The 60,948-nt window shown below is 47.5% G+C and overlaps 2 protein-coding genes across 8 annotated transcripts; one reads left to right on the plus strand and one right to left on the minus strand.

Moving 5' to 3' along the window:
* Window positions 1-19,113: 19,113 nt before the first annotated feature.
* On the minus strand, window positions 19,114-49,868 carry MTRR (5-methyltetrahydrofolate-homocysteine methyltransferase reductase). Its single transcript, XM_046000611.1, has 15 exons — window positions 49,787-49,868; window positions 47,725-47,885; window positions 45,670-45,823; window positions 44,172-44,289; window positions 41,262-41,646; window positions 35,975-36,097; window positions 34,431-34,584; window positions 33,422-33,510; window positions 30,710-30,890; window positions 28,236-28,278; window positions 27,468-27,654; window positions 24,190-24,308; window positions 23,084-23,176; window positions 22,788-22,970; window positions 19,114-20,151 (listed from the first exon to the last, which is right to left on the minus strand). The coding sequence occupies exons 2-15, from the start codon at window positions 47,851-47,853 to the stop codon at window positions 20,007-20,009; spliced, it is 2,103 nt and encodes a 700-aa protein (XP_045856567.1). The 5' UTR covers window positions 47,854-47,885; window positions 49,787-49,868; the 3' UTR covers window positions 19,114-20,006.
* Window positions 49,869-49,997: 129 nt separating this feature from the next.
* FASTKD3 (FAST kinase domains 3) lies at window positions 49,998-60,218 on the plus strand. Of its 7 annotated transcripts, none has more exons than XM_046001047.1 (7): window positions 49,998-50,083; window positions 50,950-52,411; window positions 53,029-53,114; window positions 56,118-56,292; window positions 57,479-57,548; window positions 58,853-58,967; window positions 59,916-60,218. In XM_046001047.1, the coding sequence occupies exons 1-7, from the start codon at window positions 50,000-50,002 to the stop codon at window positions 60,012-60,014; spliced, it is 2,091 nt and encodes a 696-aa protein (XP_045857003.1). In that variant the 5' UTR covers window positions 49,998-49,999; the 3' UTR covers window positions 60,015-60,218. The 7 variants fall into 7 exon arrangements, 6 of the variants coding, with proteins under 6 accessions (XP_045857003.1, XP_045857008.1, XP_045857006.1 ...); XM_046001049.1 differs by having other exon boundaries at window positions 50,001-50,083; window positions 50,953-52,411; XM_046001048.1 differs by having other exon boundaries at window positions 50,019-50,087; window positions 50,953-52,411.
* Window positions 60,219-60,948: the final 730 nt, after the last annotated feature.

The following is a 60,948-nucleotide window of genomic DNA, read 5'->3' on the forward strand; positions in this document are numbered from 1 at the left end:
CCATTTAGACAAACCTCATTTTATGTCATTCTGGAAATTCATTTGGAAAGTTCTGGAGAACTCGACAGTATCCTTTAGGTGTCGGGGTGTGAGTGCCCCCCTCCAGGCCCCATCAGGTGAGTTCGTTCCTCTTCCTCATACTGCGGGGGCTCCACTTTCTGGGGCCCTGAGAAGCATGTTACCCACAGGCGGGCTTCAGGCCCTGCTCCTCTGTCGGACTCCTAGGAGGAGCCCAAGGCTTCTGGATCCTGCTTTCCTCAGAGGCCCCACGGGTAAACACAAACGGGTTGGAAGGGAGAGAAATGATACTGGTGGAACAGAGAGGCCGTCCAGACACTCCTTAAGTAATTTTTGAATCATCAAATGAAATAGAACATCAATATTTAGTTTACTCCATTCTGGAAAATCCCCACTCCTGTATGTGGCCGTGAAGGTTGGGCGTCCTTGATGCTCTTCCAAGGACATTTATCGCCGCTTGTGCACACTTAGTAGCAAGGCTGGACGGACCCTCCTGCTGGCCACGGGGCTTTATGCACTGAACCCATTTAAACCTTACTGCAATATGGAAATTAGTGTCCTAAATGGTGGTGCACCTATTAGACGTGTAGAAACCGAGATACAAAGAAGCCAAATAAGTTACCCAGCACCACAGTAGAAATGACCAGTGAGGGAGAAAAAAGAAAAAAAGAAATGACAGTAGACAGTCTTGCTCCAAGCCTTGTGCTCTGAACCAGCACTCAAATCCCGAAACCCCAGTTTAACGAGCATTCGTGTGCCAGACGCTGATGGAGGAATTTTACAGAGTTTCTCATTTGATGCTGGCAGCCGTCCTGGAAGCCGGGCCCTATTATCTCCAATTTACAGACAGAGCAACGGAGGCTCTGAAGGTGCAAGCTGCTTTCTCAAGGTTATGCAGGTCAGTCAAGTCCAAAGTTAATGTTCCCTCCCCCACCTCTTCCTGGGAACTAGGAGACTGGCCGTCTACACAAATGTCTGGTTTAAAAACTCGCGGTTTAATTGCCCACGGGAAAAGAAATAGCAAAATGCACCACTTCACACCAGAAATGGGAAGCTTCTCCTCGCAGCCTGCAAAGAACCTTCACTGCACTTGGAAAGATGCTGATGCTGTTGAAAATACTGCAAACGTTGTCTCATGGCGCCATCTAGGGGTCAGTCCTTGAAGTGACACCCTTTTCCTCATTGCCCCCAGCTGCATGGCAGGCCTGCCTGCCTGGGGCAAGCGCAACACAACTTCCTGCCCAGAAGCGCCTCAGTCTGGGGTTTAGACACATCTGGACGGTGGGCAGCTGTCCAACACTGAGGAAGTCTTCATTTCTTGTGTTTCGCTTGTTCTTTTAAATGTATGCAACTAAGGTGACATGCCATGGTGTCATGAGCAAAGCAAATCTAAAAAGGGAGTGGATCGAGGGCAGGGCGGGGGGGCATTACCGTTCCCATCCCGTCACCTGCACCACACTGGGTTCTGCCAGCAGCCACCAGGGTCCACCTGCCTTCCTTGCACACCTGCCTGCAGGCGTTGCTACCCATCCCTGACCTTGGTGGCCTCTTGTTCCTTCGCTCCTTTATGTGCACCCTTCCCTCCCTGACCCTTTCTGTCCACAGGTGCAGACCAGGCAGATGGGTGCAGGTGCCTGAGACACAGGCCCCAGGGCTCTGCCGAGTCCCTCCTGAGCCTGGAGGGGCCCGAGGCCCATGGGGAGCTCCACGGCCTCACTTGGATCCACAGCAGGAGTGGGCTACCTTCACACCCTGACGTCTCCCTCTAGGCCGTGTCCCTTTACTACTCCCGGATGCCGCGTTCCTGGGACCCCTGAGAGACAGAGCTGCCTCCCCAGGGGAGCGGCCAGCACGCACGGAGGCGGGGCTCACTGGAAGCTGCAGCCCCGCTCCTCCCCCATTCCTGACTCAGGTGCACAAGCCGGCAGCTCCAGGCCCGGATCATCCAGCCGGACGTTACTAGAATATTCCACAAGCATCACCTCCCCCACCTCCACCTGTTTCTCACTCTTGATTCTCTGGTCCCTGATCTAACAAAATGGAAGCAATTCACGAATCTCTGACCTTCCCGGATTTTGTCGGAAGCCTCCAGAGCTGGACAGCCACCCTCCCCTGGACGGGTTGGACCAAGCACCCGGCGGGCAGCCCACCAGCCACCCCCAGAGGTGTCCACTAGAACACGAAACTGTGCTCAAGGCACGCGAGAGCCGATGTCACACGCGCTGTCATCGTTTGATACTCCAGCCACTCTGAGTCCCCAGGGTCAGCGCCCCCTACGGAGAAGAGGGCTTTCTGCGGCACAGACAGCGTCCGATTATAACGTGCGGAACGTATGGTGCTCGCCGTGTGCGGACACTTTGTCATCCGCCCACGAATCATGGGTGCGGGTGCCCGGGGAGGCTGGGGCCAACCGACATCTTTGTGAGGATTATGTAGTGTATGCAACTAAAAATAACCAAGTTGGAGATTTTCACTAAGACCTACACTTTTCTGGATAAGGGAAAAATAGTGCCGAGTAAATCTCTTTTGAATTTGCTTAGTGAGACTCTTTCCTTTAAATATAATTTTTTGCTATTACTGGTCAGTAAGCTGACCTGGAACCATCTCCGTGCCCACACTGGTAGGTGTGTAGTGAACCGATTTTCTGAGCGAAGTCTGATTTATTTCTCAGTGAAAAAAGGAAAAAGTCTGGGGTGCCTGGGTGGCTCAGTGGGTTAAAGCCTCTGCCTTCGGCTCAGGTCATGATCTCAGGGTCCTGGGATCGAGACCCCCATCAGGCTTTCTGCTCTGTGGGGAGCCTGCTTCCCTTCCTCTCTGGCTGCCTCTCTGCCTACTTGTGATCTCTGTCTGTCAAATAAATAAATAAAATCTTAAAAAAAAAAAAAGGGAAGAAGTCTATATTGTCTTCCTAAGCCTTCTCAACCATCACTGTTGAATAATTGCTTGTTTTCACCCGTCGGTCCTACAGTGAGATCCACGGACCTCAGGCCTGCCTCTGTGGATGCGTTAACGTCGGCAGCCTCAGCAGTCACGCAGCGTTTCCAGCGATTGTGAAGTTCTTGTAACCTCCAGCAGCATCCCCCGAGGCGTACTTCCAGGCCGTGCCGGTATTTGGCGCAGAAGCAGCATTTGGGGCAGGAGTGGGCTCTGCAGCCTGTCTTCCTGGTGGGCGAGGCCCTTGCTGGAGCCAGTGCGGGGTGGTCCGTGGCTCAAGTCGGCCTCCTACCCGGCGCGCGTGAGATGCACACAAGTGCTCCGGCTCCCTGCGGATGGTACTGTCTGAAGAAGCCACAGTGGACTTGACCCCAAGTGTGCTGTTTGCCGTCCAGGGCGATGGAAAGTTAACAGACCGCCTCCCCTTACTGCATATCAGGCCCTGCTATAATTCTCACACCCAAAGCTAGAGACTTTGGTGGATTCCCGTGGATCTTCCGCCTACGTGTCCCTAAACGCTTCGGTGTCGTCTCACTCCCGGGCGCTCTCTAGAGGCCAAGCACTTGCACCGATATGTGTACGATTAAATACAAGGTTCTAGGGTCCATGGAGCGTCTTCGTTCTGTCAGTCCCAGTCCCTAGAAGAAAGAACAAAAGGTACGGGGTGGGGAATGGTCAGAAAGTGTCAGAAGGTAGGTTCACATTTGAGGGGAAAACTTGCCTCCAAGCCTCTTCTCTTCTACTCACGGACTTGGCCACAGATCCTTCTGGAAGAACAAAGCCATGGAAGGATGATGCCTTTCACGCTTCTCTTTAAGAATACCTATTTTGGGGGTCACTTGGGTGCTCTGTTGGTTAAGCATCCGACTGTTGATTTCAGCTCCGGTCATGGTCTCAGGGATGTGAGGTCGAGCCCCATGTCGGGCTCCGTGCTCGGTGGAGTCTTCTTGAGATTTTCTCTCTCCCTCTGTCCTTCCCAGTTTCTCTCTCCCTCTTGAAAATGTGTATGTGTAAAAGAATACCTATATTTTACATGACTTGAAGTTCTAGAAGCTTGTTTTATGATAAAAATTACAATCTGTGGGTGGCGATAATTTTTTCTACTTTGTGTTTTATGTTTGTGTGTTTCTATGGCTGATTTTTGGTCAGGAATGCCCTGAGGAAAGAGAAGGAGGCTGTGGCCATTGGCTGCCTTTGGGGCTGAAACCATGGCCCTGGAGTCAGATCCCGCATACTGGATTTCTGGTAGAATCTCACTGCCAGCTTGGATCCTGGACGGTGCTCCCTGCCCCAGCTCTTTGGTTCATCAGAGACCTGCTGCCCCACTGCCCGCAGAGGAGAACCAACCGGGAGATCTCAAGATGCCCCTGAAAATCAGCAGACCATCACTACTCATTAGACAAATGCAAATTACAAGCACAATGAGAAAATGCAGCTAGACACAGATCTCAAGCCCTTCACACAATCAGCTCAGAATGGATCACAGCCCTCAATGTATAACACAGGACTGAAACTTCCAGCAGATCACAGGAGGAAACCCAGATGCCCTGGGGCATGCAGTGGCTTCTTACATACAACACCAGAGACGTGACCCATGAAAGAAGTCGCTGATAAGCTGGACTGCATGAAAAGCAAACACTTCCGCTCCACAAAAGACTGTATCAAGAGAATTAAAGACAAACCGCAGGCTAGAAAAAAAAAATTGTAAAAGACACATCTGATAAAGGACTGTTCTCTGAAATATACAAAGAACTCCTAAAACTCAGCAGTAAGAGAACAAACAACCTGATTAAAAAATGGGCCAAAGACGTTAAGAGACACCTCACCAAAGATACGCAGGGGGCAGAGGAGCCCATGAAAAGATGCTCCGCATGGTGTCATCAGGGGAATGCAAGTGAAAACAACAAGGCCGGGCCACTACACGTTACGGTATCACCCAGATCCAGAGATCTGACAACACAAATGCTGGCAGGGATGTGGAGGAACGGGAACTCTCATTCCTGGAGAACACAAAATACTACAACTACTTTGGAAGACTGTCTCACGGTTTCTTACAAAACTAAACAGACCTTTACCCTACAATCTGGCGATCACGCTCCTTGGTATTTACCCAAAGGAGCTGAAACCATGTCCACACAGAATCCTGTACACACGGGTTTGGAGCAGCTTTATTCATAATCACCCAAACTTGGAAGCAGCAAAAATGTCTTTTAGTGGGTGAATGGATGAGTAGTATATCCAGATGATAGAATATTATTCAGCACTAAAAAGAAATGAGCTATCAAGTCATGAAAAGATATGGAGGAAACTTAAGTGCATACTACTAAGAGAAAGAAATCCATCTGAATAGGCTCATAATGCACGATACCAACCAATGGCATTCTGGAAAAGGCAGAAGTACGGGGACAGTAAAGAGATCAGTGGTTATGGGGGGAGGAAGATGGGCGGAGGGAAATAGGCAGAGCACTGAGGATTTTTAGGGCTATCAAAATATTCTGCACTCTATGATAATAATGGATGTATGCCATTATGCATTTGTCCTAATCCGAGAGTGAATCTTAACGTCAACCATGGACTTTGGTGAGAGTGTTGTGTCAGTGAACGAGGCTAAGACAAAGGAACCATTCTGCTGAGGGATGTTGATGATGGCGGAGGCTCTGTGGTGGGGAGGGCAGGGGCAGTAAGAAATGTCTGTACCTCCCTCTCAGTTTCATTGTAAACTGAGAACTGCTGTAAAAACAAAGTCTTTTAAAAACTGGGGAACAGGGATCTCATGCTGTCAAAGGGACCTAAAACATATAATGTCTTTGGAAAGCAGTTTGGCAGAGTCTTAAGAAGTTAAACGCACATCCTTGTATAACCCAGTTATTTGATACCTACGCATTTGCTGAAGAGTAGAAAAGCACGTGTCCACACAATTCTTGTATGCCAATGTCATAGCAGCTTTATTCAGAAGAGCCAAAGGCTGGAAAGATGTGACTGGTTATCAGCGGGTAAATGAATCCACAAATCATGGCCTAGCCGTACAGTGGAATATTACTCTGCAAAGAAAAAGGAATAAACTATTGATTGCATGCAACAATATGAATAAATTTCAAAATAATTATGGTCGCCAAAAGAAGCTAAAAGAAAAGAGAGTATATGATGTATGATTCCACTTATAGAAAGTTCTAGAAAATGCAAAGTAATGTATAATGACATCCAGCAGCTCAGTGGTTGAGGTAGGGCTATTGGTGTGAAAGGAGGCATGTATCTCGAAGGGACACAAGAAAATTTTTGGAGTTCATTATCTTGATTTTTTCATAGTTTCACTATGAAACTATGAACTATGAAATGTTTCACTATGAATGTCAGAGGTTACTGAGCTGTGCACATAAAGTATGTACACTTCATTTGATGTGTGTTATCCTTCAATAAAACAAAAAAAGGGGGGGGTGCCTGGATGGCTCTGTCAGTTAAGTGTCCAACTCTTGATTTTGGTTCAGGTCATGATCTCAGAGTCCTGAGATCAAACCCCACATTGGGTTCGCACTGGGCACGGAGCCTGCTTGGGGTTTTCTCTCTCCCGCTCCATCTGCCCCTCTCCCACTTTACAAAACTATCTATCTCTCTCTCTCAAAAAAAAAAAAAAAAAAAGGTAATTTGTTTCCTAAGTAAAAGGTCTGTTATTCAATAACTATTGTGGGCTAAGTTATGTCTCCTCAATATTCCTGTGTTGAAGTCCTAACACCCATGCCCCCAGAATGTGCTATTTTAAGCCCCTAGTGGAACTGTGTTAAGGCAGCCTTGGGAGACTATTGCAATAATTTGCATAAACTTGCAGAATTTGACAACTTTTTCCTTTCTAATGCCTACTAGACTTTTTATTATCTAACAATATATGTAAGAAAATGAGGAGTCAGACATTTGACAAAAGTTGTATCAGTAGTAAGAATACAAGCGTTTGCCTAGAATTTTGTAATTTTCAAAAACAAGCCCACAAAATTTTCTATCTCAATAGAAGATTTGCTGGTAGCTTTTCTCCCCTCTGACTATAAATATTAGTCCAAGCTTGAATCACTCCCATGCTAAGGAGCAGGAAAACCATTGCCGCTATTATGGGGGGGAATCCCAGGGGTCAGAGAGTCTGGCTGCCTGCGTGTACAAGTGCACAAAGGACCAGGGTCTCAAAGGGATTTATTGGCTTACGGAGACAGCAGAAGAGTCTGCTCTGAAACCAGTCCTGTAACTTGGGGTTCCTTGGCTTCTAAATCCCATGATGTCTCTAGAGATAAAAGCGTAAGTGTATGCGTTCACAATCTTTCCACAATCAGGGGAGATCTTGCTCCAGACAGCTGACGCATCCAATCACCCCTGTGACTCTCCAAACAGTGCTTATCCCAATCCTCTTTTCAAGGAATACTTACACCAGTTTGTAAGTGATCCGACCTAATAGATCCCCTCCCTGGTCTTGCAGCTTGGAAATCCATCCCCCCATGCAAAGCGGCTTCCCGGGGCTGCGGAGCGGAGGGCTGTGTGAAATGTGAGCCAAAGGAGGGAGCCCTAGAGGTTTATGTGACATTTGTAACACAATCCAGTTCCTAAATCATTCCCACATGTGAAGTTCAAAGTCAACACGACGCTACCCAGCTATCATGTTCAATTGCACTGACCTTGGGGCTCAATCCAAGAAGCTAGGGAAATCGCTGTTTCCAGGGCTCAGGTGGTGGTGGAGCTTTGAGAGCCCCATCAGTTTTATGCTTGTCCCCCGTGCAAGGACGCTTTGCTTTGTGCTGCTTTGCGCTTGCTTCTCGGTCCGTGTCTTAGCAATTATTTCCAATTGTCTGCACATTGCCTTGCAGCCCACAGAGATTCCAGCCGTCAGAGGGAAGAGCGTCCGTCTTCCTGGACAGGACGCTGCGTGCACACACAGTCCTGAGGCTGGCTGTCGTCGTCAGCGCGCTGGCCCTCTCTGTGCTCCTCCTGCTGAGCCCTGGGAGCAGCCCCGGCACCTGACTCAGCAACACCTGATCTTCCCATAACCCAAGACCCCTTCATCGGTGTCTCATGACCCCCGGAGTGCTGTCTAGGGCTCTGAACGTTGCCTCTGACTCTGCCCTGTGAAGGTTCCAGAACAGCAAGGACCTCCATGACGGTCCCACTCACTGTAGTGCCCCCAGCTCCCTGAGGCTGGCACACATGGGACAGCCATCAGCAATCCTTTGCTGGGGCCTGAGGGACAGGCAAGAGTTGGCCAAATAGAGGAGGGGGGATGGGGAGTTGGGGAGGTGTCATTCCAAACACCAGGTACAGTGTTTTTAAAGGTGAAGAGAAACCTGTGAGCCTAACCTCTTTTTCGGTAGATTTTGTCGTGCTGGAGAACGAGACGAGACTGGAGCAGTGATTGTGGAAGTCACGGAGCAGATAGGCAGAGGCGTATGTTTCTTTTTTCTTCTCTTTTCTTTCTTTCTTTTTTTTTTTAGGGGCATGTATGTTTTTTCTCTCTTTTTTTTAAGATTTTATTTATTTACTTGACACAGAGAGAGAGATCACAAGTAGGCAGAGAGGCAGGCACAGACAGAGGAAGAGGCAGGCTCCCTGCCGAGCAGAGAGCCTGATGCGAGGCTTGATCCCAGGACCCTGGGATCATGACGTGAGCCGAAGGCAGAGGCTTTAACCCACTGAGCCACCCAAGTGCCCCAGGGGCATGTATTTTCAATCCTTCCAGTACTTAGTAGTATACTGTGCTATGATTTATTTGGTATTTATGAATTGATTATTACATTACTTATCAATTCATATAATTGTTTCCCACTCAAGCGTGGGCCTTCCGTGAGGTTCAGCTAGCAAGGAGCAGGTTTGTAACTGTTGCTCCATGAGCATTTGTTGGACAGATGGGTGGATGATTGAAGAGGAGAATGGTGGACAGATGGATGGATGAGGATGGAAGACAGAAGAATGGATAGGTGGATGGATGAGTGGGTAGATAGTGGATGACAGATGGATGATTAATACAAAGATGTTGGATGGACGGGGATGTGTGGATGGGTGGGTGGATGGACAGACAAATGGATGGATGAATGAGTATGTAAGTTAAATGGAAAATACAGAGTTCCTGGGGCAGGGAGGACTATTTTGAGTTTGGGTTACTAAAACTTCATTAGGCCAGCAAGCAGAACTGCAGATCTGATATTCTAGAAAGAAAGTAGACCAGAAGTATCTCCCTCCACTTTCCCCTTGACCTTTTGGATTTAATAGTCAATGACTTTGTCCCATGGAATCGTAACAAGTGCTGGGCACCTGGTCCAGAATTACTGAAGTACTTTCATGCACCACTAAGGAACCCACAAGTCTGCTTGAATAACATTGTCTTCCCAATTTACTGGATGTGGGGGATTATCGGATTATATTACCATAAAACAAGTCAGATTCATGGTCTGGAATCTTCCAGTCCAGCTTCAACTTGAACCTTACCAGCCCATCCCTTTGGACCATCAATTAGACAAAAAGATGCCGGTGAGGAGCAAGCTGCCACACTCTAGCGTGTTTGTCTGTGGTTGCTATCAAACAAGGGTGCACTGGAGGGAACAATCCTTCCATGTGGAGAAGTCCCATAGCCGTAGCGGGTCTTGTGATACGGAGTTCACGTATTTTACTTAGAAACTTCTTACACAGAAAACACAACTACCTCACCTCCCCTTGAAAATCCGGAAGAAAAAAAATCTTAACAACCTCCAGATACGTTCTGAAATAAAAGCAAAATTTCACTGCTCTTATACACAACAGAGTCACGCTCTTGTGTTGAAGTCATCCGTCTGGAAAAATGGAAACATGATTTAGACCTTTTCTGAACCTGTTCCTTTGCCTGTTAACCTTTGGAAAGTGAATTAAAGCTGGTGGAAGGTGCTGAGTTAACGGCTATTGAATCAAGGACCACGGAGACAGATGCCTGCTCCGGAGCCATGCGGTGGGCTGGGCGCACGCCAGGGAACGGAAAGCATACCAGAATGACCTTGCCACACGTCAAACGCTCCTCTGAAATTCAGAGAACACCCATCCCCAGAATGTTCCTCCAGGAACAACTGTAGCAGCAACAGTAATCCTCGGAAGAGTAGCAACAGTAGCGATAAAGCATACTAACACTGTTTTTAGTTTTTTTAAGATTTCTTTATTTTTTAGAGAGAGCACATGTGTGGGGGGAGGGGCAGAGGGAAAGACTCTCAAGCTGGGTCCCCATTGACTGTGGAGCCCAACTCAGGGCTCCCAGGACCCTGGTGTCATGGCCTGAGCTGAAACCAAGAGAGGAAACCGAGAGCTGAAACTTAAGCAACTGAGCTCCCCAGGCGCCCCCATACTAACACCATTTTAAATGCTTACTTTCCGGGGCCGTCATCAGCAACTCTTACTCATTTAGGTCCAAACACCTACCCAGTTGCCAAGATGGATATGGGTATAAAAATGTTCTGTGACCCACACGCCCGCCCAGTCTGCCAGTCGGAGCTCCCGGTCGTGAGAAGCAGACCAAGAGGCGGGTGTATCATTCGCCTTCACTGTGTCTTGTGTCCCGGGAGCCTCCAGCTCCCAATGCTGTCAGGATTCTGTTCAGAGAAAAAGAACGAGAAGTGTCACTTTATATCCATCATAAACTTTAAATACATCATTAGCCACTGAAGAAATACGGTGCAATTAAGTCTTATCTTGGGTGGTCAGAGTCAAGGAGAGTCCTGGGTTGGTTTTGTTTGTTTGTTTGTTTGTTTTGGTATGTGGCTGATTTGTTTGCTGTTTGTTTTCAGAAAACCCATACCCAAAGTGTGGGTACTGTGGTGAGCAGAACTCACCTGGCCTTTTAAAGCCATGTTCATCGCACCCCGTTGGAAAATGAGTATTGCGTTTGTGCTTGGCTTCTAGTCTGATATTTACGACAAAGATCAGCTTTGGTTAAATGTATCTGAAAACGGAAGTTAAGAAAGGTTCAGAAATCAGAGTGTAATTTAATACACACAGAAGTAACATTGTGCATTTTCTCTTCAATTGGATGACTTAAAAGATACTGGGTTGTCTGCTTTGCTATCAGAGGGCAGAGGATGGGAGCAGAGACCAATCCGGTCCCCATGGACCTTGGTATTTTGTGTTCCCCCAAGCAGGCCAGGCCATGGCAGGGTCTCAGGAAATCACAAGTCAAAAGGAATGAAGGCTTCCCGACCAAATCCCCTTCCATTGTGGGACTCACATACGCCAGCGGACTTCAGTCCCCTCACACCTGCCATCTGTCATTCTTCAGGCAGTGTCAGATGCTGGACAATGAAAAAAGTGCAATTTTTGTCCGTGACAAAAGCGAAATAAGTAGTTACCACGTGTTAGATGCTCTGTATTCAGTTTCTGTGTTTTAACACAGTCACGAGACAAAGCATGGTCGTCTTTTTACATGGTTCATCTTTCTTTCTTTCTTTCTTTTTTTTTTTTTAAGGAAATTCTCCCTCCCATTGAGAGAAAGCTCTTGCCTCAGAATGCTGTGTTATTTATTCGTATGACCCCGTGCTGCTTCCTCTTTCGGAAACCACACTTTGGGCCAGCAGGGACCTACCTAGTACGTTCACACCCCAAGCAGATCCCACCTTCTCTGTGCACATTATTTCCAGCAGTAATTACATTAATGAAACACATAATAATAATAGCAGAAAAGAAACACAGAGAAAATTTCCTTTTATTGAATTTGATATGTGTATATAATTATGCCAATTAAAAAGAAGGTAAAATAAATATTATAATACAAAATAGACCAAGATGCTAATATATTTTTTGAAAAGCAAGGGAGACTTGTAGCTACATATTGGTCTAACACCTGAATGAACTATACCGCCGTGTCTGGTTTCGATCCTTAAGTTCTATATATTTGTCAAAATTAACGTTTTAGCACATTCATGTTCAACGGACATAAAATAAGATTTGTCCTGCCTCTTCACCCATAGCTAATCGAAAAATACTTTCTAAATTCTAATTTCGAAAAAAATCTTTTTTCACATGAGGGAACAGATACGTGAATTGTTAGGACAAGTCCCCAATACAAGCGTGAGTTTGTCAGAGATTTATACAAATCACGTTTCACAGTAATTTCCAGAAGTGGCAATAGTGTGAGTATCTCTGTTTCTTCAGGGTTGATTCTAAGAGCCTTCCGATGTCTCTGCCGTTGAAGCATTTTCCCAAAGATATCTGCGCCGGAAACCTCACCATCGATTTCTATTAAGGGAAAACATCCAAAAGAATCTGAGAATACGGCTGAAGGTTGACAGACACTGAGAACATTGAAGCTGTCACTGTAGGAGAAGTGGCCTGTTCTTGGGGACATTAATAAAGCCATTCAAATAAGCCCCGCTGTTCCTTCTGTCACCGTGAGGCCAACACCTTCTCTCCTTTCCCCTGACACTCTGCCTTGAAATCTGATTCTTTTCTTTCTGTGTAAATTTCCATTTGCTTCTATTTTTGGTTGCAGAGTTAATGGGTTTCTCTGCCGCATCTGTGCGCTGATCTTTGAGGAACGATTTCAAAGCTTGGGTTTCACTCTGATTTTTAGGGTCGGTTCTGGATATTGTAAGTATTTTTTTATCTGATTTACTTGATTTAAAATTTCACAACAGAAAAAAAGATGGCGTAGAGCAGAGAACAAAATCGAAGGGGCACCTCTCCTGGCCTCTCCACGTTCAGACTGCAACGCCTTCCAAGGTGCAGGCCAACTTCAACGTTTTGCCTTTGCTCCCTGGGGAGCCTCGTAATGAGCACATCGTTCCAGCAGGGGGAGCCTTTTCATGCTTCTACCTCTATCGGAGAGCATTTTCCACTTATAAAAAGAGGTGGAAAGGAATAAGTGATTGTCTTCCAAATGTTCAAAAGAGCCACCAGGAAGGAAAATTTCAAATGGTCGTAGAGACGAACAGCACTGAAGGAACCCAAGTTCTGCTTCTTTGTGTTTCTAATGACTATTGCTGCCATGTCAAGCTTTGCATTCCCTGCTTAAATGCAGCAATCCGTCACTGTGCGGCTGGGGGGCTGGAGGACACCCAGAGCAAGATCTAACAGCACTGAGCTCCGACCAGTCTGCTCTAGAATAAATGCAGGAGTGTTCGCTCCTTGCTGGTGGGAATGCAAAATGAGACAGCCACTTTGGAAGACAGCTCTGCAGTTTCCTATGATTGTGTTTCTTAAAAAAAAAAAAAGGAAAATAAAATAAAAACTGAATATTTGACCCAGAAATCCCACTCCTGCGTGTTTCTGCAAGTGAACTAAAGTCTTGTGTTTACACAGAAGATTCCCTTCAGTCGGCGAATGAGTGAGCAGTCATGCACTCCTGCAACAGAATCCTGCCTGGTGATAAAGTGGGACCCCATGCAGATTCACAGAGCCACATGGAGGCACCTTAAAGCTGTTTCGTTAGATGAAAGGAGACTTACCCAAAAAGCCACATGTTGTGTAAGTCTAATCATATCATAGTCTGGAGCAAGGCAAAATGGGAGGTATTGAAAAGAGATCAGTGGTCGTCAGGGTTCTCTAATAAAAGGAATCAGGGCTCTTTGGGAAAAGGGTCTGTAATGCCTCGGGGTTAAGAAATGAAAATCAAAGGACAGCCCATCACAGGCAGCCAGGCTATCCCAAATAATGCAGCACCTGAAGCCATAGCCAACCTCACTTTGCTTCCCTGTCTTTTCTGGAAAAGCCTTTCTCCTAGCTCCAGCCTGGGGAGCGCTCCTACTTGTTTTGCTGCTGTCCGATTTGAACTGATTTTTGTTCAAATTAAATCTTAAAATTTTCACTATGCCTCAATTTCTCTTTACCAAATCTATACAAGGGAATATTAATCAGCCACGAAAAAAGGAAATCCTACCTTTTGCGACATGAATGTACATGGAGAACATGATGCTAAGTGAAGTAAGCCTGACAAGGAAAGACACATATCACTCATATGTGGAATCTAACGTAACCCAGAAGGTCAAAGTCATAGAAATAGAGAGTAAGATGGTGGTTGTCAGGGAGGGGCTGGAGAGTGAGGAAATGGGGATACACTGGTCAAAGGTTAAGTCTCCAGTTACAAGATGAATAGGGTCTGGGGAATCTCACACGTTGTGTGGTGACTGTCAATAACATGGCAGTGTGTCCTTGAAATTTGCTAAGAGAGTAAATCAAGTGTTCTCATCTCACTCACACACAAGTGGTAAGTGTGTAAGATAAATGTGTTCCCCTGCATAACCTTCGTACCCTTTGTAAATGTGACCACTTCGCAAAGTGTACCTATATCAAATCATCACACTGAACACTTAAATACATACAATTTTATTTGTTAATTATACCTCAGTAAAGCTGGGGAAATCCTGAACGACTTACTTTGGCTTTCTGATTTTTTTTCTATTGTGCACTTCTTTCTATTTTATTCTGTTCTTCTCTCACCTTCGATATATCCTTCTATATTCTTGGTGTTTCATTTCCTGACCATGTTCTAACTTCCCAATTATGAGTTTAAATCATTGACTTTTAAGGGTTTTTTAAATAAGAATTTAGACCCACCCATGGAGACCCAGAGCACTGATCGAGCCGCATACTACAAATTTTGGTATGTCCTTTTCTCTTCTTCAAAATAATTTCTAATTTCCTTTGTGATTTTTCTCTGAGTTGGGAGTTATTTTGTGTGTTACTTATTTTTTAATAGTTGGGGGGTTTTCTAGTTTCATTTAGATACTGATTTTCGATTCTTAGAAAATCCACTGTACGGTCTCCATCTTTCTGGAAGTTGGTCGACTCTGGCGGAGACTCAGTGTAAACTATAACAGAAGTTCGGAAAGGGTCGGTGTCAGAATGCTATGCTCTCTGTGTCTACCAGTCCTGTTGGTTCTGTTGCTAAAAATCTTCTAAATGTTTACTGTTTTGTCTGCTTGTTATTTCTGCTACTAAGAACGGCGGATTGCATTTCCCAATCGGGATTTTAGATTTGGCTTTCTTCCTTTTAGTTTTTCTGACAAATGTATGTATTTTGGAGTTTTGTTATTAATGCATACTTGGGATTTTTCCTGTCTTCCTTATTAACGCTAATCACTATGAAAATATCTCTACTAGCATTTCTTGCCTTAAGTTTCCTGTTTATATTAAGTGCATCTGCTTTCTTGTGTGCATGGCATGTCCCATTCCAAGCTTTTAAACATAAAGTAGGGCTTGTCTCTTCTAAACAGCATATGGGTGGGTTTGCATAACATTCTTTCTTTTCCTTGGATTGTTTCGTACTCTTAATGCAATTACTAAATACTTTGGGCAGGGTGTACTCAGGGTGTCCAGCATGTACACTATAAGTAAACTAGGATGGAAAATTTATGAGGCTTGGCTTTCCAGAAAGCGTTACATTCACTGTGATTTTTCTCATGTAAAATGAAGACATTGCATGAACTAAATAGCTCCTTTTGTACAAGGGATGCCCCCTCTGTGATTTATGGATATGTTAACTCTCAGCCAGGACCTAAGGCCTGAGAGGGAAGAAGGGAGCAGTGGAGGGGGTCCTAGATTTCTCCACCCTTCACCTGTGTGCTGAAATTACCTGCACACACCTGACATTAGTAAAGGTACGATCGATCTCATGAGCCTAATTCGATGATCTGACCCTTTGCATCATGTCAGTTCTCCAAGAGGTTTTGCTGCTCTGATCCTTGGCTTCCCCAGGACAGCCAGAGGAAGCCCTCCAGGGTGGAAGCTAGATCCCATTACTCCTCCCATCAAGTGGCTCTCTGGACGCTCAGAGTAGACGCCTTAATCTGCAATGACCTCCAGGCGCGCACCATCAGACCTCCCCTTCTCTGTTCCTCCCATGACCGGACACCGTCCTCCCTCAGGGCCTTTGTCCTTTCCCCTCAGCCTGAAGGAATCCACAGTGGCTGGCTCTAATGTAGGAAAGACGTTAGGGTTCGAAACCAATGGCCAGAAAAGAACTATTTCTTTGGTGCAAAAAGGTGCTGTTTTTAAAGCACAGGGACAGCACCCATTGGCAGAAAGAGCTGCACTGGGGTCATTAGTGGCTGATTGTACACTCTCAAGTTGGGAGGGGGTTAGGGATAGCCTAAGTCCAAGCAATTTTGGAAGCAAGTTTCCCAGGACTTGAGGGGGGTAATCTTGTTGGGAAAACGTCATTTATTACCACCTGATAAAACCGTAAGTCATGAGACCCGCTCAGATGTATATCGGTGGTCATATGGTTCGGGGATGATTGCCAACACGTATCTTGCGGGGGCAGAGGTCAGGCTAGGATTGCCTTTTGCCCTTGGCTAAGGGTCAACATGAGGCAGTTGAGTCCCTAGAGGAATGTCACTCTGCCTGCTTCAATGACTTGTCAATGGGCTGTAGGTAGTAAGGAAATTTAAGTTTTTCTTCTGCCTTTGTTTCCCAGATCACTGAGACCCTTCCGATGTCTATCAATGGGTCACATGCTTTGGGGATGGCTGCCAACATGTATCTTGAGGGGTAGAGATAATCGAAGTTCCCAAAGGAATTTCTATATATTAAAGTGGATTCACGGGATCCTGGAGGGTCTGGCTAAGATCGCCTTTTGCCCTTAGCCAAGGTATTAACCTCGAGGAGCTGAGTCCCTAGAGGAACATCACTGTGCCTGTTTCAAGGACCTGTCAATGGGCTGTAAGTAGTAAGAACATTTTCTTTTGCCTGTTTCCCACATCAGCTCTCTTGTTCCGTTCATTTTCCCTTTTCCAGTGAGACTGTCCCCAACTCTCCCGAGGTTGCGTGGCCCCTGGAATACTGTGGCCCAGACCTCCTTCCCACCGCAGCCTGCACCACCGCCGCAGACGCATGTAACCGGTCCATCGTTTACTCACTGACAGGTCTCTTCTCCCCTTACGAATGTGAGCTTCCTGAGAACAGAGGCTTAGTTTTGTTCACGGCTGTACCCGCAGTACTGAGTGCTGGACAAAGCATTCCTGCGGCATGCAGGAAACCCCCCCTCTGGGTATTGTTTTGGCTGTACCCCACATTCACATTTAGTCGTCTAAATCAGTCCCAAATACCCTGTAGTCCATTATTTCCTCCTACGCCATGGGTCACTGGCCTGTTTTTATTATGTGCTTTGTGGACTGCTTTCTACAGCTTAGTGTTAACTCCATTAGGGTCAGAGAACATGCCTTATTCTATGCAACTGTTTTCTCCCTGGCCTAGTTCATGATCAATTTCCGATCGAGTATATTGGAAAGCAATGAGAGAACTATTTTCCAGATGTGGCATAAACATCTAGTTTTTTAACTGTCAAATTCGAATTCTGTCTTATCTGACTCAGTGTAGGATACTTCGGCCCAGATACATAGGGGTGTTATGCAGAGTAAAGAATGCTTGGGTGTACTCAGCACTCCAGTAAAAACCCGCATTGCAGACAGCGGGCCGCCCAGCTCCTCGGTGATCAGCACCAGTACTGAAAACCACGGGTGCGACAGCGGCTTGTCAGAATGACTGAGGTGGAAAGAATCTCGTTGGGGAAACCAGTGGTGCTCAAGATCTGATGGAGTTTGGGTAGTCGGGGGCACTCCCCACCCCTATGCACAGCTCAGATTACCCGGTGAGGCCCCTGGAGAGTGCCTGAGGCTTAGACCTACAGCAGCACCGCGTCCAGCCCCTGGGCTGGGGGGTCTGACCACGGTGGTAAGAGGGACAGAATCTGCCCCTGGCAAGTGGAAACCACCTTGAAACTTTTCCTTCAAGAGGCGGTGGACCATCTAGAGACCTAACTCCACTAAGCACGCCTAAGGGGCTGTAGGAGCGGTTTCTCGTGCTTCTTCCACTATCGTTCTCAGGAGAGGCTGGGAGCAGGCCCAGGAGTCTCCCACCTAGCGCTGGGCGTCGACCGCTGCCTACGGAAGTAGGAGGTGCTGGAGGGAGACGAGACACGAGACGGCTGCGGGCAGGTGCCGGCCCCCACTGGGAAGGCCTATTTGTCAGTGTCTCTTTCCAGGTCCGCTTTGGGGCCACGTTCGTAGACAACACTGGCAGGTGAACACAAGTTCTTGCTCCACTTTGTTCCACTTATCAGTACAGAACGTTGTCCTTTGGGATGTTCTCCTCTTGTCTGCTTTGGCTGCAGTACACAGATTTGCATAAAATTAGGTCTATAACCAGATTTGCTTGACATGTTCTGCTTTGTAGATCTGTTTCCATTACACGATGTAAGAAATATGACTAGACATTAAACAGCCATAAAGCTTTATCAAATCTTAACACTGTTATTTTTCAAAACGACCAGAAACCTTTGACAGGTGGAGGTTTCTGAAATGCCAGTCTCTTGAATAAAAAACCAACATACACCAGAGCCCAGAAAAATTAATCATACCCTTTTACACTGTCTTCTGTTCTGACAAATTTAAGAGAATTTGTCACTAGGAATGGTCATAGTCCATTTGGGTGGCTTGTAATAAAACACCAGATAGTGGCGGCTCATAAAGAAGGATTTCTTTCTCTCCGTCCTGGAGGCTGGAAGTCCAGGACTGGGGTGTGGGTGGGATGGGCAGAAGGAGCCCGAGCTCTGGGGGGCCTCCCATCAGGGCACTGATCCCAGCCCAGAGGGCTCCCCATCATGACCTGAGCACCTCCCAGAGGTCCCGCCTCTTAACGTCATCGTAATGGAGGTTAGGACTGGAACGTAGGAATTTGGAGGGACGTAAATATTTAGAATGGCAGGAACTTTTAAAAATACAAAGATACAAATTTAAGCAGGCATTTAAGCCCAGGATACAATTTGATATCATGGGGTTAATGTACAAAAACTAAAAAAATATGCTAAAAAGAGCACAGAGGGAGGCGCCTGGGTGGCTCAGTGGGTTAAGCCTCTGCCTTCGGTTCAGGTCATGATCTCAGGGTCCTGGGATCGAGCCCCGCATAGGGCTCTCTGCTCAGCGGGGAGCCCGCTTCCTCCTCTCTCTCTGTCTGCCTCTCTGCCTACTTGTGATCTCTAAAAATCTTTAAAAAAAATTTAAAAAAAAAGAGCACAGAGGAAGAATAGGAGGGATTGTAGTTTTACTAAAATATGTACTGGCTTGCACCTATACACAGGATACAAATTTCCTACATTCTAGGACTGTGATATTATCAATTGTGATAAATCATATAAAAGAATTTTAAAATATATTTCACATTTTAAAGTCATTTAAAAAATATCTCTAAGCGTTACCTTAATGTTTTATCAGAAATATAGCTTTGGTAATAAATAACCATTTGATAAAGTTATACAGATCTTCCTTTACTTAGAGTGAAGTTACATCCCAACAAATCCATGGTAAGTTGAGCGTATCGTTAGGTCAAAAAGCACTCACGACACCGAACATCACAGCTGGGCCTATCCTTCCTCACGCATGCTCGGAGCACTTGCGGGAGCCCGCAGTCACGTAACAGGGAGGACCCCATGTTGCTGACCGCGCGCCGCCAGAGGTGACAAAACGGTCATGTGGGCGCCGACGGCTGCTGGCCCTGGAGACCGGCACCACTGCCCAGCGTCAGCCAGCAGCCCGGGAAGGGAAGAGCACTTGAACTCGGGCTGTCTCTGCTGACCGCGTACGGCTTTACGCCGTTGTCACTCACACGTCTGGGACTGTCCGGATGAACAAGTAATCAGATACGCTATACCAAGTTAATTTTAATACATTAATAGGCATTCTTTACGGGAGAGTTCATAGAAAAATAAATTATTTTTTCCTTATTTTAAAAACTGGCAACCTAAGTTCTGTAACCATCTATGCAGAGGGTGCGCGTGCCCATGTCCATGCCGGGAAGCCTCATCACACGCAGACAGACGCCTTCCCTGTAACCTGGAGGAGGCACCTGTGACCTTCTCCAGGACACGGTGGCCGCCCCTCAGCTCAGGCAGCCTCCAGGCTGAAGCCAGCCCTGCGGAAAAACCCGATCGGGAGGCTGCTGTCCCGGGTAGTGGCCGCTCCCACTCTACCGCCTCTAAAAATTTTCTTTTAATTTTAAAAATGGAAAGTCTGTTTCAGCCAAACAGTCTTTTACTACTTTCAGCCAAAAAAAGCATCATGCTCTTCCTTTATTTTCTGATTTTATGACCAAATGTCCTGAAGATACCGTTTTTCTTCTTTCAAAGTAGCCAATGTTTTCAGTGCTTCTAGCTTTTCCACTCCAGCCTGTTTGCTGATGATCTCCACAAGGGTGTCATTGACGTCTTTGGCCATATTCTTAGCATCGCTAGAAAAAAGAACAGCATCTGTGTTCAGAAAACAAGAATTTTACCAAAGCCTCCATAATTCACAAATCTAACTCCCACTGACTCCACCACCGCCCACCCTGGCCCTCGGTTTCTCTGGGAAGCGTCCCAATGGGTGTCCCAGCCTGTCATCCGTCGGGCCTCTCCCCAGTGACCAACCCAATTCGCAAAGCCGACTCCGTCATTCACAGCTGAAGCCCCTCACAGGCGTCCCTGTCCTGGGAGCTGCTGAGTCTTCAGTTAGTGTGGAAGGACCTCACGGACCTGACTCCTGGCGTCACTCTCATCCCCGCCCTCCATTCCCAGGGCACACAGCGGGACCCACACTCCCAAGGGCAACAGGGTTTTACGCCTACAAGCCCTCATGTATGTACGTGTGAGCTCACACGCGTGCAATTACCAACAGACACAATCACTGCCACCCCAGCTGTGGGCCCGGCTCTCAGTGCTGACAGGTTTCAGCGTATTCGTCCACAGGACTGGGGAGGGGCCCCCGTGTCCCCCTGCGGCCCCGCCATGGCACCTGCTTTCCGGCAGGGAGCGAGCAGTCTGCCGGCGCGGAGCGGGCCTCGCTGCGCTTGCATTTCGCAGCACCGGACCCGGCCGGAGCACGCAGGAGGCACTGAATGCTGTTGACTGAGGAAAACTGGACAGGACACTAATATGTCAGCAAGAAAACTTGTCCTGTCCCTTACAGTGACATTTCTTGAAAAAGGGGTCTCTAGCGGCCACCGCGACTTCCTCCATCACGCTTCCGCTCAAGCACTAGGACAGAGCGGCCAGCCCCACAGCTGCTCCCCCGGCACCAGCGGCCGCCAGCGGCCAAAGCTACCAGCCCCTCTGTCTTCTTACTTGACTATCAGAGCACAAGGCTCCCCTGCTTTGGAGTGTCCCTTGGACTTGGGGACAAATTCACTCCTTCCGAGGGGCTGGTCCACGTTAGAGTGCCATGGGGTCTCGCTCCGAGCCCGCACCTCTGACCACTGAACACTATCGACTCCGCTGTGCAGGCGGAAGAAGGGAAGCACCAGGGATTGTGAAGCAATTTCTGGGTTAATATGTTGGGACGTTTGACACATTCCCAAGCTGTCATTTACCAGTTATTCATGTATTTGTACAACTGACTGTGCCTCTATTAGAGTCACATCTAAAACTCCAGCCTGGGGGGCGCCTGGGGGGCTCAGTCGGTTATACATCTGCCTTCTGCTCAGGTCTCGATCCCAGAGTCCTGGTCTTGATTCCTGCATCAGGCTCCCTGCTCCGGTGCGGGGCGGGGGGGGGATGTCTGCTTCTCCCTCTGCCTCTGCCACTTCCCGGCTTGTGCTCATGCTCTCGCTCTCAAATAAATAAATACATCTTTAAAACTCCAGCCTGTTCTTTAACACTGACAGCCCTATCCTCTACAAAGTGAAGGTCAGACACTTCTTTAAAAGCTCAGTAAAAAGGTAAACCAGCACAATGTCCAGAATCTATGCCTTTTATCAACTGAAGTAGGGTTTCTCAACTGAGAGTCAAAAATCCATGAACAGGTCATAAAGTCAACTTGGGAGGCAAAATCAGTTTTTAAAAAACAATGAAACAAATTATCACACTATGTCATGAGAAGTAAACAGAAAAAGTTCTGTATTATAAAACCTGTTTCTATTATATTTATATCTATTCTAGGTCATGTACCATTATTTCTTCTTTGGTATCACAGTTAAAAACAAAACAAGGGGCACCTCGGTGGCTCAATAGGTTAAGCCTCTGCCTTCAGCTCAGGTCATGATCCCAGGGTCCTGGGATTGAGCTCCACACTGGACTCTCTGCTCAGCAGGGAGCCTGCTTCCCCCTCCCTCTCTGCCTGCCTCTCTGCCTACGTGTGATCTCTCTCTCTGTCAAATAAATAAAATCTTGAAAAAATAAAAGAAAGAATGAAAAAAAACCCACACCTAACTTGGTGATGTATATAAGTTTTTAAATGTCTGGGATGTGTCAGAATTAAAAGAGCTATTTCTTACTCAAAAGTCCTTTTAATTAACACAGTATATTTTAAATTCCATTAATACAAGTTGGTAAATTTCTAAAACTTTTATTTTTTATTTTTATCTATATTTTGTAGAGAATAGAGCAATTTTGAGTTTCTATAACAGATCTTGCCTCAGAAAGTATATAAAACTTAACATAAAAATGATTCCTGGCTTATTGCCAATTTTGACAATACAAATTATGCCTTAAAAAAATCTTGAGATCTACATTCTCAGAGTCAAAGCCACGGTTTTCCTTAGCCAGGTCAAATGCACAAATCACGTATTCTTGGATACAACAAATCAATCCTGAGATTTCAATGATTAGCACCTTCACACCAAATAGAACTTCCGGAGGCTAAAACATGTATCCATACGGCACCATGTACTCTGAAATGCGAGAGCTGATTTCACTTCTATTTCCCTGATAACAATAACATCTTGGCTATGAAATGTATATTAAAGTCATTTCAGAACTTGTATTTCTATTCTAGTACTTAAGAATCAAACCTCTCGTCCCTACCCATCTAGATTATTAATGGCCCCCGGTTCATTCAGTAAATACCATCAGCTGCCCTCGTCCGCCCAGCATCTGGGTGATGGCCACGTACCCACACACGTAAATGCAGCCGCGCTCGTGAAGAAGGAGCCTCGCCACCTGCTCGCTGTGAAGCCGGATGTTGTCCTGCACGTACTTCACTGGGGCGTCCTCCTCCCCAAAAGGAGCATCTCTTGAGAAGGAAACGTTCAAGTGAGTTAGGACTCCACGCTGCTGGAAACGTCTGAGCTCTTCTCTGAAACACAGCATGTAACGGGATACTGAAAGGTTTGTCACTGACGGTTGCGAGGTCTGAAATGAGAACTGCAGGCCCGCTGCTGAGTCTCTAGTACCAGAACCACACAGTACCTGAATAAATAATCCCTGTCTTTGTGTCGGCAGCCGAAAAACAACCACATTGCTCCAAAGTGTCCGTCTGGATGTTGTTCTTGGAGTTTCTCTCTACGTGGAAAAGAAAGCAGAGATACTGGAAATAAAGAATATGTAAAACCCATCTATTTGGTCAGAAACGTCACCAACCAATCCAGAGAGGATTCACCGTCACTGCGAGTTTAGTCACTGAAGTCATGTTGTCCTGCCCACAGGGCTCCCAAGTGCCCCAGCAAACACCCCAACAAGCACGCGCATCTGTGGGCTACAGAAACCTACAAGCTCTGTATGACATCTATGAGGATGATTCAAAATATCCCAGTGTGAAACCTACACTAATTTCTATATTAAAAATAAAAAGAAACTTTGTGAATGAAATTAACTCTCAATCAACGTAAGAGAAAGTGGCCCAGGGTTTTAAAAGGTAGAATGATCTGCTGTGAATGGTTTCAGGAATGACACAGCAAGGAGACTCACTGAGTATGTGTGCCATTATTCTCTGCTTCCTTAAAAGAAAAAACTAAGGATAAAAACAACAGAAAGACCTTGTCCAAAGGATATTACACCACTATCTGTGGACCAGCACGAAGAATTGTTCATTGTCTCACAAACAGGGAGAGAGGCACAATTTCTTTTATGTCATATAGTTCTATAATAGCAATCGGCTGAAAATTACTGATGTTTGGGTTTAACTTGGAAACTTCTGGTGTAATTGTATCTCTGTTACTAGCAAATTTATCTAGTTAAGGAACAGCCCATACATCATCACAGCATAAAGGTGTGCTGAAACTTGTCCCCAACCACATACGTCATAAACTATAGTGCAGCTGGGGGGAAAAAAGTGCTACAGTAAAAAGGGAAGTTCTCATACAAAACAAAACCTCTGGAAGACGTCACGCTTACTTTTCCCATGGCGACAAATTGTGCTATGCTAGCACACATTCGGTAGTGATTTCTTAAAATAAAAACTTCACAACCGAAGTCTGGTATCTAAAAGAAAATCACTGAAGAGACAAAAAGGCTACCATATTTCCCCTGAGGATCACAAGGGAAACATTTTCTCAGCAGTCCAAGAAAGCACCCACCTGTGTTGCAGGAAACCAATGAAGGGCGCTATGCCAGTTCCTGGACCCACCATTATGACGGGGGCAGAGGGGTCACTCGGTAAGTGGAAAAAATTGGTTGTTCGAGGAGAGATGGATATCTGGAATGTTAAACCAATGCTCATAAGTCTGAAAGAAAACCTAGACAAAAGCATATAACCAAGATGATCTTTGCTAAAGAAAACAGCAGCATTAAATCTTACTGAAACCATGAACACATTTGTCATTACAGAGAAAAACAAAATCTGTCTTGCAAATTTTTTTCCTTTTTTTGTTTAAAGATTTATTTATTTATTTATTTATTTATTTGACAGACAGAGATCACAAGGAGGCAGAGAGGCAGGCAGAGAGAGAGGAGGAAGCAGGCTCCCCACTGAGCAGAGAACCCAATGTGGGCTCGATCCCAGGACTCTGAGATCATGACCTAAGCCAAAGGCAGAGGCTTAACCCCCTGAGCCACCCAGGCACTCCGCAAATTTTTCTTTTCCATCAAAATCAAAGGTGCTTTAAAAATCACAAGCATATTTCTAAGGGAGAACACGGATACAAATCCTTTTCCTAGGCCCATGAGAAACACACACTTCCTAGTAGGCAAGCCGCCGTCTGTACTATGGAGAAGTCACAACAAACCGCAGTTAGGATTCTGTGTTTGCACTTAAAGGGGCAACGAAGACCAGCATCCAGATGGAGTGAGAGCTTCAAGGGCAAACTGGCACCTGAAGGAAAACTGAGGGGGTCGCTCCAAAGACACTGAAGGACTGTGTTATGTTAATCTAAGTTCAATGTTATGTGTTCGTGCAAAACCAGAGGAATAAGCAGCACGCACAGATAAAGACAATCTTTTTGCTAAAATTTCAAGATTCTTCTCCTAAACCATGAGCTAGGGATACGTACAAGGAATCCATCTAAATATATGTCAGTCCCCGTGTCACCCCGCCATATGCGTGAGTTACACCAAGTCACAGGAACCTGTTCTGGTGTAATGGCGCACATTTTAACCTTTAACGCAAAGAAAACCTTTTGAGGTTCGATGGGACGGATGGGAAAGCACGGGCAGAGCGATGGGAGATGAGTGCTGGCATTCGGCCATGAGACTAACTCGTCTCACACGCGTCTCCCTCGACCCACCCGCTTACCAGTCTCGCAGATGGTACTCAGTACGACACGCACTACAGACAAAGAACAGAATCCTGTCCCCGTGGACCTACATTCTATTGGGAGCAAGAGACAATAATCAAACATTTATCTGTAAAATGACTGGTGGTAAGATCCATGAAGCAACCAGAGCAGGAGACCCCGGGCCGGACCGGAGCGTGCAGTGAGAGCACACCGCCTGCGTTCTAGGGACTGTACGGAGACCAGGATTGGCCCACTCTGCTGCGGTCCCCTCCAATGGCTGACGACAGCAAACACTTCTGCCTGGCTCTCCTTAAAGGCTACAGGTGGGCTACAGCTCGGCAGTCCAGGTACTCCCCACTTGCAGCCAAGCCCCAGGGGCATCCCTGACCTGCCTCATCCCATCCTTCTGTCAAAGAGGAGAAACAAGCCCCACCAGCAGGGGGTGTGGCGCTCATCATGGACGGGGCACCCTATGCCACCCCAGGACGGGGGTGTCTGTCAACATCTACCAGCTGGAGGAGAGTGTGGGAGGGTCATGTGAATGTGAACATTCTCCACACTTCCTAATAAACTATGCACGGCAGTAAGCACCATACAATTTAAATTGTATCCTTATTCCCATACCTCCAATGCCTGAATAGCAGGCAGTCTGTAATAAAGATCTGTTAAAATGGAGAAAAGAGAAAAAGGCAGAAGAAAGGAAAGAATGAATGCGTGAATGGCAGCCATGCTGGGTGTTGGGGATAGGTTATGGATATATCTATTTCTTGAACTTTCTGGAGAGCATCCATTTTTATAGGATAATAAAATGACATAATACTTTTATGTCCATACTGTAATATTTCTTTTCAAAAAAGGAACAGTGTCTCAAGTTCTTAATATTTTGTTGATGCATTGTGACCCACGAGTATGAGAGGGGTGGGGAAAGGGAGGGGGTCTCTTTCTCTCGGGCGCTTCCGTCCCAGGCAGCAGCCTAGGAAAATACCACAGAAAAGGGCAATTTCCAGCAGCAGCTTCCCACGAGCCCTCTCAAGTACACACTGAAGTCTTACTCTCCCCTTACGGCATGAACTTTTCAACCGCAATAACTTACAGCAACCAAACCAGTCCTAAGATAATGCTACAAACGACACGTTCATTTTTTCAATACCACAGAAAAAGACGACTTCATGATAAAACCTGAAAGGTTTTGTTTCATTTCAACCATCCTTATGGGCAAGGAGGGACTTTAAATCGCCCCTTATGCTGTGGTCCTGAGTGAGATTTGCCAAGTGCTGTACCAAAACTTGAAGGATGGCACAAAGTCCGCATGTAAATGTGTCCACGGTTTGGTCACTCACTCACTCAGTAATTATCAAGGAATATGCTTCTCCTATGGGTTTCAAAAGTGCTTCCCCCTCATTATGCCTTCACACTAAGAGCACTAATTTGGATTCTACACCACACTAAAACAAAAAGGAAAGAAACAGGGCAAAAATCCTACTACCCCAAACTGAAGGACAAAGTTACTCTTTGGTTATGAACGGACTGCCAAGTAAGGATTCATCTGAAACACAGTGTGGTCTACACAGGAGACAAGGTTGTCTCTCAACACCGGCCTTCAGTCTTTACTTGGCTCTTTTCCTGTGCCCAGTCTTCTAAGAGTATTAGGCAGAAAGACTGTCTTTTCTATGAATATGACGAGGAAGGAGAAAAAAGTATTATGGATAATTCACACTTTATATATTCGAGAAATACATGGATTTTAATAGTAATTGAACAGGGCGCCTGGTGGCTCAGTGGGTTAAGCCTCTGCCTTCGGCTCCGGTCATGATCTCAGGGTCCTGGGATCGAGCCCCGCACCAGGCTCTCTGCTCAGCAGGGAGCCTGCTTCCCCCTCTCTCTCTGCCTGCCTCTCTGCCTGCTTCTGATCTCTGTCTCCCTCTGTCAAATAAATAAATAAAACCTTTAAAAAAAAAAAGCAAATGAAAAAAGTAATGTTTTCCTGACTTTCCAACAGAGATTTTAAAATTCAAGTAGGACAAACATTTCCCTTTGAATAAACTTGACGGTAACGGGCGACACAGGAGAGACCGCATTATTCTTCCTAACTAGGCGAACAGCGTAATTCTAGTAACACCCAAACCGTGCACTTCCAGTACCTCTGGAGCCGGGGCTTTCTCGCCTTCAGCACGGGACACTCGCACGTCTGGACGAAGAAATGACGCGACCACCGTGGCCAGCCAGCCTGTGCACACGCCCTTCCGCAGAACCTCCTTTGTGGTGTTAGACAGAAACTCAACAATGTTGAAAATGAAACGAAGCTTCCCTGGGTGCGACAGGTTGGAGCTGCAGAGACACACAGGTCAGTTTTAAACTCTGTATCAGCTCTAACGCATACAGGCCAGATGCAGCCTTTTTTACTAAACCCTGTGGGCTGTCCTCTACCATCTACTTTTCAGGGAAAAGAGCTCTGCTGCTACTTAAAAGCTCCTCCTCTCCTGCCCTGTTCTGTGATATTCAGAAAAGTTTCCAACGACCTGTTTGCTTTAAAACTCTGTAAGAATGATACAACTTTTCATCTCCCCACTGCCCGCCTCTGCTGCCCAGGGCAGATGGCCTGGCATGGCCGTAAAGGCAGCAGGTAGAGGAGCGGGGCACTCGCAGCCCGACCTGGGGAAATGTGGTTGTGGACCACAACGTGGTTGTGCTGCTGGAGACTCTACATTCTCTGCAAGCCCAAAGGACGGGAATCCCAACACCCGCCTCCTCCATTCCTTACCATGCCTGCTGTTGTCCACAAATCAGGTACATTTTCCCTGGGTAATAAGGATTTGGAAGCCAGAGATTCACAACATTTTGGGAGAAAGATGCTCTATGTTTTTGTTTTTCTTTTTTTTTTAAAGATGTATGTTAATAAACATCAGTACCTCGCACATGAATATGGTCTGGGCTGGAGCTTCGGAAGATGTTCTAGGGAAAAAAAAAAACCACACAAGCAATTAATTCACTGCTACTGAGAATTATATGAAAGGGTTTATAAAAATTCAAGCCTGAGTTGGATTTTTCTTATTTAGAACACCCAAAATAACATTTTAATTTAAATCATATTTTAGAGCAAGTGTAAATTCACTGTGCCTAAGTAAGTCTCTACTGATTATTTTTTTCCAATTCCTCATGTTAAAAACCAGACATATTGCATTTCTTTACCTGAAATCAGTGTCATTCTAAAGGCTGGTTTCTTAAACCGAAGGATAATAAAAGCATCCATGAATGGGTTTCAGAATCAAGAAACCCATTAAATGTTCTGTGTGTACACAGTTTTCTGCAGAAGTGTCCAGAGTTTTCATATTTGAAATAAGATCATGACCCCCCCAAAAGGTTAAAGATCACTATTTTAAGGATTATGGGAAATGGGAAATACCTAAGCTTAAAATATTTTTCCTTCTTATATTTCTATAACAACAAAATGAGAGCATAGTGATAAAACCTTTAAGTTATCCAGACCCCAGTGTTTTGGTTTTTTTTTTTTTTTAAGATTTTATTTATTTATTTGACGGACACAGATCACAAGTAGGCAGAGAGGCAGGCAGAGAAAGAGAGAGGAGGAAGCAGGCTCCCCGCTGAGCACAGAGCCTGATGCGGGGCTCGATCCCAGGACCTGGAGATCATGACCTGAGCCGAAGGAAGAGGCTTAACCCACTGAGCCACCCAGGTGCCCCCCCAGTGGTTTCTGATACACTGGAGCTCTTTTAAAAGCAGGTCAAAGGGGCACCTGGATGGCTTAGTTGGTTAAGCATCTGCCTTCGGCTCGGGTCATGAACCCAGGATCCTGGGACTGAGCCCCATATCATCGGTTTCCCTCCTCAGCAGGAAGCCTCCTTCTCCCTCTCCCGCTTCCCCTACTTGTGCTCCCTCTCTCGCTATCTCTCTGTCAAATAAATAAATAAAATTTTTCAATAAATAAATAAAAGCAGGTCAAAGAATCAATCTTTGAATAACTGCCCACAGACAAACTCTGAAATTTTTTTCTGTTCAAGGTTATATTTTCAATAGTTACCTGGCAAAGATTCAGAAAGACCTTTCTAAAATTTAATAAATCAAAGAATAAGCTTAATAGAGAGCTCGACATAATATTAAGCTTTAGATACGTTTACTTAAGGAAGTGGAAAATAAATTTTTTTACATCTCAATGCCTTTATTAGTTTTTTATAGAACTACATAATAAATGCTATATACAAGCTAAAAAAAAAACAAAACCTAGCAAATCCACACAAAGAACTGAAACACTGTCATATGCTGGATAGCTTTACAAGAGTTCTAACAACTTCCCCGCATCTGTTCTGATTATTCTCCCGACCCCTGCATTCATTCTAAATGGAGAAGGGGAGGTGTGTGTGTTTGAATAACATCAGCATTTTGAGAAGGGAAAGGAATAATAAAAGGGAGAGAAAGCAGGATCTGACTTAATAAAGGAGAGCACCCTGAACTGTACTGGACATCGGGGGATCCTGGAGCCTAAAAGTGAAAAGCACAATACATATTTTCCATCACCGAAGATAAGTGCAAATTTTGGAGACTTTATAACTTATCCCTACAGGAAAAGAGAGAAGAGAGGAGAAAATTACCAGCACAGAAAGGACTCAAGGTTTAAGAATCCTATCCAGTTTTCCCAGTCACTGCCCCTCGTAAATGTCTCCGATCCCTAGTGAGGCTGCCACCAAAAGCCCCCTCTGCTGACCCCAGTTCCTCAGGCAGAATCTTCTCTCTTCTGTGGGCATGAAGACCCCAGGAGCCAGTGAGGACAAAAACCAGAATCACCTTACATTTGACGACTTGGTGACAGGTCTCGCCCCGGCTTCAAGCCTGGAGCACTCTGAACAAGGCCACTTGCCCTGGCCCAGCAGGGGGAGTCCCCACTGCCCTCACCGATCCCGGAGCTGGACTTGGCCAGATGCGGCATTTCCATCCTCCACACAGACGGCAACTGCACTAACCTCTGTCAATGACATCTAATGTTCGTCAGCTTTGAAAAAAACAAACCAAAAATGTCTTTTTTCCTTGGGAAACTCATTTTTAGGTAACACTGGACTGAAAAAAAAAAAGAAAAATGGGTCTGAAAACCAGCTAGCTGCATAGACAGGATGCTGCGCGCTGCCCCCAGGAAAGAGAATTAAGGCCGGCTGTCGCGAGACAGCAAGGGCTGGTGACAACGGCAGAAGGAACAGGAGCCGGGCCCTCTCGGCAGAGGGATTCCTTCCACTCGCAGGAGGCCCTGACACACTCTGACTTTCCTCACGGAGACGTGTCCCCACGGGCCGGATAGCCTCTGAGGGAGGCCCGCGAGCAGAGGGCTGTGCACCAGAAGGCCCGCGGGCGCAGGGGCTGGCAGAGAGGCACTCACCGAGCAGGAGACGGAGCGGCGGCTGGCAGGACGGGAAAGCGAGGAGGAGGTCCAACAGGCTGGCGCGCTCGTCCCGCACGAAACGGTTGTAATCGGCCGCGCCCTCCCGGCTGCACAGCTCCTGCAGCCTTCGCTTCTCCCGCCCGTCGCTGGTGTGGTCCACGAGGGCTCGCAGCAACGCCTGCAGCCAAGGCAAAGGGAGCAGACTGAAGTACCAAGTGTGGTCAGGCTGCTAGAATCTGGTTAGGATCGAGCTGGGGAAGTGCACAGTGACCCAAGAAAAAGTGACAGCGTCCTTGGGAGTTCGATCAAGAAGAGAATTTAACTTATCTGCTTTAACGCCAGCCTGTTAAGGAAAATCACCTTCCATGTTCTCCTTTTAGCCCCCTTTACTGTTTCCTAAACCAAACTCATCAGTCCCAAGTATGATCTCAAACTGCGTGTCCGATATATCTGAGTAACAACGATCGGCAATCTCGTAACTCATCGCTTTAACTCAAGACAAAATACTTGTTCTTCTCTCGGTGGATGATTACAAACTAGACTTCTGCGTTCATCTGACAACGGCTAAGTGCTCTTTATACAACAGGCCGCGGGCTTGACAGCTCCTTTGCTGGCAAGGGCTCACCGGCCAGGGACAGTGTGCAAGAGGCCAACTATCCCAACAGGGGCACACCCAGGAGGTCAGGGGTTTCTGAAGCCGAAGGTGCACCAGAACGCAAGGGTGGTCTGAGGGCTGGCCACGGGAAAGAAAGTGTGAAGCAGGCCTAAGCCAATGGCCCCGCTGCAGGACTGCGCAGGAGGCAGGCAAAAGCTCGCTCCCAGGGCCACACGTACTTCCATGTGGGCCCCAGGCAATGTGGACACGGGATGAAAGCTGTAAAGACCAGCAGGGCCAGAACCTCTAGGAGCCACCTGCACAAGGACTCTTAGTCACCTCAGCCTCACTGGAGAAAGAGGACGAGAATATAAACAAAGAAAGCAAAGCAATAACATCCAGAATCCCAAGCCCCAAAGACAGAGCCAAGTCCAAACTCTTAGACAAAAGACCAAACTTGCTAATAATGACTTGTGGTTTCAACGTATTCCAAATACGACACATATAGCTCTGACCACTCGAGGGTTAAGAACAAAGCAATTAAGCACACACTCTACATCAAATGCTAACAGGGACCTTTTATTCCATGCCTCAAGCACCTTTAGTCTTGGACTCCCTCACCAGGGATCACTCCTTGTCAGGGCCACAGGTCCCCAGTGGCCCCGCTCGGAAGCCCTGCCGAAACTACCCTGAGACCAGCACATCGCATGCCTTCTTCAAAACGCCGGGCTCAGGGGCGCCTGGGTGGCTCAGTGGGTTAAAGCCTCTGCCTTCAGCTCAGGTCATGATCCCAGGCTCCTGGGATTGAGTCCCGCACCAGACTCTCTACTCGGCGGGGAGCCTGCTTCCTTCTCTCTCTGCCTGCCTCTCTGCCTACTTGTGATCTCTTCTGTCAAATACATACATACATACATACATACATACATACAGGAAATGCCGGGCTCAGAGCCAAACGCGGAACAAGCCCTTGGGAAACCGCGTGGGATGAATGTGTACCCATGTCTCTGCGCGGACCTCTGGTAAGAGACCTTCTCCATGCTGGGGTATACAAACTCCCAAGTTCTATTTGGGTAAAGAAGACGTGACAGAACAGCGTCTATACTAAAAGACCTCATTTTTTTCTTAGCAAAACAAAATTCAAGCATTAGGTCTGAGGATTTGATTTTAAATTACTTGTTTCCTAAGTTACTTAGTTTTGTGTCCAGAATTTTTATGAGTGCATTACTTTTATAGTAAGGAAAAACATGTTTACCTACACATGCTTTATGGCTGAACTACAATTGTGAAACTGACTGTATTTAATCAAGAAGTTCTCATCACAGTAACTACCAGTCACTTATAAAAATCATATCTAGGTCTAAGCCTCTCTCTAAAGGAGTTTGCTTCCCGAAGACTGCATGCAACAAGCACATTAATAAGATAGAGCATAAAAAAGGCCTAGTAGAGGGCAGCCTGATAACAGCACTATTTATGGGCACTGGCAATACGAATTTGGCAAAGCACAGCTGGGAGGTCTCCCCAATCATACCCATGTGAGGGACAGGCTCAGATAGGAGCACATTTTAAAAGACAGCACCCGGAACCCTACTGACATCTAGTGCCTCATTCTCTCCACATTCATCCAAACATCAATCGAATCTCCCAGAACCTTTCTTGTTTCCTGAAGAATTCTGACTTAACAGTAAAGAATTATGTACTTTCACACAGAAGAGATCTCAACATTAAATGGATGACAAGTAGGGGACAGTCTGAACTCTCCTAAAGCTTCCTGTCATCAATCACAAAGAGGGTCAGGGTCAAGGGCAGCTGGGTGACACAAGGTGATGTGGGGTCACCTGAATCACTGATTAATGTAGCACATCAAGTTAATATCTAGTAAAAAAAAGAAAAAGCGCTACTTTAAAAACCTTATTTCAATAGAAAACAAAATTTCAATACAAGCACAACAAAAAAACATCCATGACAACTGCAAAAATACAATGTGCCCTTAGGACCCATTTTTGAAAACATGGTGTGAAAGCCTTATTTTTGAAGACTTCGAAGGGCAAATAACAGATTTAATAAATCCTACACAGCGCTAGTACACTTTTAAATAGTTACCCAAAGAAAAGTACCTTTTTAGGAACTGCTCGTATTTCAAGACACCAAGTCAGAATGAACTGGAGAGAACGTCCCTCAGGTATGTGCGGGGGTAAGGCTGCTCCTTTTCAGACAGACAGAAAAAGAGTCCATGACACAGAAAGTAAAGAATAAAACATTTTGGCATTCTTAAAAAGCCAATTAACTATATAAATTACAGTGTTAGCAAGGTAAACATGACTTGCGGCAATGTTTGTGGAGTCAAAAAAATTTCCAATGAATGCAGGGGAAAAAACACCTTACGAGAAAACTAATAAAAGAATCATAAATTCAACAGCATTATTAGCCACATCCTAAATCTACCAAAAATAGATCCTTGGTGTGTTTCATAAAGATACCAAATCAAAGTATACCAAACAAGCCAAGGAACAAAGAGCCAGAAGATGGCACTTGTCCACTGACACTGCATATGATTCTCAAAAAGGATTTCAAACGGAAGGAACTGCAGTTCTAAGCAAATAACTAAAAAAAAAAAAAAAACAAAAACAAACCAACTTCCTTGAATCATGAAAAATGTTTTACATATTAAATCAGCAATAAATATACTATGAGAAATGCACATGATTAAAAAAAAAAACTTTAAAAAGGTTCATATAATAAACATTTATTTTAGGACTACTCTTGTGTAACTCAGAAACAAAATAATGCTAACTCCAAAAGCAAACTAACAAATCAGCCCAACTAATCTACCGGCTTCTCCAAGACTTCAGCGACATTCTGTATGCAGAGTGTCCAGCATTCTCACTGGACATTCTTACTGTCCAGCAGGGTCCAAATAAGCATAAAATCCACCATCATCCCACTGAGTGTACCTGATGTGAAAGTTAAGAAACCCACAAACCAGAGAGAGTGCTGGGGTTCTGCCCACCAAGCCGTGGCCAATCTCGGACCACCTGTGCAGCCATCACAAAAGGGCTGGGGAGGGGTTCCTTAGACTTGTCACCATTAGCCCAATGACATTCTAAGAAGAGATCAGGGATGTACCTTTCTTTTTTGTGTCTTCCTTAATTTTCAGGTGGACACAGTGTTCTCTTCTGTCTGTGAGCTGCAGTCTTTGGAGAAGGTTTTGTACCTCAGAATCACTGTTGGGACAGATCACATTGAAGGCATCTCCAGGCTGATAGGAAAAATCTGTTTTCTAGAAAACAACCAACATGAAAGAGGAAAAAAAAAAAAAGTCCAAGAGTTAAAGAGTTTTAGTTGCGGGGTAACAAAACAAATAAGCCCAACTGAACAAATCTATTTTTTTTAAAAGATTTTATTTAGTTAGTTGACAGAGATCCAGTGAGAGGAGGAACACAAGCAGAGGGAGTGGGAGAAGGAGAAGCAGGCTTCCCACCAAACGGGGAGCCCGATGTGGGGCTCGATCCCAGGACTCTGGGATCATGACCCAAGCTGAAGGCAGACGCCTAACAACTGAGCCACCCAGGCGCCCCCAAATCTACTTTCATTACAAATTATTATTTTTTAAAATTTTAAGTAATTTCTACAAACACTATGGGCCTCAAACTCATAACCCCAAGATCAAGAGTCACATGTCAGCCAGGAGCCCAAAGAGTTACTTTAAAGAAAAAAATTTCAGTTATCCAGTGTTTTGCTTTGAATCATTTCAGTATTTTTAACAATGTTAGTTAAAACCTTTCTCATTTAAGGTGCCCCAGCAAGTAATGTTTTACCAATGTAAAAACCCCTCTTATGAAAACAGCCATGACGAGGGAGAGAAACCATTTAGGGCTGTCCGCATTGGTTCTCAACTTCCTTTCTTTAGGGGAAGAAGTCAGGTATGTAAGCAAAACCCCCTAGTCTGGAGGCCTGTCATTTGTTCCCCATTAGGGGTTCGCTGAAATAACACACACAGCCCCGGCACACCCTTTCCTGCAAGCACAACCCCCTTCCCGGGATCTCCATCGAAACACACAGCTGAGTGACTCTGAAGATGTAACTCGAGCTTTACCGAGGTTACGGGATTAGCAGGTGACTTCTTAACCGAGGCCAGTGGTTTGGGGCGGGGGGGGGGGGCTTGTGGACGGAGGCTCGAGGCGAGAGGCAGCACGTGAGCCTCCGAAGCTACATGAAAAAGGTTTCTACATAACCGTTTTCCTGGGGGGTGGGGAGCAGGCCATGACTTCTTCCAGAGTCTCAAAGGAATGAGACCACCACGGTGAAAAATGAAACACTGTAGGCCCGTCTGGCCTGAGCTCTACTTCCAACTACTGGCTGGCCTCGGTGAGCAGGGCCTTTCTCAGACTCCTCTCACACCGAAAATGCTGCTCTGACTCCATTACTCATCTGCGGCTTTCTGACAAAGGGAGCAACGCTGTTCTTTCAAACTGAGTCACTCCTCACGTTAGCCCCTTCCTGAAGTGAAAAAGAACGGGTGTGAGGTGGGGAGGAAAAAGGAGGGGGCAAGAGTAGAGAGGCCAGAGGGCCTGCAGACGCGCTCCTCCCTCCCGAGCCTGTGGACTACGACAGCAGGCGAGTCTCCGCGCTTCCTGACGACAGCGGGGGAGATAAATTCTGTGACTTACCGAAATGTCCAATTCCACCAGAAGAGTGGTTTTTATGGCATCATTTGTAGTCAGTTGAACCGCCTTTGAAATTGGAACTTGAAAAACTGGATCCACTGAAGTCACAGATGCTTGGCTTTCGTCCTTGAGAAAGAAATGTGATAAAATATACTAACTGCAGCCTTCCGTTTGACGTGCCACCGCTTCACTTAGGGACCAGGTAAGATCAACAGGATTTTATAAAACGTCCTAGATATTTAAGTATTCTTATCTAAGGCAAACGGCGACAGACAGAGGCCTCTCAATCTTTCAGAAGAGATAGCTCATCCATATCTTAAACTCCTTGACTATTATTTGACTTACACTCCTTGACTAAATTTCTGGGGTATATACACTGAAAGTAACAGATACTGGCATTTTCCTGTAAAGGTCTAAGAGTATTGCAAAATCAATCATGCAAAAGGAGACCATATGCATGCACAATTTCAGGAAGGAGACTCTAAAAGGAAGGACTTATTTAGGGTTGGAAGACGCCTGGAGAGAGGTGCACAAGAACCTGCAGAGCGGCGGGCCCTGGAATGTTCCACGCCTACGTCGGTCAGTACAGGACCCACTAGCCGGATGTGCCTAAACCCCTGAATTCTTAGTTTTATTTTCATTTATTTGAATTTCAGTAAATTCAAATAGTAATAACTAGGAGCTCTTGTATTAGCACAGGTCTCGGGAAACCGGAAAGAAACCCAATTCGTGGCACTACTTCTGCTTCTTTTCTAACTCGGTGTTTCTAAGTTCTGTTGAAGACAGAAACTCACGAAATGCTCATCAGTTAATACTGGGTAAATGGCTATTGGAAAACTAGGAAAAGGTCAAACTCAGAGCCTGACAGTCATGACATATGGGGCACTGGGAGATGCCGCCCAAGACCGACCTCAGCAAGGCTGCTGGGGACGTCATCAGCAGATGGCCCTGAGCCAGCTCATGGTCACCTGGGAGAGTGACCTCAGCATTCCCAGGTCACACCTCCTTTCAGAGGCAGCCCACATCCAATGGCTCAGAGGACAATAAAGGCCCAGCCCTTTTCGCCCCAACTCAGGACAATGCTGAATGGCCATCCCAGCTCTGGAGAACCCTGCTGAGGCTAGCCGGGGCCTTCGCTGGGACGCATCACAGTCCACTTCTCACTGCGCCCACTCCTGCTTCTGTCCCCTCCATTCCCCAAGGTGAGGATCCCAAGGGGTAACCTAAGAAATAATCACACGGTCCGATCCAAAGGAAGGCAGTCTGCGACAGATGCTACACGGGGGTCCGGAGCTGGATCGGCCACCCAGCTGACGACGAGCACGCGACGCGGCTGACGGCTGGGAGACAGGGAGCACAAGGCGACGAGAGTGCAAGAGCTAACGGGGTGACGCACCGTAAGACGGAAGGCAGCAGTACGCAGTAGCTGGTGCTCGAGATCTATGGGGCTGGTAAGGCCAGCAGAATTGTGGGCATTGCCAGCCTTCCATGATACCTCTGGGAAAAATGCAAAAAACTGAGAAACATTAATCAACAATTAAACAGTAACTGTGAAAGCCAGAGCAGCTCTGTAGCGCACGAAGAAGCCGCTCATCTCTGGCAGCCTGCCCGAATGCGAAGGCCTGACTCGGACAGGCAAAGAATGGCCTGCTGGCAGCTAGGAGAGGGACATGTGGGTTAAAAATCTTGAATCCTTAGATTCAAGGCTCCCTGCTGAGCCTGCACAAGTGAATCCTTCTTCCTATGAAGAGCAAGAACCTCCTCCTTGCATTCAGACCTCCGTCCTGCAAGACAGGCCCATATCCCCAATCCTGCTCCCGTCTGCTTTCTCGGCTGCTGGGCCAGTAAGGCTTAAGTCACGACACTCCAGGCCTCAGATGGGCTGGGCCAGCTAAGGCAGGCGAGGGACTATGCTCTGAAAAGAGTGCAGGACACAGCAACCGCACCAGCAAAACCCAGCAACGTGTGAACAAGATGGAATGTTGAGGTCCCCGGCCAACAAGGGTAGAACGTCAATTTGGACAGAGGAGTTCTGCTCCCTGGGAGCACTACCTCAGGATACTGGCTTTAACACCGTGGCAACAGCCTCTAGAGATGGCTACCAGGCCAAGGAGAAAGCAAAAGTCCACACTAAATGAGGAACTGCTGAGAGTCCATGACCAGCACCAGACCAGGCTCAGAGAAGTGGACAGAGTGGAGTGGATGAAACTCTGAAGAACCAAAACCTATCGGAGGATGACGACGCTCCCGGAGGCCCAGAGCATACTCCATTGCCAAGGCTGACAGGACAGCGCTGGTGCGGGGCACTGACATCGTGGAGAAGTTCGGGGCTGACCGTTCTGCTGGCCAGAGCTAACAGACTAGGCCAAGAGTGAGGGGAAAGGCGGGCCACCAAAGAACAGAGGGACGTGGGAGCGCTTAGTCAGCAAAGTCCTGCGGGGCTCTGGAGGGAGGCATAAGTGTCCCGGCAGGAAGGCTGGAGGGGGAGCTGAGCTCAGTCTCCCATGGGTAGGGGAGCTGGCGGGGGGAGACTCAGCAACATCGCAGAGAGCATACTCAGTAAAGTCCTTTTGGGAACAAACATACACTGGGCCAAGGAGAATGAATACCCAGATACTCCAGGAACTGCTACAAGAGGGTCCAGCTATGCTGTTTTCCGGGAACCCAAAACGTCATCATGGGCCACATACTAGAGTGAGACCTAGAGGGCCAGGCTATAAACGGGAATTCTGGGCCAGGTCTGGTTCCATGGGTCCACCCAGTTCTTGGCCCGAAGCTAGGGGCTGTACAGTGGAGAGGCCAAGAGGAAGCCTCTAAATTTGACACTGTCCTCTCCCCTCACCCAAGTAGAAAGTGAAAAATATTCCATTCTGAGGAATGGCAGGTATCAATACTATATCAATACCACCCCTAAAAACGTATAGGACCAGCGATGGTCTCCATCTAACTCACCAACCTGGTCCCTGCATGCAACCGGGCGGATGCTGGGAGAAGACAATGAACCACAAGAACACAAGCAGTAGCCCAGTGAGGCCTCCGCGACGGATGGTTTCCTTTGCTAGAGCGGATTAATATGGCCTCAGACACAGGGCATGTGGACAGAGTGAGCCTTTGTGCTCTTTTCCTTCTCTATCCCTGAAGAGGACCACACGTTCTCTTGGAACAACTTCCATGTACCAGTTTGCCCCCAGACTGTGAGAATGCTCCTGCCAGCTGTTTCAGGACAGCCTGAATCGACGCGGAACATCTGGACCTTCAGCAGAGCATCACACCAGCCCACGACATTAGGAACGTTATGCTACCCACTACCCACTCACACACAACGTGCGAAGTGGCCAGCGTGTGGGAGTTTCTGGAAAGGGCCAGGCCCTGTGCAGACTGAGAGGCCAGTGCTCTAAGTACAGTTTCCAGGAGTCCGGCAGCCTGAGGCACGTCAGGACGCCCCCTCCAGTACGGGACACACTACTGCATCTTGTCCCTCACGTCCCCCGGAGAGAGGGAGAACAGCCGGTAGGCCTTTCAGGACCCAAAAGAGCAGCACTTTGACACCTGGGATGGCAGTGCCGACCCGAGCACCCGGTGACACACGGGCAGCCGGCTGTGACAGGGGCCCCAAGCAGGAAAGGGCTGTGCGGCAGGTCTGGGCCATGGTATGGACGAGAGCCCCTGCGGCCTGCACCACAAGATCCGGAGACCCCACCGGTTATGAGCCACCAGCGCTGGGGACTGACGCTGTGTGGAGCGGGACTGGCTGAGAGGACATCCAGGCTCAACTGCCCGCTCTGCCCAGGGCTGCTTCCTCCTCTCCTTCTCGGTTCCCTAATGTGAGGATCCCAAGAGGATGCCCCCCCAAATCTTTTCCCAACCCCTTAGGGTCTAAGCATATCCCTTGAGCAAATGTACATGAATATGCCTTAACTGGGTGAGATCTTAAAAATCTCTCCACCACATTACCAGCAACGGAAGCCTCTTTAACGACCTGTGCCATACCCCAAGCCTTCGTAGGCCCTCCTCCTGAAGCGGCCCGGCGGACAAATCACATTCACATGCCTCTGCCACACGCACTGTCCTTGCGGCCTGCAACAGGGGCTCTCGCCCTGCTGGTGCGCCCCACCCGCTGTCCAGCCAGAGGCTCACTGATCCCTCCCGTCTTCCCAAGCCTGAAAGAATGTACTTACCCTAAGTACCTCACTTAACTAACCATTTGCATAATAATGGAGCGTAAGTGGAAAGCAATACCTGACAGCTGTTTCTATAAACACCTTTGCTGAATGCTCTAGAAAAACACCATGAGCAGATGTTAAAACCATTATCCTAACAGGTGCTGGCCAACAGTTCTAACGGACTAGAAAGTTGTTTTCAAATTGCTTCTAAGTTGTACTTAAATGGCTTCTAAAATGTCTAGCCTTGCTTCATTAAAATAAGAAATCAAGAAACAAGAAATCGCAATCCCGGGCCCAGGGGAGGCTTGTAGGAGACAGCCCGCGGGAACGCCCCGAGAGCCGTTCTAGAGAAGGCGGGCGCGGCTCCCCCGGAAAGACGGCTGCGGCGGAAACCGATTCCCGGCCTGATGGAAGAAGTGTCGGGAGCCGCACGCGGGCAGCGTGAGAAGTGAGTCGTTAATCAACTTAATGCTCAAAATTTAGAGACTACTTTAAGGACACTGCTTTATTAAGACAAAAAATACACCTGACCAAAAAATGACTTAATATAGGCAAAACCAGTCTGTAAAATGTCACCAAGAAAAAGAACGATCCCCAAAGTGGAGCATCCCAGGGCACCCAGGACACAAAGCCTCTGCTGGACAAGCGATTCTGCCGTGAAGTCGCGCTTCAAGTGCAGCTGAGGTAATTTCCTGAGTGCCCACAACACCTGCCATCACCGACCCACATCGAAATTGAGAAACAAATTAATTCTCCAAAATGACAGAGAAACTGAGCTCTTAGCTACTCCTGCTTCAAAGACAGAAGTGACGTTATGCAAGCGCTTCTGCCCAGGCACTTTCTCTGGAAGGGGCCAGACAGTGACCATCTCAGGCGCGCCGGCCTCCAGGCACCCCCCCCCTTCACCACCCCGAACCCCGCCGCTGTCGCACAGAAGCAGCCACGGGCCACACGGGACGGATGCGCAGGCCTGGGTCCCCATGAGCCTCACTCCCCAGGCACGCAGGGGACGCATCCGCCCAGCAGTTGGGCTTGCGGACCCCTGCTGCAATGCAGTAACGAAGGCGAAGCAGCCGCTCTGGGAAGCAGACGTTCTGCAGCCTGCGGCCCAGGCTGAAAGCACCTACCCAGCCCGGACACTCCTGCAGGCGCACGTACAGGTACTCGGGCGGCGCGGCGGGGGTGCTCAGGGCCACCCGTGAGAGCAGCGGTTCCGAGTGGGTGAGCGAGGACTCGGACTCCGACTCCGCCGCTGGAGCACCTGACCGACCTCCGTCCACTGCATTCTGTCCCCACGCCTCGGCATCCTTTCTCCCCGGATCACCGAATCTCAGAAGTTCAACTTGGGATTCAATGTGTAGTAATTCTGGTTTCAGAGGCTCCATCCTTCGGGAGGCGTTCAGTGCCACCCCAAGAGCGCCAATCCTGCCCGCCTTCCCTCTACTGGACGTGAAGTGCTTCGTGAGGGCGGCCCAGAGTCCATCAATCCATGGCTCCACCACAAGTTCTAACCTGGGTTGTTGCAATAAAAAAAGAAAAAAAATGCCTAAGTTCTCCATTTAAATACAAAATCATGGGATAATGGCAGTCAACTTGGCAGAATGCTATGCAAATGTCAAAAACACTAACTATAACGACTATTCGGAATACAAAACATACCTATGATTAAGTTAAAAACATTACAGTGTGTTCGTTAGAACTTCAGCTGTAAAAAAAAATGAGCATAGATAAAGGTCAGAACAGAAATGAAGCCATTTCAATAATAGGTAACAGGAATGGGATTACTCTTAAGTTCCTGAAATATAGTTGGTACTATTTTAATAAGTTGTAATTTTAAGCAGGCATGCAAAATTCAGATGAGGCTAACAGAACTTATCCCAAATCCAAGTCTACTCTAGTATCACATGATAATTACATATGTCAAATGCAACATCGTTTCTGGCCCCTAATTTAGTGAATTTTTTTCCCCTACAGATTAAAATGTCACCAAGAAATCCCTCTGGATTAATGCTAGGTATTCTAAGAATTCAAACCTTTAACTGGTTCTGAACATTTCTCATGAAATTTTCAGGGCATCTGAACACAAGAGAAAGAAAACCTAATATTCCTGTAGGAAAGCTGAATGAATCATAGATAAGTTTTAGAATGTGGTAGCATACTTACGAATAGACCAAGTAGGGCAAGCCAACAATAATATCCCCTACATTCCCTGAATGGAGAAACTTTAACTGAACAAGTAAGAAACCATGCATCAGAATCTTGGAAATCACAGCCTTTCATTTTTAATCACAACTCAAAAGAGGTATCAACTAAATCTTAATTCATAAAGTTAAATGACAGGAAAAGGCACATTTCAGACTTCTGTCTTATTATGACTCTGGCTATAATCTCCTTAGTACACATCCATCCTTCAGAGCCTTTGGGAAAGCAAGGACATAAAACTCTGGGTTCAGCAATGACAGCTACGTTCAAAATGCCATCTTCACAGCTCAAAAATATTAAGTCAATAATACCTCCAGAAGGAGAGCTAATGTTCATGGCACACTTACAACAGGGCAAGTATTACTCTAAGAGGATAACCTGCATCAAGTCATTTGTTCCTCCCCAAAATTTTCCACGACACACACTATTATCCCCTATCTCACAGAGGGAGAAAGTGGAGCACACAAGTAAGTAATACGACCAAGATTTCAGTGCTCCGTGAAGGGGGTCGGTTATCAAGGATCTGCACGCAGGCAACTGGGCCCCACTCTGCATCCTTGTCCCCATCAGTGTGGGGGCTGCTACACTACACCAGGGTATCTCCTTGAAAATAATTTTAGAGGAGGCAAAGTCAAGCGAGTGGTTAGGCTGAAAACTGAAGAGCTACAGGTTAATGAAAACACATTCAAGAATTTTAACGCTGGATCCAGTAAACGCACAGGGCAACTGAAAGACTCTGAAGAGAAGGAAAATGCGGACTCAGTGACAGGCCCAGTGGGTTCTGTAAGAAGTTAGCAAGTACATGCTCATACGAGACAATAAATAAAGGCAACACGACTCCGGCAAAAAACACAAAAACACACAAAGAAATGAACATAAAGGGAGACCAGACTGGAAAGTGAACACGCGAGGCAATACGGCAGAGTTTCGTCACAATCAAGAACATACACACTGGGCCGTGGGAAAAGACCCGCGCACCGCCCTCATGGAGCACGGCGGAGCGGAGGGCGGGCTAAGCGGAAAGAGCAGTGCTTCCGGCAGACCCGAGCAAGGTGGTGCCAGGCAGAAAAACGCGGCATGTGCTGAATTTGTCGTCATTCATAAACAAAGATTAAGCGGGTGAGAATATGCACACCAAGTAGGAAAAAAAACAAAGTCAGGTGGTAAGCTGTCATCTGCTGAAGCAGCCAGAGGCTGAATGACAAACTTAGTTGTAGGACAGCATCCATTCCATCTCTGAATAAACACATCAAGAGGATTTCAAAGGTGGCGCAGAGGGTGAAACGCTGAGCTGTAAGACCACCAGTGAACTAATGGAAATGGGAATTGTATTTCTGGCTGGCATGAGGGCAAGCGGCCATTAAGACGGTAAGGACAGAGCCAAGACACAGTGTGCCGGCACGTGAATGCTTCTGGCCTGTGCTCCGTGCCAGGGACGCAGGGCGTGATGGGCGGCCTCCACGCGCGGACCCGCATCCAGTCCCTGTGTGTGCACGGCAGAAAGCAAACACGCAGGCTATCGAAGTTCCTAAAGAAAATGCGGACTTCTACAAATACCTACACATCTCGTGACAGAGGGAACTATCCCAAGGCATCTTTACAGATTTCTTCTCTTAGCAGAAGCTAGAGGCACTGAAAGTCAACAGAATATGGAAATCAAGCCCTGGCTGATCTTTGGTCCTAGGGCTTAAAAAAGCTAAAAAAAGGGAAAATAACTTTCAAAATAAAAGCTGCAGTGCTAAATGAAAAGTCACCATATTTCATAAACTCACAAGCTTTCAGGTAGTACAGAGAGGGGCTGACTGGAAATGTGGAGGGAAGCACACTGCTCTTACCCCACGCAGTCGTCCGCATGGCCGGTGTCATAGAAATGTCTGGCACCCAGCTCCTGAAGTCGCTGGTCAATGACCTTCCCGCCATTGCAGAAGTACGTGTATTCCGAATCACCCAGACCTAGGGAGCCCAAATGGGTTATCAGTGCATGCACAGTAAGGTTAAATTTAAAGAAGGCATACAGAACAAATATTTAAAACAATGCCAGTCCAGGCTCTGATTAATAATGCACACCTTCATGTCTCTTGAGGTTTTCCTTGGGTAAATACTAAGTATGCAAATATTTGCCTTCTATTTTACAATATAACAGTAACAGACCCATCAAAACAGAAACACTTCTTGGCCACTGTTAACAGAAATATTTTCACATTTTGTTTCCATGAATCTGTGAAAAAATATGAAAATCTTAAAAGAAGAATTAGATAGGTTTAAAAAAAAAAAAACCATAGTATCTGTATTTGCAGACTTCTGATCTGGTGCAGACAGGTCTGCAAACTACATCCTGTGGGCAAAATACAACTCCTGGACTGTCTTTATCCCCCACTGAGCCATCCAGATGCCCCCTGGACTGTCTTTATAAAGTCGTGCTGGAACGCAGCCAAGCCCATTTGTTCACATAGTTTATGGCAGCTCTCCAGCTGCAATAACAGAGTTAAGTAGTTGTTACAAAGAACACATAGTCTGCAAAGCCTAAGACAGTTATCATCTGGCCCTTTATTGATTTTACTGGCCCCTAATTGAGAGCATAGACAGGTACGTCTGCAACATAATTATTTCCTGTATTTCTGTGTTAGGTGAATTAGGAACTCTATGTTTCCTGGCAAGAAAATGGACTAACATTTTCATACTTGGTTAAAAATTTAAGGTTAGAAGTGTTAATTTCTCAGTTGTTTAATCATCTCCACACACTTTCACAAAAAGAACAGGGTAAGCAATTGTGGTGGGCATGGGGGGGTCCATAAATGGGCTAACAGTGACTAGAAAGGTTGATACCTTTTTTTGAGGAATTTTTTAAAGCAACACATACATGTTCATTCTTAAAAACAGAAATTAGAAAAAACCTGAAAAAAAAAAAATGTAAATGGGGCGCCCGGGAGGCTCAGCCGTTGAGCGTCGGCCTTCGGCTCAGGTCATGATCCCAGGGTCCTGGGATTGAGCCCTGCATCGGGCTCCCTGCTCAGCAGGAAGCCTGCTTCTCTCTCTCCCACTCCCCCTGCTTGTGTTCCCTCTTTCACTGTGTCTTTCACTGTCAAATAAATAAAAATCTTAAAAAAAAAAAAATGCTATTCCAGGGGCTCCACAGAGGAGCTGCTATGGGGTGAAGACAGGAGACACGGTCACAGAACACAGGACGCCACAGAAATATAAGACGTGACCGTAAACAGAAAACCAACAACAAAATCTACACAACTACATATCATGGTTTTGAAGGATACATTCAGACACCAGAATGAAACCAGGAATAACTGAAGACAGGCAGAGCGCAAACACGGTCCATACCCAGTAATCCGTAGCGCAAGTGAGCAAAGAAGTCTCCCGGCAGGGCCTTGTCCTGTATTGCTTTCACGAACTTGCGCGCAGTGTCGGGTGGGTCTCCAGTGCCCGTGGTGGAAACAACCACAACGAGAGGCGCTGTTTCAGTTTTCAGATCATACTACAAAACAAGGACCACGTGTCAGGGATCTTCGGCTGTACATAGTTCTGACTTAACACATCAGCAAGGCAACCAGCTCGGTCTCCTCTATCCAGAACCAGGCGTCTGTGCTGCACAAGGCTTCACAGCACAGAGGATGAGGAGGGGGGAGGGCAAGTGTTACTCCTCAGACACCAAGGAACCTGGCCCGCTCCTCACCCCCTCCGGATCCTGGGATCTGGGAATACTGGGGGGTAAATGGAGACCATCCGCAGAAAACTCGGCAACTTACAGGTAAGTTTCTTCACTCTAAACGTCACCTAATTTAAATATTCCAAACAGAGCACTTCACCGTCTCTATTCCTAATGACTCCATGATCTCTATCTACTGCTCATGTGTATCATCAAATCTGACCGAGGGATTCACTTCTTTTTCATGTGATACAAGACTCTGAGCTAACGGATCACCAGGTGGTTCAATGCTGACAGGAGCCAGCACGCCCTGCGTAGTGAACTTCTACAGTTCATGTAACTCTGTCTTGGAAAGGACTGCCACGACCTAGCAAGCAGACAGCTGGCTGTTTAAACCTGGATCAAGAACTAGAGAAACCAGTGAGCTGGGGGAGCAAACAGGACCGCTAACATGACTGGTGGCACTCACCTCAGGTTCGAATAGCTGCCGGCCTAGGGGGTGCGGTGAGCCCGAGGGGCCAAATCAGGGCTCGTTACATGGTGCTGACAACTTTGTTTATAGGAACAGATTCAGATTATATTCTAGCGCGTGGCACCCTCCGCACCAACACGGAAGCTGCTATAGGATTACAGAAACTGCTGACTGGCGGTATCCTCCAGGACGCTCCCTGGTGGGTGAGTGGCTACGACTGAGGTCCTCTTGACCCTGACACGTACAGAAACATGAAGGTTCTCCTATGAGGGGAGTTTATAATTCACTTGTGCTGCTGACAGTCTAGGCCTTTGAACTACAGAGGTGAAAAGGCCAGAGGAGACTACGAACTTGAGTACACCGGGTACACTGAGGGAAATTTTTAAAGTGTTAGTGGCTGGCACGTCAACTTGTCCTCACATAAAAAGCTCCTGTTAGTTGCTACGGACTGACTTGTGTAAGACATTTAAATCCGGAAAACTCAATCACACTAACTGAAAGAAGAATACGGATCTGTGACAATCTTCCATAACCTAAGGTAGGAATTTCTGCAGACTGAGCCTAAAAATAAGCAGTCCCTGCCGTAAAGAAGCTGAATCTTCTCTAGAACCTTCCACTCCTGCTTTAAATTGTAGTCCACAAAAGAAATGCATAGTCCTTCACTTGGAGGAACTCTGACATGAACAGCAAAGTCTTTGTTTTGAGGAAATGCAAACAGGACACTTGGGATTCGTGAGTTGGGAAGACACGCGCGTGCAAGCAAACACTCATCTGTTTAGTTCTCATAGCCAACGAGGGATAAAGGAAGCACTACTACTTCCCCTCACAGCTGAGTACTTACTTGTTTTGGCTTTTGAAACTGTTTGGTCAAATTCAAATGTACATTAATATTTTTAAAAAATGACAAATCTTAACAAGAGTTGATAAAATAGGGGCACCTGGGTGGCTCAGTGGGTTAGGCCGCTGCCTTCGGCTCAGGTCATGATCTCAGGGTCCTGGGATCAAGTCCCGCATCGGGCTCTCTGCTCAGTGGAGAGCCTGCTTCCCTCTCTCTCTGCCTGCCTCTCTGCTACTTGTGATCTCTGTCAAATAAACAAATAAAATCTTAAAAAAAAAAAGAGTTGATAAAATAAATTTCTAAGTGTTGAAAGAAAAGGGATATGGAGACATTTAGCAGCCTACTTTGCTGTTTAACATCACCTCCCAACCAACATACTTAGAGCATAAAACACAGTAAAATCCATGAGTAGCCGCTCACCTTATCTGACTCACTAATACAGTGAAGATCTGCGGAAAATCCATGTGCAAATGCTTTTTCACATATTTCTTCCGCTATGGCTTTCGCTTGTCCTTTCTGTGTAGCATAGAGTAACAAAAACCTCCTCATCACCTCACGGCATGTGCTACAGCTTCAACACACTGTGAAACAGAAGAGACAAAGGGATTTTTCTTTGTTCCTAATTGAGACATACACCACAGGCTTCTCCCTCACAGTCTTCCTAAGAGACTCCGACAATATCCACACGTGATATGAAACAGGCTTCTCTGAGTACGTGAGGGTAACTCTCAGCGAGTCTAAAAGAGAGAATTCATCCAACCAGGGCGAATACAGGAGTAAAGCGCTAAATCCACAGCTCAGAAATTGGATGCTGGGGTCCGACTACTCGCACTCGAATCCGGAGACCATCATTCACGATGGCAGAACTTCAGGCAAGCTTTTCCACCTGTCTGTGCCTCAGCTCCCTCACCCTTGAAATGGGGATAACAGTACCCCCCCCCCCCGACAAAGATGTGGCAACTGTGAAGAGCGGAACCACAGCTGAGACTCAGCAGTGCTCAATAAATCTGATGTTTTTATGTTCACAAATGCAATGGGGCGCCTGGGCGGCTCAGTCGGTTAAGCACCTGCCTTCAGCTCAGGTCATAAACTCCGAGTCCTGGGATGGAGCCCTGAGGTGGTCTCCCTGCGCAGTAGAGAGTCTGCTTCTCCCTCTTCCTCTACTTGTACGCATGCTCACTCTCAGATGAATAAATGGTTTTTTAAAAAGTGTAAAAATTCCATTGGAAGTATACGATTCTGTTCCCACCTGTTCCTGATGCCAAGTAAGCTAATCACAGCAGTGACGTTAATCAAGCTACATACTCCGCTCTACTTCAGTATGATACATACACACACGAGTGCACACGTATACATGTACAGAGAGAGAGGAAATATTTCCAATCCACTCAAGCTTAAAATGTTTCTCCTGAAGGGAAAACCAGGAGTAAAACACGGGACTCTCACAGACTTTTTTTCTATACTCATCCAGGATCTAAAGCTGAGGCGCTGGAGGGCGCCTGGCTGGCTCAGTCCAGAGTGTGAGACCCTTGATCCCAGGGTGGTGAACTTCCAACACCCACGCTGGGTGTAGAGATTACTCAAATAAATTAAACTTAAAAATATAATAACAAAACCGGGGGATGGAGTGCCAACGTGTAGGGGTAGATTTCGATAAATCAGTATCGAATCCTGGTGTTTCGGGAATGGACCATCGGAAGTTTATATGTCCATTGACCAGGTACGTCTGGGATAAATTAAGTCACAAAGAAATTAAAAGGATTGTGTTAGGTAACATCCAACTCACGGAATGTCCTTATGGAACAGGACACCGCTTGGCACAGAGCAGGCATTCAGTAAGTCAGCTGAACCAACGAATAAATGACCGCTACGAAGACAACACACATTTTGGGCTCAGCGACAACTGGAAATGCTGTGATGGAAATGTCACCAATTACTGTCACCATAGCTAAGGACCTCGAGCTCTTCCTGGGCGCCAGGCACAGCCCCCGGCGCTCCCGAGGAGGAGGAACCCCTCAGGCCCACCACCACCTTACAAAGGTCTGTGACCCCCATTTCTCGGAGGCGGATCCCCGGCACCTGCAGGCAGAGAAGCCGGGGAGCAGCACCCCGCGTGACCCCCGGGGCCGCACCCCTTTCCGACGCCCCCTTGGGTCCCCTCGGCCCCCAGTCTAGGGAAGTGTTCGGAACGGAGGCGCCCACAAGGACCTCCGAAGCCAGCGCCGCTCGTGCCATCGCCTCCGCGGGGCCCGACCCGCTCCCGGACGGCGACGGGAGACCCAGGACCCAGCCTCCGGCGCAGCCCGCCCAGCCTCTCTCCGCCCAGCCAGGCCGGGTTCCTGACCCACCCGTGAGGGCCCAGCCCGGCCGCGAGAAGGACGTGCGGGCGCAGGGGTCTGTGCCTGCCCCCACCTGTACCGCCTCCCCGCGGGCTCCAACTGGGCCGCCTGACAGCCCGGGGAACCGCAGCCACCGGTCTCACCTGGCCGGGCCCCGCCGGAAACACCCGGGTAAAGAGTAGGAACGTGGGCCTGCTCCCACGCAGCGCGCTCCGTCACGGCGCGCACCTTTCTAGCGCCCAAGACCAATAAGGAGCTCGGGACGGAAGCGAGCCAATCACAGCGCTCCGGGCGCGGGCGTGGCCTTCCCCCCTGCGCATGCGCCGGGCTGCTGCGGGTGGGGCGTCCGCTGCGGAATGCGCGTACTGAGGCCCACGAGGTTCTGGTGCAGTCGCTGCTCGGAGCTCCCGCGGTTTGAGCGCCGTAGGTGTCCCAGCCCGGTAGGTGTCCCGGCCCCGCGTGTGTGAGCCCGCGGCGCTGCCGAGGTGTTCGTGTTGCCATGGCCCGCCCGCTCCTCTCCGGCCGCCGCCCCTGTACGCCCGGGCTGGAGCGCAAGTTTCCGGGTCGCCGGGTTTACGGGCGCCCGGCGCGTGGGGTTCCTGGAGCGCCCCGTCCCTCTGGCCTGCACACTCGTGTCCCCAAGTCCCACGCGAGCGTTCAGGTCGACACGGAACTCTCACCTTCCCACTTCGCGCCCTGCATCCTTTCACTTCTTTCAAATCTGCCATTTCCCCCCCTGGCCAAGCTAGACCGCATTCTTCCTCAGCCCTGGCCGGATCTTCACTTGAGAGCAAAGCGACGCCTCGGGCGTTTGCCACCTGTTTGAGCCTTGCTTTGCGTTGACCTCTACGAATTTGGGCCCTTTTACCTAACGTTGCTCCTTTTGGGTGTATTTTATCAAACGCAGTGCTGTAAGCCAACACACAGGAGGTGTGTTTGGGGTGTAGACCGCCCGAGTGCGAGTCCCAGCTCTGCCACGGATGAGCTGTGCAGACCGGATAAAATAACCTCTTTGGGCTCAGTTTTCTCATCTGCAAAATGAGCAGAAGTACTTGATGCCTTGTGTGGTGAGGGTTAGCTCTACCGATAAAGCAGGGGGAGGGGGGAGGATGTCAGATGGCGGTATTACTCTTAGATGCCAGCTGCTTTTCCAAGCTGCCGATGCAGAGACTGATGTTTGGGTACTTGTGTTTATGAGTCACTTGTCACCAGGGCTCCTGCTTGGTTTCTTAAGCATGCGTGTGGTTGGATTATGCTCTGTATGTATTTGACCGTGTCTTTTTATTTCCTTCGGCTGTAAATCAAGAAGAGTGGAGAATCTCATGGCATGGCCTTAATTACCTTGTGGAGGAACCTTTGCCATTTGTCTGATTTTCGGATCCACGGAGCTCTGGCCACTCTGAAAAACCATCCTGTAATTCATGTTCACAAGGTAGCCGAGGAGCGTCTGTGTCCGTGGTTCTGTTCACCGCAGTCTGAGCCTCTCGGGGTCAGGTTCCATCATGGCCGTTGTGAAAACTTCCATTCAGAAAACGGAAACGACCTTCATCCAGTTGGTGAGCCGGTGTTCTCTCAAGCACATGACTGGGATAGGCCTGAACAAAGTCTTAGAAATGTGGATGAGCAGACGTTTTACAGGAGACTGAGCAGCTTCACGTCCTCAGAGGAAGTGTTGAGTTTTATAAGCTGCAAACTGCAAACTTTGCCTGATACTCTAGCAGCAGGCGCCTTACAGCGGATTTGTGAAGTGGAGAGAAAAGATGGTGACGAAAAGCTGCCAGAAGAAATACTAAAGAACCGTGTCTTTCAGGCGCTGTGCATTCAGTGTGAACAGGAACCCTCAGGTCTGCCAGACACGGTTTTGGTGGCCACTTTGCAAGCTCTGACTCTGTTGCATGTGGATCCCCACAGTAGCTTGGTTCTGAGCCTGGTGGCAGAATGCCAGCGTCGCCTCAAAGGGGGCAGCCTGGAAGTTCACAGTCTTTGTATTCTTGGGGAAAGTCTGATCAAACTGCAGGGGCCGGACTGCGCAACGCTAGAGCTGGTGATATGTCAGCTGAAGAGGGAAGTGTTGGAAGAATTCACCCCTGAGGATATCGTGGCTCTTTATAGAATCCTGCAGGCTTGTACTGAAAAAGTGGGCCAACACCAAGCATTTCTTAATAAGCTAAACAACTTTTCTCTGTCCGTAGTTTACAGCTTGAGTCCGACATCGATGAGCCAAATCCTCAGTGCCCTGGTGGTTCTTGATCAAACGCAGGCACTTCCTCTGGTTATAAAATTGGGAAAATATGTTGTGAGGCATATCCCTCGTTTTACTAATGAAGAGCTCAGGAAAGTCTTAGAGGCTTTCATATACTTTGGGCACAACGACAGATTTTTTACAAAAGCCCTCGAGCAGCATGTAGCCTCAGCGTGTCTCACTTTGGATCCTGAGGTTGTCAGCAAGGTCACGGAGTACTGCAGTAGGAAGCGGATTCTTTCAAAACCCATCCTCGATGCAGTGGCAGGAACTTTTGTTTGCCAATCAGAAAAATTTTCACCTCATCAGATCTCTGAGTTAATCGAACCATTTGGAAAACTCAATTACTTGCCCCCGAATGCCTCTGCTTTCTTTAGAAAGCTAGAAAACACGTTGCTCACTCATTTCAATTATTTTCCACCCAAAACACTACTGAAAATTCTCCATTCGTGTTCACTAATTGAACGCCATCCGGTCAACTTCATGGCAAAAATATTCAGCCCTTATTTTCTTCAAAAGCTGCAAGGTGGGTTGGTTATAACTTCGAGTGGGGAGGTGAACCCCGGAACATGTGAGGTTTTTGAGGTGCCTATCTGCCCGTACACTGAGTGATGTGCCCCTCTTTCCTCTTCCATAATAACCTTAATAAGAGTGTCAGGTGCGAATCGAAACACAGAGTTCCGGGATGGTAGAATACACACAGGGAAGACGGTTTCGGGTCGACAGACTGCCATCCTGAGTCTTGTGGGATGACGTGGCCCCGGTCATAGTCAAAACGTGTCAGAAGCTGTGAGAGCAACTGGAGGCTTCCCGGTTTTGAAAGGCTGGCATCGGTCATCTCAGTGGATGGCCACCCAGACATGTCAGGTGTCCATGTCTCCAGCTCAAGGGACTCCGTACTGATTTTAACATACCTGTTTATTTTATATTTTGTCGTTTGGAGCTTGAGTTCCTTAGAAGTTAAAATGAGATCGCCCGGAGGGCAAGTGTACTTAACTCTGACACGTTCTTCTGCCAGAGCCGTTTAAAAGTGCGTTACTTCCGGAGTGGTTAGTGTACATTGTATATTCCTGGATGTTCCTTTCTGTCACCACACAGACCAAAATCCAAACGTAACCACATCCGGAACGCTTTTTATTTCAGGTGAAGAATCATATTTGGACAGACTGAGTCTCGCACAGCTGACCCAACTGTTCCTAACCTCAGTCCTGGAATGCCCTTTCTATAAGGTAAGAGCAAGAGCCGTGCTGCCTGGTTCCTCCGTGGAGGCAGCTCTCTTTGTGTCCCCACCCGCAACCTTTGAAGCTTCTCTTTTGACCTGTCTCAGTAACCACGTCAGAAAGCAGGACGTTCATTCACTTGGAGTTACTTGCCACCAGGTAACCTTTTCTTTGATGAATTGGTCCCATTGCTCGCGTCTTGTCTTTGAAGGACTGTTTCCTGCTGTGGGGAGTCTTGGAAGATTTCGTCAAGTGCCGCAGCCAGAGCGCCCCTAGATTCCCTCTGAGGGCTGCTAAGGGCTTTAGCGCTCCCCGCAGCTGTTGGATACAAACATGCAGATCTCTGGACTGAGCAAATCCTAAATGATTGCAAGTACATTTTTAAGCCAGACCAGAAATTTCCCTCTTCTCTGTTTAGTTGAGGTGCAGGTTGTGCTTCCCATCTAGTACTCTAGACAGTCGCTGTCCTGACTTAATCAGGCCCCGAGTGTGGGATCCCAGATGGCATCTCCAGACTCGCTCATTTTGCCTGGTCCTCCAGGCCACACTGAATCATCTTTAAGACTAGCTCATTTCGGGGGCACCTGGGTGGCTCAGTGGGTTAAAGCCTCTGCCTTCGGCTCAGGCCATGATCCCAGGGTCCTGGGATCGAGCCCCGCATCGGGCTCTCTGCTCAGCAGGGAGCCTGCTTCTTCCTCTCTCTTCCTGCCTCTCTGGCTGCTTGTGATCTCTCCCTCTGTCAAATAAATAAATAAAATCTTAAAAAAAAAAAAATAGCTCATTTCGGAGTAAGGTGTAAGAATGGAGATACCACTATTTTCTTCTTCTTCTTTTGTTTTTTTTTAATATTTTATTTACGTATTTGATGGAGGGAGGGAGGGAGAGCACAAGCAGCGGGAGCAGCAGCGGGAAAGGGAGAAGCAGGTTCCCTGCCGAGCAGGGAGCCTGATGCGGGGCCCCATCCCCCGACCCCAGGATCATGACTGGAGCCGAAGGCAGATGCTTAACCAACTGAGCCACCCCCATGCCCCCGCCCCCCGCCAACTATTTTGTTTAAAGCAGCTTCAACATTGCTGTGGCCCGTTGAGAGCAATGACTTACCCCAGCCTCCTTCCATCCCTGAAGGAGCAGAGTTGACAGCAGTTTTTATGTCCAAATGGACACAAAGCATGAACAGTGTCCTGGTTTCTCTCTTGCCTTGGAATGGGGCTACTGCAAGGACAGTGTGCTTTTATGTATACGCTGTACATCCTGGACATTCCCTGGGGACAGTACACAAAGGTGAAGTGCACTTTTTAAGAACGGCATGCCATTTCCAGACATTTATTCTGTTCCATCGTCGTTGGACTCGCAGGTTTTTCCGCAGCGTTTTTCTCCATCAGCGGGCTGTAGTGAACATTCTTACGTGTCCTTCCCTACTGGAGCCTTTTTGTTTTTCGATCTAGAGACTAGATTCCCAAAAGTGAGATGATTGAGTTACCCACACGCTTGTTGGCCCTGATGGCTGTAGATGTCCCTTCCCCGGCCATGGCCTGCCCCTCTGTCGCTGTGTGTTATCAGTCCTTCCGTTGTTACCATTGGGCTCCACGAAGAACACTACTGTGTCACATGTTTAAATTGCATTTGCATGAGCAGGAACGAGTTGAACGTACTCCACAGTGCTTCCTGCTCATGAATCCTCTCGTCCCTCTTGACTCACGTTCCTGGTCGGTGGTTTGTCCTTTTTTCCTTTGTCTCATCCTAGAGCACATTGTGAGATGGAGATATTAGTTCCTGTGTGTCTGAGTATGTTGTACATATTTTCTCCTGGTTTGTAGTTCTTTTTTTTTTTTTTTTAAGATTTTGTTTATTTGACAGAGAGAGATCACAAGTAGGCAGAGAGGGGGTGGGGGAAACAGACTCCCCACTGAGCAGAGAGCCTGGATCCCAGGCTGGGTTCCAGGACGCTGAGATCATGACCTGGGCTGAAGGCAGCGGCGTAACCCACTGAGCCACCCAGGCGCCCCCTGGTTTGTAGTTCTTAATGTGTTTTTTTTTGAGAGGTTGCGTGTGTGCATGTGCGAGGCGCGGGGGAGGAGCAGATGCAGAGAGAGAGGGAGAGGGAGACACTTAAGCAGACCCCACACTGAACACAGCCTGCGGCGGCGGGCTCCATCTCAGCGGCGGGCTCCATCTCAGGACCCTGAGATCCTGAGCTGAAAATCAACAGTCGGATGCTTAATCGACTGAGCCACCCCGGTGCCCCTATAGCTCTTACTCTTTAATTTTAATTTAATATTGCTTATGGTATCTTTTTACTATATAAAAATTTTTAAGTTTTCTGTAGTAAAATCTGTCCATCTTTTAAGGTTTCTTCTCTCACTGAGAATATTTTACCTGTCCTAAGGTAGTATAAATATTTTTCTAAATTTTCAAAAGTAGCATTTCTCCTTCTGTAGCTCTTTAACTCACCTGGACTGGATGATAGTCCACAGCGCATGCTGGAACTCTCACTGAGCTCTTTCCCAGGTGGGTTACCAGTTGCGGCCTTTACTACGTAGCTGTCCTTTTTTCCCTGATTGGAAATGTCACGTTTTTCATCTTGTCCTCTATTGAGAAACATGAGTGTCCTCAGGTCCTTAAAGTAATTCTAAGAGTTCCAAAGATGTTTCTGGAGCTGTAATAGCATTGTTGTTCCATCCCTCCCTTTCTTTCTGTGACCACTGACTACTTTTATTTTTTTTAAAAGATTTTATTTCTTTGACAGAGAGATCACAAGTACACAGAGAAGCAGGCAGAGAGAGAGGAAGGGAAGCAGGCTCCCTGCTGAGCAGAGAGCCTGATGCGCGCCTCGATCCCAGGACCCTGAGGTCATGACCTGAGCCGAAGGCAGAAGCTTTAACCCACTGAGCCACCCAGGCGCCCCCACTGACTACTTTTAAAACACATTTATAAGATGTGTAGAACTATTGGACTTATTTTCTTGTTTTGTATCATTTCTTCCTATCTCACGTTTAAACATCCAATTTTTAGGGTCAGAAACTTCTTCCTAAATATCGAGTGAGATCATTTCTTACTCCGTGTTCTTCCCTGGAGACGCCTGTGGATTTCCAGCTTTACAAATTTGTGAAGACGGGACTGGTTGACCTTTTGGGAGCAACATTGTACTTCGCTCCGAAAGTGTTAACGCCGTATTGTTACACAATAGGTAAGTAGTAGGGGGTTTGCTGTGCCTTACCAGCCTCGGCGTGCTGTCCTCTTTGGGAATCTGTGGGATTTAGTCGCCCCTGCAAGGACTGGAAATGTAGCAGAGGCGGCCCTTCCCTGCAGGCAGACCGGAACACGGGGTGGGGCTAGGGCGGTGCGGTCCAGACAGTCGGGGGAGTCCTATGTGGTAGCGGAATGTCTGTGCGCAGAGTAACCTTTCTCTGCTTGCTGCTTTTCTGTAAAACGAGTGTAAGACGCACAGTGACCCAGACTTGTGTGAGGAGCAAGGGAGAGTGGAGAGTGATTCCAGGAACGTAGTACATGCTGCGCCCCTGTTAGCTGCCGTCGTCGTCCAGGGCGGCGCTGGCCAGTGCAGCGGCCAGTCGTACCCGGGGCTACTCAAGTTTCCATCAGCTTCGATTGAAAACCCATCCCCAGTTCAGTCCTCGGTGGCATGAGGCACACATCAAGCACTTAAACACCCGGGAGGCTGGCGGATGCCGTGGTGGACAGGAAAGGTGAAAACACATGCTTCGTGACGGAGAGTTCTGTTGCACGGGGCTGACCGGAGAGTTCACGTTCTTGTGCCCGTCACGGTTTTTTTTCTTAATTAATGAGTAAAAGAAAATCAGCTCAAAGGTGACAGTGTCTTATCGGCTTCAGGTGATCATAGCTCACCTTCTCCACACGGGCTCTTTCTACAGAAGGAACGGCAGGACGTCAGAGGGAAGGAAGTGGCGGTCCGCTGGACCCGGTGACCACGCATCAGGGTGCAGGAGGCGTTGCACTGGGAGGCTCTGGGAGCCGCAGTGGTGAAAGTTTTGACTTGCGGAGGTTATACTCATGCTTCGCTTAAAGGGCTTCCTTCACTCTCCGGGTTGAAGGATTCCCGCCACTTTCTGCAGAAGGAGGAGAAAGGCGAGGTTCTTGTCAAGCCTGGTATCTAGAGGACTCCACTCCTGGTTTTCTCATGGTGGAGCCTCCTTAACTGAAGGCGGACTTGGGTGCTTGTAGAGCTGGTTCAAGTGAAATTCTCACCATGGTCTGGTGTGGTCATTACTTCGCAGACTTCCGCGCAGCTGGCCCATCGCAGTGTGGAAGAATTCAGAACAGGAGGAGGAGGAGGACAGGCGCGTCGTGTTTGTGAGGGTATCCCACGGGGAATGTTTCCTTTCTTCTCTCACCAGATGTTGAAATTAAATTAGACGAAGAAGGATTAGTGCTGCCATTTACAGTCGATGAAGATGTGCATAAGAGGTAAAGAAAACGGGTTTGATGTGGCCAGACTTGGCGGGCTTGGTAACCGATGCTGTTTTCCCAGGGTGCGAGAGTAGACGAGGGTCTAGAAGTGAAGACACTGGCGCGCAGCGTCCCGATTGCGGAGAGTCCGTGTAACAGAGACATTAAAGTTAATAAACTTGAGTGCCGTTTCAGCACGGGGAAGGATAGCACACCCGTGAGTTACTGAAAATAATGCTGACACGTAGGAATAACCGAATCCCGAGTAAATCCTTGCCACTAAGAGTATATAAGTATTTTGGATTGTCTTAAAAATTAAATTTCTCCCTCTTATCAGATAAAAGTCTAGTATCCAAAACCTGTAAAGAGCTCCTCAAACTCAACACACACAAAACAGATAATCATGTCAAAAAATGGGCAGAGGATGAACAGACATTTCTCCAAAGAAGACCTCCAGATGGCCAACAGACCCATGAAAAAATGTTCAGCATCACTCGGCATCAGGGAGACACAAATCAAAACCACACTGAGATACCCCCTCACACCAGTCAGAATGGCTAAAATTAACAAGTCAGGAAATGACAGATGTTGCCGAGGCTGCGGAGAAAGGGGAACCCTCCTGCACTGTTGGTGGGAATGCAAGCTGGTGCGGCCACTCTGGAAAATAGGAGGTTCCTTAAGACGATAAAAATAGTGCTATCTATGACCCACTAACCACACTATTAGGTATTTACCCAAAGGATGCAAACGTAGTGATCCAAAGAGGCACGTGCCTCTCAATGTTTATAGCAACAATGTCCACAAAAGCCAAACTATGGGAAGAGCCCAGATGCCCACTGGCAGATGAATGGATAAAGAAGATTTGGTGTGTATAAATACAGTGGAATATTACTCAGCCATCAGAAAGGATGAGCATTCGCAACATGGCTGGAGCTAGAGCATATTATGCTAAGCGAAATAAGTCAACCAGAGAAAGACAGATCCTGTATGGTTTCACTCATGTGGCATTTAAGAAACAAATGAGCAGATGAACACAGGGGAAGCAGAGGGAAAGAGGGAGGCAAACCATAAGAGATTCTTAACTGGAGAACAAACTGAGGGTTGCTGGGGGGCGGGTAGGAGGGGAAGGGGGACGGGGTAACTGGGTGATGGGCATTAAGGGGGGCACTCGATGTAATGAGCGCAGGGAGCTCTGATGCACGCAACTGGGGAGTCCCTGGCCTCTACCTCTGAAACTAATAATATGCTGTTACCGAAACTGAATTTAGATAAAGAGTTTTAAAAAATAATTAAAAATTACGTTTCTCCCTCCAATTTTTCAGGGTAGCGCTGTGCATTGATGATCCAAACAGGTTTTCTCTGAATACCAAACACTTACTGGGAAAGGAAGCCGTGAAACAGAGACACTTGCGCCTGCTTGGTTTCCGCGTGGTGCAGGTAGGACTTCTCTGGTGCCTTTGCTCCGAAAGCAGTTGCTGCTTGTGATTTGCTTTTTCCACGGTGCTGGGTGGTCCCAGTGGACACCCAGAATCTTACATCTAGTTTAAATGCCAACTTTGTTCATTAGGCTTAATTTCTGTGTGTATATTTGAAATATAGAACATTCACACCTTCTGTCCCTGTATTCTGCAGAAGCCATGCTAACTTCTGCTTCTAGAATTTCTAAATTATTGGAATATCTGTTTTGCTTTCGTTTCCCCTGATTGAACAGCTGGGAATCGGCGAGAGGACCCATTAAATCCAGGATCCTCGCCCACCCTTGCGCCTCAGCCCTTGTTCGCGGTTGCGTCAGCAGCGGCCCACCAGGGGCTCCTGCGAGGAAGGTGCCTGGAGCTGCCCGGCAGCTGCTGTCCTATCTGGTCCCTTCCTCACGCTGTGTTTCAGCTGCATCCCCAGACGGATGTTCTCAAGCCCGTACCCTACTGCGTGTTCAGAGCCTTTATTTTTCATTCACCGCTCACGGGAAAAAACGAGAAGCCCTCTGCACCTGAGTGTTCAGGACCCTCCACAGCAGGCCCGCCGCCCTGAGCTCCGCGGCCCCTTTCCTGACCCTCCCCCGTGCCCCCACAAGCTCTCCTTCTGGCTTGCTACCTCCCCCATCAGACTGGATCCTGCTGCCCTGAGTATCCACGATCTGACTCCCGCTGCACTCCCGCCGGCCCTAGAGCACCACTGTCCCCACGTGTTCTGGCTCCCGGAGCCCCAACTGTGTGCCTACAGTGTGCCAGCCGCTGCCGGAGGCCCTGGGGCCACACGACAAAGGGCTGTGAGCCTCGCCTCCCCGGGAGCCTGCACACCGCCAAGGGGTGGTTCAGGAAACCAGGACACCAAGGTGACTTCACAACATGACCCGTTATGATGTCTTTTATTTCCCTCCCTTTACAGATCCCCTATTATGAGATTGAGTTGCTAAAATCAAGAGTGGAATTGGTGGAGTATTTACAAAGAAAACTATTTCCTCAAAAGGTGGGCGTTCATTGGTAGCAGGAAGGAAGACTGGCTTTAGGACTCAGAAGAACTGGTGTTTTCTTGGGACTCAGGACAAAGCCAGAACGAACGTTGTGAATTAGCAGTTTGTTCGTGGACTGTGATGATCTGGAAAGGGTCTAGTTTTCCTTATACTGTGTATACACTTACCAGTGGTAAATTTAAAATAAATTTTTATTTTTATTTAATACTTTTCGAGGGACTTTTATACATGAAGCAATTGGTCGAATACAATAGAGGAACGTGATGAGTGTCCTTACTTTTTAAATCTTTGCTTTATGGTGGTTACTAGCTAACTGAAAGTATTTCCTTTCGAGACCTTCGCTTCCTGTTGTAACAAGCATAAGGAAGAAATCTTGTCTGTTTCCCTCTTTCTGCTTTGTTAGAGGCAGTTGTATGTGGTCAGGAGAAAGAACAGTGGAAAAGAGACTAGGACTATGTCTAGAAATGGAAAATTACAGAATTATGCAGAAATAACCCTTTAGTTAATAAGAGAAGGTTTTCCATTGGAAATGGAGCTATTTATGTATCCTCTTTCTAAGGTGTAAAGATGTAAAAGTTAACTTGTTCAGGTGGGGCTTGGGGCGGGACTTTTGGTTGAGAGAGAGAAGCTTCTGAGTTTTGAATCAGGAATGAATCAGACTGTCCCCCGGGCCAGATGCGTCCTTGCGCCTTCGAGATCAGGTTAAAGTTTCAGGGAAGAAGAGGACGAGGATGCCGGCTGGTGAAGTGGAGCGAGCTCAGGACTTGGACAGTCGGGCTCCTCCAGCAGCAAGTCCGCGCCCCAGACGGGGAGCCCCGCTCCTCGGCGTGCTCAGCCCCCGCCGACCCCCCCGCTGAGCTCCACAGCGGAGCTCCTGCGAGTCCCCGGCCTTCGGATCTGGGTTTTGTTCCCACTTTGCAGGTTCGTGGACCAGCTCCGCGAGCGTGA

Source organism: Meles meles, chromosome 3 (assembly GCF_922984935.1).
Source record: "Meles meles chromosome 3, mMelMel3.1 paternal haplotype, whole genome shotgun sequence".
Taxonomy (NCBI): domain Eukaryota; kingdom Metazoa; phylum Chordata; class Mammalia; order Carnivora; family Mustelidae; genus Meles; species Meles meles.

Excerpts from the sequence above, each read along its gene's own strand:
- MTRR (XM_046000611.1), bottom strand. The coding sequence starts at position 47,853 with ATGAGGAGGTTTTTGTTACTCTATGCTACACAGAAAGGACAAGCGAAA. Across the intron at positions 41,647-44,171 it reads CATGCGGACGACTGCGTGGG|GTTAGAACTTGTGGTGGAGC; the intron begins GTAAGAGCAGTG and ends GCAACAACCCAG. Across the intron at positions 28,279-30,709 it reads GCCGCTCCGTCTCCTGCTCG|AACATCTTCCGAAGCTCCAG; the intron begins GTGAGTGCCTCT and ends TTTTTTCCCTAG.
- FASTKD3 (XM_046001047.1), top strand. The coding sequence starts at position 50,000 with ATGCGCGTACTGAGGCCCACGAGGTTCTGGTGCAGTCGCTGCTCGGAG. Across the intron at positions 50,084-50,949 it reads GCCGTAGGTGTCCCAGCCCG|AAGAGTGGAGAATCTCATGG; the intron begins GTAGGTGTCCCG and ends CTGTAAATCAAG. Across the intron at positions 57,549-58,852 it reads GATGAAGATGTGCATAAGAG|GGTAGCGCTGTGCATTGATG; the intron begins GTAAAGAAAACG and ends CCAATTTTTCAG.